This window comes from Vigna unguiculata, chromosome 6, assembly GCF_037176805.1.
Source record: "Vigna unguiculata cultivar grain cowpea cultivar isolate G323 ecotype 2 chromosome 6, ASM3717680v1, whole genome shotgun sequence".
Classification (NCBI taxonomy): Eukaryota; Viridiplantae; Streptophyta; class Magnoliopsida; order Fabales; family Fabaceae; genus Vigna; species Vigna unguiculata.
Window position 1 is genome coordinate 29,279,457 of NC_140797.1, and position 55,712 is coordinate 29,335,168.

The 55,712-nt window shown below is 35.0% G+C and overlaps 2 protein-coding genes and 1 long non-coding RNA gene across 4 annotated transcripts; 1 reads left to right on the forward strand and 2 right to left on the reverse strand.

Moving 5' to 3' along the window:
* Positions 1-6,765: 6,765 nt before the first annotated feature.
* On the reverse strand, positions 6,766-7,272 carry LOC114188442 (uncharacterized). The gene has a single exon (XM_028077022.1). It carries the CDS (start codon positions 7,270-7,272, stop codon positions 6,766-6,768), a length of 507 nt encoding a protein of 168 aa, XP_027932823.1.
* Positions 7,273-28,357: 21,085 nt separating this feature from the next.
* LOC146885747 (uncharacterized) lies at positions 28,358-29,124 on the forward strand. Its single transcript, XR_014995549.1, has 3 exons — positions 28,358-28,414; positions 28,534-28,767; positions 28,848-29,124. It is a non-coding gene; the product is annotated as an uncharacterized LOC146885747 (long non-coding RNA).
* Positions 29,125-45,624: 16,500 nt separating this feature from the next.
* Positions 45,625-49,271, reverse strand: LOC114188972 (spermidine hydroxycinnamoyl transferase-like). 2 transcript variants are annotated; one of them, XM_028077660.2, is made up of 2 exons: positions 48,188-49,271; positions 45,625-45,968 (listed from the first exon to the last, which is right to left on the reverse strand). In XM_028077660.2, exons 1-2 carry the CDS (start codon positions 49,226-49,228, stop codon positions 45,660-45,662), a joined length of 1,350 nt encoding a protein of 449 aa, XP_027933461.2. In that variant the 5' UTR covers positions 49,229-49,271; the 3' UTR covers positions 45,625-45,659. The 2 variants fall into 2 exon arrangements, with proteins under 2 accessions (XP_027933461.2, XP_085530570.1); XM_085674444.1 differs by lacking the exon at positions 45,625-45,968 and adding an exon at positions 47,463-48,020 and having other exon boundaries at positions 48,188-49,270.
* Positions 49,272-55,712: the final 6,441 nt, after the last annotated feature.

The window sequence follows — 55,712 nt, forward strand, 5'->3', positions numbered from 1 at the left end:
AAGTCTCATGCTAATCCACCACCAATCAAACAAGTCATGTTTTCAATTTCATACTCAACATAACAAGATTTCATTTAATCTCATACTTATAAATGCATACCATGACACACACACACACACACACACACACACACACACACATATATATATATATATATATATATATATATATATATCACAAAATAGTATTCATCCCAAATAAATGAGTGCCAACATTTAAGTACCTACAATTTCATACAATCAAGCACAATAGACAACCATAATTCTTACACCAAAATTCCTAAGAAAATTTATTATCACAAAACCAAAATCACTGCAGTAATGCGTGACACATTTCTCAAGCTATAGACATCTACTCGATGATCCAACTGGTCAAACCACAAAATAGCATGTTATGAACCAAATGTCCAAATTTGAGCTTAATCCACGGTTAATGAGTCGGGAAAGTAAATTTTACTAAAACTGCGCATATAAAAAAAAAGAATACGAGAAATAACATCAAATATCATAGTTTCATGAATATTTGAACCCCTAACTTTGAAATATACCAAAAACTAACGTTTTTCCCAATCTTGTCTCATATTCCACAAAAACACTAATCACATAAAATAGAAAAAACGTGAAACCCTAGCTTCCCTTACCTTACTCAAGTTTAGCCAAATGAAACAGGACCTCAAGGAGAGCACCACAGCTCTAGAAACAGATGAAGGAGCTGGAAATATTGGCAGACAAAAATACAACAGGGTTATTAGGATGAACCCTAGGTAGAGCCACCACAAGACAGTTAGAAAAAGAAGGTTGGGGTCTACTTACTTGGATATACGAGTTCAGGCAACTCCAAACAAAGAAGATTCGCTAACTTGAGGAGGCAAAAACTTGTGCCCTAGCAGAGCTGCTGCTCTAGAGTTTGAGGGAGGGGAGGGATCTGTTTTCTGTAAAAAGAAGCAGAATGGAGGAGTAAGGGGCTGTGAGGGGGTCTTGGGTGTCCTCATAATAGGCGGACTCTGGGCCTTTAAAAGGGCCAGGCCCAAACCCCTTTTTAGAACATAATTTAAATAGAAAAGGGGGTCTCACAATCTCCCCAACAACAAAAATTTTCATCCTTCAAAATTAAGACTTACCAAAAAAGGTGCAGATATGACTTCCTCACATCCTCCTCTAACTCCCATGTAGAGTCATCTGTCCTCCGATCCAGATGACTTTGACAAGATTGATGGTCATTCCCCTACGTTCCTCAACTCGACGATCCTCTAAGCCAATTGGTTGAACCTCTACCATTAGATCCTCCCTAACTTGTACATTCTCAGCCTCCAACACGTGAGACAAGTCAAACACATACTTTCACAACTGGAAAACATGAAACATTGGGTGAAGATTAGCCAATTGCGGAGGTAAAGCAATCTCGTAAGCCACAAGCCCTATCCTTCTCAAGATCTAATACGGATCCAAGAACTTAGGAGAAAGCTTCCTTGAGCAGATAACCCTTCCCACATCAGTGGTTCAGGTCACCTTCAAGAAAACATGATCCCCAATTGTGAACTCCAAGGGCCTCTATCGCAACGTAAATCGCAACGGGACGGTGACTAAGGGATAAATAGTTGAAAAATAGAGTTTGGAGTCACCACCATAGTTTATTCTGGAAAACTACAAAAAAACCATAAAATAAGAGTTCGTCTGCGAAAATCAGATTTTGGGTTCAGGAATCGGTTACGTGTAGGAAAGGTATTAGCACCCTACAACATTCGTCCTTAGACGGTACCTTTAATCAAATATGCAAAATAGATGTGATTTTTATAAATGTTTATTTTCCCAAAAATAAAACTAAAAGTGTATAAAAGAAACAAACATATATATATATATATATATATATATATATATATATATATATATATATATATATATATATATATATATATATATATATATATATATATATACATATTTTAACTTTTGGACCCGACAAAAATTAACCTCAATCCTACGTATTTTCATTTAGAATGGAAAATCAAGGACCACATAGTTCTAGACAAAAAAAAGACTATTTAGAAAAAAACTTTTGAAATATTTTGAATTTTTGGGAAGTGAACCCGACAAGGATTGACCTCGGTCCTACGTATCTCCATTAATAATAGAGAATCAGAGATCACATAGTTCTTTGAAACATTTGTTGGTAGAAAAGTTTTATAGAAAATATTTTGAATAAAAAAGATTTTAATTTTAGTATAATATTTTGTAAAACCTAAATTATGAATATAAAAAGATATTTCCAATAATTTCAAAATAACCAAATTAGAAATATATGTAGAGTGATTTTAAAATATTAAAATAACCAAATTGGAAGTGTGTCCAAAGTGGCTTAAAACATTGGAATAACCAAATTAGAAGTGAATTTAAAGTGATTTAGAAAACTTGGAATAACCAAATGAGAAGTACATCTAAAGTGGTTTAGAAATATTAAAATAATCAAATTGGAAGTGCATCCAAAGTGATTAAAAATATTGGAATAACCAAATTGGAAGTACATCCAAATTGGTTAAAAATCTTGAAAATAACCAAATTAGAAATGCATATCCAAAGTGGTTTAAAATCTTGAGATAATCAAATTGGAAGTGCATCCAAAGTGGTTTAAAGTCTTGAGATAATTAAATTGGAAGTGCATCCAAAGTGACTTTAGAATATTAAAATATATTAAAAACATAAAATGTGATTTAAAAAAATTAAAATAACCAATTCAAAATATATAAAAACGTTATTAGATTAGTATTATTAGTTTAAGATGTATTTCTTATTACTATATTTTTTTATGAAAATTAGTGCACACTTAAAAATAGGAATTACGAAACATAAGAAAGGTAAAAATATGATTAAAATAAAAGCTTAACTTGAAAATAATAGTGTAAGTAACATGGGTTGTAACTGATAAAGCACGTGGTGCAACTAACAGGAATTAGGTGCAAGACATGGGGTGCGCACAGTAAAACTTGGTGTATGAAGTACAATTAATTATAATTAATTATTGTGGTGCATGTAAAGGAACAGGTGCAAACAGTAAAAAAGGATATAGTCCAAGAACAAAATAGTGGGGTGTGTGCAATGAAGACGGGGGAGTGAAGTTAACAGACATTTAATATGAAGAAAATAAATAGTACGGGGAACGAAACACGGATGCAACCGGTAAAAACTCAATCAGCAGACAAGCAAATAAGACATTCCAAAAATAAGTAGAAAACAAAAAGAAGGCAGAATATTAAAAATCGGGGTGCATGAAGTAAAGGGTGCACGCAGTAAGAATTAGCCCAAACCCAAACTTTATTGTATTTTCTCCAAACCAGCAGGGTTTTCATCTTCTTCTCTTTTCTCTTTCCGCAAGGCAGCTACCACCTTCCTCCATTTCAACCACAGACCACCGCAGCTACGGGGCCCTCTGGCATGCTTCCATCTCCGTCTAGCCAAGCCGTTGTCGCCACGACCGCTGCCATCGCCACCGGTGTCATCGCGCTTGGGGTCTCCCACTCCATCTTCTTCTCCTCCAACAAACTATGGGTTCCTTCCATCATCACAGAAAGCTGAATTGAAGCCCGCGACCCTATCTCGTGTTCTTTGTTCTTCTGAGAAGCCACGGTCACATTCAAAGCATTGCCAAGACTTCCATCCACAACCTTGCTTGTTGATTTTTGTTTTGTTTGTTGTATTGCTTGTTAAAATCCAAATCTGTTTGTAGCTAGGGTAGGAAAAATCATGTAAGAGTGTAGGTGGATATAGGTAGTTAATGAAGATTTGATGGAAGAAGATTAATGGAGATATGATGGTTTAGGGGTTGCGTGAATGAGAAGAAAAAGTGAGTTAATTAAGAGAGAGGAAAGGTTGTGTGACGGAAGAAGAAGAAAAAAGAATGAGAGAGGGGGTATGTGGGTGGAAGGTGGTTAGTGGAGAGAGAAAAAAGGGGACATGTGTCATGTTTTGAGTGGACGGATTTTAGGTGTGTAAAAAAGAAAAAAAAGGTGTGAATGTTAAAACATGGTTAAGTTCTTATGAGAAGAGAAGAGAAGGAAATGATGACATGTTCCCTATAAATAAAAAAACGAAAAAACAAAAAATTAAATTTTTTAACTCCTAAAATTAATTAGACAATTTTTTGATTGAAATGATGCTTAGATAAAACATGAACAAAATTAAGAATGTGTGTATAATTTTTCAAAGAGATCAAATAAAATATACCTTCTTTATTTTTTAGATTTTTAGAATATTTTCCATTTTTTAATATCATTTCCCTTTTTTAATTTTAGAAATAAATTTTGATTATCCGGACAAAATTGGGTGTTTACAGCCTCCTTCTTCGGTCTGCATATACTTTTTGCCTACTCTGAGATGCCTACATCTTATCCCTCACCATTTGGACCTTCTTTGTGGTTTGTTTCAACAACTCTGGCTCAACCAGAACTAATTCACCATTCCGAAACCAACATAAGGGAGTCCTACACCTCGTCCCGTACAACTCTTGCTTGATAACTATTGTTATAGGTGAACTCCACTAACGGTAACACCTCATCCCAACTACCAAGATGATCCAAGGTGCACGTCCTCAACAAGTCCTCCACAGACTAAATCACTCTCTCAGATTGCCCATATTTCTGAGGATGATAGGCAGAACTCATCCTCAACCTGCTCCCCAAGGCATCTTATAATGTTTGCCAAAATCTAGAAGTAAATCGTGGGTCTATGTCAGACACTATGCTACTAGGCACTCCATGCAACCTCACAATCTCCTTGATGTAGAGTTGAGCCAAGTTGGCCATAGACATCCTGAGATTCATCGCTAAGAAGTGGGCACTCTTGGTCAACCGGTCTACCACAACCCATATAGCATCATGACCTCTCACGGTTCGTGGCAAATGGGTAACAAAATCCATAGTTATGCTATTCCATTTCCACACCTATATATCCAACGGCTGGAGCGTTCCACCGGGTCTTTGATGCTCCACCTTCGCCTTTTGGCAAGTCAAGCAGGCAGTTACAAACTGTGCAACATCCTTATTCATCCCTTGCTACCAGAAGGTTTCCTTGAGGTTTTGGTACATCTTAGTCATGCCAGGATGCAAACTAAGACAAATCTTATATCCTTCCTCAAGAATCAATCTTCTCTCCTTTGCATCACTAGGCACACAGATTCGACCTCTGAATCTCAACACGCCATCATCACCCAAGGCAAACTCATTGGCCTGTTCCGATCCAAGCAATCTCAGGAAGTCAGTGGATATAGTTAAGGCACTTATCTAATGAACTCTGGTTCCAACTCAACTTGAAGCTTCATATCCCTGAAACTTTCAATCAAATCCAATTCTTTAATCATGAGATGAGCCACATGGACTATCTTCCTACTCAGAGCATCCGCTACCACATTTGCTTTCCCTAGGTGGTATAAAAGCTCAAAGTCATATTCTTTCAAGAACTCAATCCATCTCCTTTGCCTCATGTTCAACTCCTTTTGGTCAAAAAGATACTTAAGGCTCTTGTGGTCACTGAACACACGAAACTGTGCACCCTACAAGTAGTGCCTCCAGATTTTCAAAGCAAACACCACCGCTGCCAACTCTAGATCATGGATGGGGTAGTTCTTCTCATGGACTTTCAATTGCCTTGAAGCATATGCTACTACCTTCCTCTCTTGCATCAACACACAACCCAATCCATGGTGAAAAGCATCACAGTAAACTTCAAAGGACTTACTAACATTGGGAATGACCAAAATTGGGGCACTAGTCAACCTCCGCTTAAGGTGTCGAAAGCTTACCTCACACCTATCAGTCCAAGCGAAAGGTTAGTCCTTCCTGGTAAGCTGGGTTAGAGGTGCCACTATCTTGGAGAATCCCTATATGAATCTCCTATAGTATCCAGCCAAACCCACGAAGCTTCTGACCTCCGTCACTGACTTGGGACATTCCCATTCTACCACTACTTCCACCTTAGCTGGATCCACTACTATGCCTTGAGTCGATATCACATGCCCTAGAAACTGTACTTCCTTCATCCAGAAATTACATTTAGACAGCTTGGCATACAAATGTTTCTACCTCAGAATCTCAAGCACTATCCTCAGATGCTCGGCGTGCTCCTCATAAGTCCTAGAATAGATGAGTATGTCGTCTATGAAGACCACGACAAACTTATCTAAAACGGCCTAAAGATCCTATTCATGTAGTCCATGAACAAGGCTGAAGCGTTGGTCACACCAAAAGGCATAACCACATACTCATAATGCCCGTTTCTGGATCTAAAGGCAGTCTTCTAGACATCCTCCGCCTTCACCAAGATCTGGTGTTAATCTGACCGCAGATCGATCTTGGAGAACACTGATGCCCCATGCAGCTGATCCATCAGATCGTCAATTCTAGGCAAGGGGTACTTGTTCTTGATGGTCAGCTTGTTCAACTAACGTTAGTCCACACATAGTCTTGAACCACCATCCTTCTTCTTGACCAACAACACGGGAGCTCTCCATGGTGAAGCACTAGGTCGTATAAATTGTTTCTCAAGCAACTCCTCTATCTGCTTCTTTAACTCTACCAACTCTGCACGAGCCATGCGGTAAGGAGCTATCGACACTGGACCCGCTCCTAGTACAAGATCTATGGAGAACTCCACTTCTCTTCTCGGAGGCAAGCCTAGTACCTCTCCTGGGAATACATCCTCAAACTCCCGGACCACGGGTATCATTGTTATCCTTTCTTCCTTCTCAACCTCCAACTGATCGAAAATCATGAAGCATTATGCACCATTCCAAATCTCCTTCAAGACACCCTGAGAGGACAACAACTCAAGCTCCTCTAAGTTGGAGAACAACAACTTTTTCTCCTGACAGTCAATGAGAATGCGATTAGCTGAGAGCCAATCCATTCCCAAGATCACGTCCAAGCCTTGTAGAGGTAGGCATATAAGATTGACTTTAAACATGTGCCCTTCTACCTCCACTGGACACCTAACACATACTGACGAAGTCTTGACTAACCCAGATGCCGGCATAGACACCACAAGATCAAATTGTAGTTCGCTAACCAGCAGACCCAACTCTTGCACACAAGACTCTGACACAAAAGAATGTGTCGCTCTAGAATCATATAGCACACATTGGGGTTTCCCGGCAATCACACAACATCCAACAACAAGATTACATGAGCCTGTTGCTTCTGTCCTAGTCATAGCATAGACTCTGCCCAGTGCTTGAGGCCTGCTGCCTCCTCTCCCTTGACGAGTTTGAGTCGGGGGCCTCGGCATAGTCCCTATGGAGGAGGGACAATCCTTAATCAAATGTCCCGTCTTCCCACAACCATGACACCTCTGTGTACCAGCCAACGGTGGGCATGCACTCCTCAAATGTGGTCCATTACACTAATAGCATCTAGGCATTGAGGATTGCTGAGATGTAAAACCCCTAGCCACTTGAGGTTGCGGGCTAGCATAAGGTTTCTTCCTCTCCTCCACTCTTGGTCTGGATCTAGATGATCCACTGACCTTCTGCTGCTGCTGACCTTGCTGAGCTTCCACCTCAGCCTTCATCCTCTCCATAACTCGAGCTCTCATCACTAGAGATGCAAAGTCCTTGATGGAAAGCGGTGCCACCATCAATTTGATATCTTCCCGCAGTCCATTCTCAAACTTTCTACATCGCCACTCCTCATCCAGTGGCATCGTATAGAAATGCCCCAAGTGCTTGAACCTCTCGGCATACTCGGCCACTGATTTGTCTCCCTGTGTAAGCTGAAGGAATTTCACCTCCTTAGCGTATCTCATGCTATCTGGGAAATATTTTGACAGGAACTTCCTCTTGAATGCCTCCCAAGTAACCTGCTCATGCTTATCCTCCATGACCAGCCTCATGCTGGCCCACTAGTGCTGGCCTCTCCTGTGAGCATGTAGACGGTGAATGCAAGTTTGCTCTCATTCAGGCACCTCTTGACATCGAAGATGCACTCCATGTCTTTCATCCATTGGTCCGCCTGATCGGGACTCGTCTTGTCATCAAACTTAGTCGGCTGATGTTTCAAGAAGTCTTCCAAGCTCCATTCAAGGGGTGGAGGTTGGGGGTGAGGACCGTACACAAGAGCACCAGCCATGTTTTCCTCCAACTGAGGGAGGGCCTCCATATGCTGCCTCTAAGCAGCCTCAAACGCTAGCCTTGCAGCCTCTATCTGCTGCATCACCATCTGTTGCTGCTTAAGAGAGGCATGTTGGCGCTGCATAAATGTCTCATGTTGTTGCATCATGGCATTGCTTTGTTGTGTTAAGGTTGCAGCCATAGCCTCAATCGCTCTTACGAGGTCTTGCCCATCGCCCTGAGGGGGTGGAGGAGGAGTCACACGCGGGGTACCATATCATTGGACACACAAAAAGAACCATCAGTTAGACTTGTTAGACTAGAAACTTAGCTAACAACACTAGAAAGGCACAACAAAAACGAGGCAAGCACATAAGCCCATAGACTCTAAAGAACGAAGGCTCTGATACCATAAAAATGTGACATCCCATTTCTAATAGAGTAATCTACTAAAATTAAGCATCACATAATTATAATATAAAAGAGCACATGACATGAAGCATACATGTACTAACTATTACATTTATCCATAATATACTTGGAATGAAAGTTTAGGAACACCATGATGCCATAAAACATAACACAAGAGTACTATTGTTTTGCAAAAGGATTGCTCAGGGGGCAAGGAATTTAAAACAAACTAAGAGTTCTTCAAAAGGGCTCAACTGTGAGCCATAACTCAGACCATGGGGACCACTCTACCCAAAGTTGACCTTTTGACCAAGATTAGATTAACTTAAACCAACATGCTAATCCTTGTTTGTCTTGTTTTGTAGGTAATTAAGAGAAAGTAGAGCATGGCTAGGTGGCATATGGTGATTGGAGCACATGGATGAAGTGGAAGAGAGAGGAAAGCAAAAAGCATAAAGTAAAAGCAAAAGTAGACATATACCTTGTCTCCTTTTGTCTTTTTGGGTTATTCCATTTAAGGCTACTTGGTCTCCTTCCTCTTTTAGCCTAGAATCGTCATGGGAATGCATCCACCAATCATTTCTCTTCACTTGGTCGAGAATGACTCTCACTGTAGGTTTAGGGTTTGCTAGTTAATCCTTTCTCATGTTTTTGTATTTGCTAAAGGACCCCTATGAACTCTTATTTAAAGGGTGCTCATTGTCTTGTAAAAGGGTTGATCATTTTGTTTCTAAAACTATTGCGTTTCAACCATCTCTTTGTCGTGAGCTCTCCTTCCTAGAAGTGAACTCACCTTTGCCTTATCTTGCTTGCAAGTGGCGGCACCATCACTCATCTCTAGGGTTTGGTTGGCTTAGATCCCCCCCTATGAGTGGCGTGTTTCTTCCATTATTCATCTTCTATGCTTTCCATTTTTAATGTTTCTTCTTTCATTTTTGTTATTTAAGTGTTGTTGAATCCGTGTGTGTTTAAGCTTGAATCCAACTCTCTTGTTCCTTTCATGAGCTTGAGAAATGAACCTTCACATCTAGATAGCTTGCTATCTTAATGTCCAGTGGGAATTTTCAAAATTCTTTCTTAAACAACTTCACCATATTCACAACTCTAAAAGAAAACAAGATAATCCTTCATCATTTTGGTATCTAGAACCTAGGTTATCTTGAATATGGTGTTTTTCTTGTGCTAACCTTTGTTTTGGTGGCTTGTTTGGCTTGGAGACCTCTCGGCCTTTTGATGTTCAAGATGGTGTGCACATAATTTTTCCACTTCACTTGAGGTTAAAGTATCTAAAAACCCTATCTCTTGATATATATTGCTTGGTGAAGTGAAAACATGAAATTTTGATGCTTATGTTGCTTGGCCGAGAGCTTGCTAAGTGTTACCATGCCAAAATTTTTCTTCACATGTTGAAAGTCTTCTTAAAATGTTCCTAGCTACTTTTGAGTCTCTTGTCATATGCTTCTTTGAGTTTACTTGTTCTTGTTTCTTGAGTCTCTTGTATGTTCCTTGAAATTGATTTTGACCTAATTTTTAAGGAACTAAGTGTTCAAGACACCCTAAAATATCCTTCTCATCATCTTAAGTACCAAGTTTTGAAAAGAAAAATTGTTTTCATGACCAAAAATAGTTTGGCCGAGAGCTATTGCATTGCTTGGTGAATCCATTTGGCCATTTTTACTAGGTGTTATGCTACCAAATTTTATACTTAGATTTTGGGTGATATTGGCAAATTAGTGAAATGCTTTAACTTGGTTATGATCTTTCTTGGTGTATGCATAATTTGAGGTATAATCTTGGCTTGTTCAAATGCTTTCCATAGAGTCTTTAAAAGTGCTTTTCATTGCTTTAGTCTTGTTGAAGTTTTGTCTTTAAAACAAATTTCCTTAGAAGTTAAACTTTCTTGTTTTTGAGCTTTGCTTTCTTGTCTTTAAGTAATCTTTGTTTTGTCTTATTTGTTTTCATTTATTGTTTACTTAGAGTGTTGTGGCTGAGCCACTTGTTTTGCTTTTGAAAGGTTTTCATCTCTTTAAAGATGTTTTCACTTGTTTGGAAGGATTTTGAGTGCTAGCCTTGCTTGTGTGCTTTAGGAGTGTGATCAAAAACACTTGGGTGCTTGAGAAGACCACACTTGGTCTCGGGTTTGGCATTGTTTATTATCTAACCTCCTGCTTGTCTCGGTTTTTGGTGAGTTTTGGTGTAGGAACATGAATATGGATCCAATCTTGGAGGTAGAAGAGGAGGAGGAATCGGCCTCACCTTATTCCCCTCCCATGGTGACTCCTATGGCCCAAGAAAGTGAACAAATCACCCTTGCCAACATCCTACGTGAGATTGAAGTGAGTAAAAGAGAAACTTTTGATCAATTGAGGGCGGATAAGAGGCAAAGTGAGATCTTCCTACAAGAGCACATCCAAAGACTTGAGCTTAGAGAAGATGAGAGGAGAAGGAGGAGGTCCTCTTCCGAGGACTCTAGCCATGGTGGAAGAAGAAGAAGGCACGACCATGATGGTGGTGGAAGGCACAATCAACTCCCACAAAGACAACCTCCACCAATCAAGATTCCAAAGTTCAAGGGGGAGAATGATCCAAACCTCTACATTGAATGGGAGCAAAAAGTGGACCAAATATTTAATATTCATTTAGTTAGTGATCAAGAGCAAGTAGACTTGGTAGTTTTTGAATTTGAGGATTATGCCATGACATGGTGGCATCAATTGTCTATGGACAATATTAACCAAGAGTCACTCGCGTCCTTTTGGATGGACATTAAGACTTTGATGCACGCTAGATTTGTTCCTTCCTACTATTGGAGGGAGACTCTTTTGAAGCTCCAAAGGCTTCAACAAGGGTCCATGTGTGTGAATGAATATTTTAAAATGTTAGAGTCCATGCTTCTCAAAGTAGGACTCCAATTTGAAAGTGAAGAAGAAAAGGTAGATAGATTCGTGAGTGGTCTTGGAAGGGAAGTTCAAGATGTGGTAGAGTTGTATGAGTACTCTACTCTTGACAAAATTTTACACTTGGCCTTAAAAGTTGAAAGTCAATTGAAAAAGAAACAAGAGGCCAAGAGGAGTACTCCTTACAATGACTACTCTCTAGAACTTGGAAAGGAAAAGAAAGAAAGGATGAGAAACCTCTTTCCAAAGACCACCCACCTAGGACCAATTCGTCTAGGACCTCCCATGAAAGTACAAACTCTTCCCAAGGTTCAAGAACTAGTTCCATAAAATGTTTTAAGTGTTTGGGCTATGGTCACATTGCTTCAAATTGCCCAACAAAAAGGAACATGATCTTGAACCCTAAAGAAGAGGTTGAAAGTGAACATTCTTCTCCCCCCTCCCCAAAAAGTTCTTCCTCCCACACTTCTTCCCAATCTTCAAGTGAGGATGAAATCAAACCTAATGAAGGAGGTTTGTTGGTGGTTAAGTGCATGCTAGGCCAAGTGCCTAAAGAATTTGAAAACCAAAGAGAAAATATTTTTCACTCAAGGTGCCAAATCAACAACAAAACTTGCTCCCTCATAATTGATAATGGAAGTTGTGTTAATGTGGCTAGCACAAGGGTTGTTGACAAGCTTGGCTTGAAAACCATCCCTCATGCCAAGCCCTATAAGCTTTCTTGGCTTAGTGAGGAAGGTGAGATCAAAGTGGACAAACAAGTCCTTGTGCAATGCCCGTGATTCTTGTCCCCAAAAAGGATGGAACATGGAGAATGTACATAGATTGTAGGGCTATCAACAACATAATTGTCGCAACCAAAATCGCGACGAGATGACGAACCAAAAAAGAAAACGGGTTTGAAAACAGATTTGGAGTCGCCACCATAGTTATTCTGGAAAATTATGGAAAACCATGAAAATAAGACAAGTCTGCAAAAAAAAAAAAAAACCAGATTTTGGATCCGGGAGTCGGTTACGCGTAGGGAAGGTGTTAGCACCCTACCGTGCCCGCCCGAGGGCGGTACCTTTAATTAAAAATGCAAAGCTGATGTGGTTTTCAAAATATTAATTTTCCCCAAAAATAATAAGAAAACAATGCTAAAATGAAACAAAAAATATTTTGTTTAACTTTTTGGGCCCGACCAGGATTGACCTTGGTGCTACGTATTCTCATTCAAAATGAGAAATCAGGGTTACGTAATTCTTTAAAATATATTTGGAAAACAATTGAGAAAATGATTTGACTTTTTGGAGGTGAACCTGACAAGGACTGGCCTTGCTCCTACGTATCTCACATGGGAGAATCAAGGATCACGTAGTTCTTAAAGCTTGTTTGATGATGTTTTTCTATTTTGAAATTTTATATTTTTTTGGTATTTTCTAATTACTTGAAAATATGTGTCACACGACGCGAGCGGTCGAACAGACACTAAAAGGGAAAGAAAATCATTTTTGAATTCTTTGGGAAAAGTGTCACGCGACGCGAGCGGCCAGACAAACATAATAAAAATGAAAGCGGACTTTTTTTTTTGGGTTTTTCTATTATTTGTAATTTTTGTAATTTTATAAAAAGATGAAATTTAATTAAAAAAAGACAAAAGTGGAATATAAAAAAAAGGAGGGTGATTGAGTAATGTAGGAGGTGCATGAAGAAGTAAACAAACTCAACAAAAGTAACACACAATGACATAGGGGTGTGGGTAAGTAAAATTGTGGTGCAAGATTAGTAAACATAGAGGTGTAGAGTTATCAGAAACTGGAGGTGCGGGACGAAAAGAAATGAGAAACATAACATAACACATTGAGGTGTAAAAATTAACACGAGAGGTGCGGAGGTAAAAACTGAAAATGGGGTGAAAATGCTGAAAAGGTGCAAACAGTAAAAACTGGGGTGCAATTAGTAAATGAAGGCCAAAACACAAAGCTATTCGATTCTACAAACAGGGGAGGTGCAGATATTAAAATGGGAGGTGCACAGAGCAAAAGTGTTCAACCCCATCTCTTTCTAGAGCCTGAATTAAGATCCTAACTTCTCTACGCACGCAGCTCTTCTTCCCATCACTGTATACCACAATGCCCGTGCCGCCACTACACGTCCCACCACCGGCGAGAGACGACACTGTCGATGCCAGTCACCATCGGCGGTGTCGCCGGCAAGAACCAAGCCACCTGAGTCACTTCTTTTCCTTGTTTCTTCTTCCCGCGTGCGAGACAAGGGCTGTTTCTCCTTGAAGATGTCGTTGACATAGCGTCTGTGACCATCACCGTGAACACCACTGTCGTTGATGCAGCGTCTGTGACCACCGTCGTGAACGCCACTACCGCTGGTGCTGCCAAGCTTCCCGAATCGCCTTTCTTTCTTCTTGTTTCTTCTTTCCGTGAGAGAGAAAGGTGTCGTAGCGTCTAAGACTCGTCACCACCACGCCAACCACACCGCGACTAGGTCCACAAACGTCACGTGACCACACTCTGCCGTCGGTGATTGTTTTTCTATTTTAATCTCTGTGTTCTGAGTGGTGCTGGGTTGTTAATGATTGGGAAACAAATTCGTATTTGGGTGTGAATGCAGGGGTTGAAGCTGAAGGTTGATGATAGTGGAAAATGACAATTGGGAGATTAATGGAAGAATGAGAGATATAGAACATGTTGTGGTTGATGGAGGTGAGGGCGTGATGCTGATGATGGCGAGAGAGATTGATTGTGAGATGGTGGAATGGTGCGTGATAATTGGAGGAATTGGTATGTGGCCGCTGAATGGAGAATGAGCTTTTTTGGTGTGTTGATGATGGTTGAGGGGGATAGAGTTTGGGTTGCTGTTTTTGTTTGATTGGTTGCGAGAAGGATGAATTTGAGGCTAGATGATGGGTTGAGGGGCTTGTTTGTTGTCTGGTGTGTTCTGTTTGCAGGTTAGAGTGGTGTTGTTAAGGAAGAAAGGTTGGTCTTGGATGAAGGTATGAATATGTGATTGAAGATAAAAGTCGAGATGGATTTTGGCTTAATTGTGTGCGAGTTGCGTGTTGGTGGAAGTGAGTGAATCTTTGTTGTGAAAGAGGGTTTGTGTGGGTGAGTTTTGTTCTCGATTGTCTCGGTGGTTATGCATGAGAATGCAACATGTTTTGGTGTCCCTTGAAGTGTGTGAGAAGTTGGTGAGCATAAATGAATGAGTATGGTGATGAATGAATACGGTGAAGAGGGAAAAAATGGAGATTACCAAAATCTTGCAGTATATTTGAATCACGGCTCCCACAGATAAAATGCAGCAAACATAATAATGTCATATTCGTTCATGGCTTTCAAGATTGGAAATGAAACATACCATGCCTAACACACCTGCAGCATGCTCACTAAAGTATTAGAGGTGTCGCACCTCTCGGGTCTCCTTGGCTTGCTGATGGTCTCGAGTCTTTGTTCTCCTTGTTCCAGCTGCTTGTTACTCTTTTTCTCCCTTCTCTCTTTCGGGAGTTTGCTACCTCTGCCAACTCTCTTCTGTTATCTCTCGTGCCAGTAAGTTGTGTCTCCTTCTCAACGGCTTTCTGCTTCCAGCCACCTTATACCTATGCTGCTACGACTGTCATGGGTGCTACAATGATACACAGATATCCAACATTTCTATTTTTGTGCTAAGACACCCAAAAGTAGAGAAGAAACAAAATTTGAACTCTTTTTGTTGCGCGAAGGAGGGAAAGAACCACTGGCCAAATCAATTGGCTCTCATTTCTTTTTTTTTTTTTAATTTTCTTATATACTTTTTTATATGTTTTTTTTAAGAGAATAAAATAAGATAACGCAAAAAAAAATAAAAAAGATAAAATAAAAAGGATAAGATAAAATAAAGTAAAAAATAAATAAAATAAAATAAAAATAAATAAAGATAAATAAATAAATAAAAGTAAAGCAAGATAATATTAAAGAAAAAAAAAAGATAAAAAGTAAAAAAAGAAATATATGTTTATACTCACTTAAATATTCAATTTTTTTGTGTATTTTTTAATTATTTTAAATTAAAATTTTTATTTCATACCCGGACGAAATTTGGTGTTGACAATAACCATCAAGTATAGACATCCCATTCCTAGGTTAAATGATTTGATTGATGAGTTACATGGTGCAACCATATTTTCCAAAATAGACTTGAAGAGTGGTTACAATCAAATTAGAATCAAAGAAGGTAATGAATGGAAAACCTATTTCAAGACTAAGTTTGGATTATATGAGTGGTTAGTCATGCCTTTTGGCTTGACCAATGCACCTAGTACATTCATTAGACTCATGCACCATGTTCTTAGAGAGTTCTTAGGGAAGTTTGTTGTGGTGTACTTTGATGACATTCTCATTTATAGTATGTCTCAAGATGATCACTTGCATCATTTAAGGAGTGTGTTAGAGACCTTAAGGAAGGCATCTTTGTATGCTAACATGGAGAAATGTGTGTTTGGGATGGATCATGTGATCTTCCTAGGTTTCAAAATAAATCAACATAGGGTCCATGTGGACCAAGAAAAAGTGATGGCCATCAAGGATTGGCCTCCCCCAAAGAATGTGAGTGAGCTTAGGTCCTTCCATGAGTTGGCTAGTTTTTATAGGAGATTTGTGCCAAACTTTAGCACCATAGCCGCCCCTCTCAATGAATTGGTCAAGAAAGGTGTGGTCTATAAGTGGGGAAAAGATCAAGAAAAGGCTTTTGAAACTTTAAAACTAAAATTGATCAATGCACCACTCTTAGCCCTCCCTAACTTCTCCAAAACCTTTGGAATTGAGTGTGATGCATCCAATGTAGGTATTGGGGTCGTGCTTCTCCAAGAAGGACACCCAGAGCCTATTTTAGTGAGAAACTCAAGGGGAGTCACATTAACTACTCCACCTATGACAAAGAGCTTTATGCTCTTGTGAGGACTTTGCAAACTTGGCAACACTATCTTCTTTCAAAAGAGTTTGTGATACATAGTGACCATTGTAAGACCCGAGAAATTTAAATAATTAATTAAATAATTATTTAATAAATGAGGGTAGTATGAGCCTTTAAGGCATTTAATGCAGATTGATATGATGTGGAAAAGTACTAGCTCAAGTGGTTGAGAGTACTTTAATTGTGTGATAGAACTTGGGTTCAAGTCTTATGTAATCCAATTGTGTGTTATTTATTTGTTTTTATTTTTAAATATATGTTGAGCATGATTATGAAATGATATAATCATTTAATTATATTAGTCATCACGAAACATGAATTGGTTAAATGGTTGAACATTGATTTGGCATTTGTATGGTATAGGTTCAAGCCTTGGAGAACCCAAATTAAACTTTATTTTTGCTATTTTGGTTTTTGGCTTGAATTTGAAGGGTTAAGGGAAACCTAGATGCATGGGTAGCCATGGGAGGCTGGAAAACAGGCTATAAAGAATCAATGAATGATAATAAACATTTCCATTAAACCTTAAATTCGTTTTTGGTAATTATCTAGCTTTAAGGCACCTTTAACAGGCCAATGTGAGGTAAGAAGAAGGGTTTTAGCAAGCTGTGAGTGTACTCAGAAAACAGAACACGAATTTTGAGAGTAGTAAGGTTGGAGTGAAGCTTTGAAGCTGAATTGGGAGAGAAAGCCAAAGGGAGATCATTGAGGGTCAAGAGAGAATTCACAACAATTCTAAAATTTAAGCCAAAGGAACCAGGTTAGGGGATTTTTTCTCGTTATTTGTATTATGGGTGAATAATGGCATGATCTGTAGTACAAATTGCATGAGTATTATCTATTTCTACATGAATTGTTGTGTTTCTGGAAAAATTCCAGAAACCGCTTGGCGGGCTATGCATACTGCCAGACGACTCATCTGATTTTCATGTTTCTGGGTTCTTATGAGAAGAACCACCTGGCGGTACATTCCCGACCGCCAGACGATGCATAGAATTTTTACCCAATTCTGGGTTTTTGGATGTAGGGCCTGGCGATATTAACTGAACCGCCAGGCGACAGGAGCTAATTGGTCAATTTTTTGTGTTTTTTGGGTGCTGGGTCGAATCTGATCAGAAGGAAAGTTAACCTTACTCTCTAAAGGTTGGGTGTGATGTCAAACAGTGGGGATATTAATGTATTTTCGGGCATAGTCGAATGAAACAGTGTAAGGACGCTCTAGGATTGATGAATTGGGAATTGTTGCTTAAGGAATCAATTAGCAGAAATTGAATTTGGGTAATTTGCTATTATGAAATGGAAAGAGTACTATAATTAGATTGTTAAATAATGGGAAGTGTGGGAGAAATTGTATTGGAGGAATTGTTGGAGAGAAGAGTTGTGCTGGTGCTGAAAATCGGGAAAAAAAACTGCTCAAAATAGTATGCACCGCCTAGCAGCATGGGGCAGGCCGCCAGGCGCCATATCAGATATTGAGGGGTGCTCTGGTTCACGAAAAATGTTGTTTTTTGTACTTTTTGCGCAACAGGAACCGCCCGACGGTAGTACAGTCTCGCCAGGCGCCACCTTCCACTTTTGGGCGCTAAGCGCCACCACTTTTTTCTAGTTTGTGTAGTTTTCTAAAACTGTATTTCCCGGTTCGTTAACCGTCCAATTTAGGTGAAATTTTGACAGGTGGTCCATAACATGTGGTTCTTAACTTTGAACGGTGGAGATTTTATTTGGAGGTCAGTAGCTAGAGATATACGTTACTCAATATTGCTGATTTTGGAGTCTTTAAAATGCATGAATAACCTCTTGATAATTACTAGTAACTTCTAATGAAGCATGATTGGGTTGTGGTAAGTATCTATCAATTTGAATGTTCATTTGGATTAGTCACATTTGGAGAATTGGTTTGGTGAAGGCATGGGTGTCAATATTAAATTGCATTGGTGCATAAGATCATGTGCTTAAAATTGTTAGAGTGTTGCTGCTTATATTGTGTTTGAGCATGCTTGGGATGGTCTATATGACTAGGGGATGAATGCACATGTGAGATGCTATAAGGCCTGGAACATTATAGATGGCAATGCTTTTCATTAGGGGTACTCTAGAATGAGAGCAAATGAGAGCAACTGAGAGTAACATGTGTGAAGTGTGCTTGAACCTGAACTAAAACCAATATTGCGCAAGTATTGGTGTAGCACCTGGCGGTAAGGAGGGGTGTGCCAGGCGGAGTCTACAATTCAGTGAATCCTAAGGCGTGTGGCACCTGGCGGCAGGGGAAGTCCCACCAGGCGATAGTTGCAGTGGCAGTGAAGACTAAGACACTTAGCGCTTGGCGATACGTGTCCCCCACCAAGCGATCTGGAAGCGGCAATGCCTGGCAGTACGTGTCCCCCGCCATGTGATTTTGCTGTAGCAGATTAGTGTTATGCTTGCTATGATGTGTGTGATCTATACGACTTCTAGGATATCTTAAAGGTCGGCTTGCTAGTGTTCCTTGAGTTGAGCTCGGAACGTATCCCTTTTGAGTTGAGCTCGGGATAGGGGTTAAGCACATGGCATTTCTTGAGTTGAGCTAGGAATGGCATCCCTCGAGTTGAGCTTGGGATGGCGGATGAACACGAGGAACCCTTGAGTTGAGCTCGGGTTGGCGAGTGTTGTCGGTGTGAGTGTGCTGGTTGTGGCCAGTACGGATGGGTCCAGATAGATTGCCATCCTCAATAGTTGACTGGCGAGTTTGGTAGTCTAGGGACGTTGTGAATTATGTTCGTATATGGGAACTCCACCTGGCGTTACAGTGTATGATCTGTAGCAATGGTTTCCCGCACGTGCTCTATCGGTTGTGGCCGATAGGTATGGCAGTAGGTCATCTTGAGGTAATCACTAGAAGACGTAGAACACGGTTCACATGGTTGTGGCCATGTGATGTGAAATCAAAGGATGGAAATCCTTTGGCGTGATTGTATTATATATAATTGTACTATATATATATATATATATATATATATATATATATATGTTTATTTTGTTAGTTCACCCTATCTGCTTGTGTTTGGTGATGATCGTATACGTGGTATACGTGAGCAAATGGTGTTGCAAGTAGATCTGGTGAGACGTAGAGCCGGAGCGGGGCTAGTCTTGGGGAGTTTTTCTCAGAGTTTTTACATTGTCTTTATGATTTCAAATAAGTTGTAATTATTAGTAATACTGGACTATTTGAAAATTATAAGAGTAATTATGTTCTTGGATTTTGAATTATTATTAAAGTAATAAAAGTTTGAAATTTCCCTCGTTTTTGGGAAATGGATTTATAATTAATGAGACTTTATTTTCTTATTTTATTTTATTATTTAAAACCATAATATCCGGTAGGGATGTTATAACCATGAGTCAGTCAAATTTTTGAAAAGCCAAGGCAAGTTAAACAAGAGACATGCTAGGTGGGTAGAGTTCTTAGAGCAATTCCCATATGTTATCAAACATAAGCAAGGAAAGGCTAATATTGTGATGGATGCACTTTCAAGAAGGCATTCCCTCCTTTCCATACTTGAAACTAAATTTCTTAGTTTTGATCATATTAAGGAATTGTATCCAAAGGATGTTGATTTCTCCCCCATTCTTAGTGAGTGCCACCAAGGGGCTTACAAAGACTTTTACCTTCTCAATCAATATCTTTTCAAAGGCAAGAGACTTTGCATTCCCCAAGGTTCTTTAAGAGCCTCACTCATTAGAGAGGCAGATAAGGGAGGTTTAATGGGGCATTTTGGGCCAAATAAGACTTTGGAAGTCTTAAAGGAACACTTCTATTGGCCTCACATGAGGAAGCATGTAGATAGGCATTGCAAGAGTTGCATAGCATGCATGAAAGCCAAGTTTAGAGTCCAACCCCATGGTCTTTATACTCCCTTGCCAATCCCTTCCAACCTTGGGTTGACATTTCTATGGATTTTGTCTTAGGCCTCCCAAGGACAAAAAAAGGTAGGGATTCCATTTTTGTAGTGGTGGATAGGTTCTCTAAGATGGATCATTTCATTCCTTGCCATAAGATTGATGATGCAACTTATATTGCAAATCTTTTCTTCAAGGAAGTGGTGAGACTACATGGCCTACCTAGGTCCATTGTGAGTGATAAGGACTCCAAGTTCCTAAGCCATTTTTGGAGAACTTTGTGGGGTAAACTTGGCACCAAGCTTCTTTTCTCCACCACTTGTCATCCCCAAAGTGATGGCCAAACCGAGGTGGTTAATAGAACCCTAGGGCAAATGTTGAGATGTATGATAGTGCAAAACATTAGAGAGTGGAAGGAACTTCTTCCCCACATAAAGTTTGCTGCAATAGGGTTGTGCATTCCACTACTTCTCATTCCCCTTTTGAGGTTGTGTATGGGTTCAATCCCCTAACTCCCTTAGACCTCCTTCCCCTACCCACTCATGAGGCATGGACTTGCCAAGATGGGGAGGCCAAAGCCAAGTACATCCAAGACTTGCATTCGCAAGTCAAGGAAACCATTGAGAGGAGAGTTAAGAAACAACAAGAGCATGGTAATAAGGGAGAAAGGAAGTCATCTTCCAAGAGGGAGATTGGGTTTGGCTTCACTTGAGAAAGGAGAGATTCCCTACTCAAAGGAAGTATAAACTCCTCCCTAGAGGGGATGGCCCCTTTCAAGTCATTAGGAGAATTAACAACAATGCTTATGAGTTAGACTTACCCCCAAGCTACAACATAAGTAACTCATTCAATGTTTGTGACTTTTCTCCTTTTGATGTAGGGTTTAAGAATTCGTGGTCGAATTTTCTCCAGGAAAGGGAGGATGATGAAGGCGTGACCACCTCCTTAGAAGCTCCCTCAAGAAGGATCACTAGAATCATGTCTAGAGGGGAGTCTTCTATTCCATCATCTTTATCTTTGTTTTGCATTACTTTAGTTTGAATTCCCTAAGTTTGTTTCTAGTTGACTTATTTTGGTTGACTTGTTGACTTTGACCCAAAGTTGGCCTTTTGACCAAGATTAGATTAACTTAAACCAACATGTTAATTCTTGTTTGTCTTATTTTGTAGGTAATTAAGAGAAAGTAGAGCATGGCTAGGTGGCATATGGTGATTGGAGCACATGGATGAAGTGGAAGAGAGAGGAAAGCAAAAAGCATAAAGTAAAAGCAAAAGTAGACATGTACCTTGTCTCTTTTTGCCTTTTTGGGTTATTCCATTGAAGGCTACTTGGTCTCCTTCCTCTTTTAGCCTAGAATCTTCATGGGAATGCATCCACCAATCATTTCTCATGTTTTTGTATTTGCTAAAGGACTCCTATGAACTCCTATTAAAAGGGTGTTCCTTGTCTTGTAAAAGGGTTGATCATTTTGTTTATAAACTATTGTGTTTCAACCATCTCTTTGTCGTGAGCTCTCCTTCCTAGAAGTGAACTCACCTTTGCCTTATCTTGCTTGCAAGTGGTAGCACCATCACTCATCTCTAGGGTTTGATTGGCTTAGATCCCCCACTATGAGTGGCGTGCTTCTTCCATTATTCATCTTCTATGCTTTCCATTTTTAATGTTTCTTCTTTCATTTTTGTTATTTAAGTGTTGTTGAATCCATGTGGGTTTAAGCATGAATCCAACTCTCTTCTTCCTTTCATGAGCTTGAGAAATGAACCTTCACATCTAGATAGCTTGCTATCTTAATGTCCAGTGGGAATTTTCAAAAATCTTTCTTAAACAACTTCACCATATTCATAACTCTAAAAGAAAACAAGATAATCCTTCATCAACAAACAAAGCAGTAGGCACCCAAATCATGTGAAAGCATACAATTTCAAGACTCTATGACTCAATATCCGGATCATACTCTTGATATAGAATTATAAAGGAAGTATGCGCCTGTGTTGCTTCTAAACTTTGCAGAGTCTAGACGCAAGGGGTTATCACCCAACCACACATAAGGTTAATCCTCTAATGTCTTGGGCCCAATATGTCCCAACCTCTTGCCACTCTCACCACATAAATTATTCTACTTTATGTGAGCGTGAATAATTTCTAGAGTTCAGGATACCTTCCTTTATCATGAATATTTGAACCCCTAACTTTGAAATACACCAAAAATTAACGTTTTTTCCCAATCTTGTCTCATATTCCACAAAACACTAATCACATAAAATAGAAATAATGTGAAACCTTAGCTTCCATTACCTTACTCAAGCTTAGCCAAACGAAATAAGACCCCAAGGAGAGCACCACAGCTCTAGAAACAGATTAAGGAGCTAGAAATATTGGCACACAAAAATACAAGAGGGTTATTAGGATGAACCCTAGGTAGAGCCACCACAAGACAGTTGGAAAAAGAAGGTTAGGGTCTACTTACTTGGAGATATGAGTTCAGGCAACTCTAAACAAAGAAGATTCGCTAACTTGAGGAGGCAAAAACTTGTGCCCTAGCAGAGCTGCTGCTCTAGAGTTTGAGGAAGGGGAGGAATCTATTTTCTGTAAAAAGAAGCAGAATGGAGGAGTAAGGGGTTGTGAGGGGGTTTTGGGGGTCCCCATAATGTGCTGACTCTGGACTCTTAAAAGGGTCAGGCCCAAGCCCCTTTTTAGAACAGAATTTAAATAGAAAAGGGGTCTCGCATACGTCTACCAAAATAAGAACATCTGAACATTTAAACTTTAGATTTCACGTAATAGTAAAATTGTTATTAATTAAAACCTTTTTTTTATATGCGATTCACGTGAAGAGAAAAATGTCTTTCCAATCAATCATAAAAGCATTCCATTCAACTAAACATATGATGCACCACGAACACGATATAAAACTAACGTATTATTTTTCTTTAAATTTGCAATTATTCACGTCATCCTAAAAACAATTTAGGCATATGGTTTTCCGTTCCGTGACCGAATATCTGCATTGTTCTTGTTCTTCAACTTCCCCACTATAGTTCTATTGTCAGCTTTAACGAAATGGCATTTACCTTCTTGTTTTTCTCAACACTGTTCTCACTTCTTCCTAATATGAGAGGCAAAGGCTTGAACTCTTAGTCTTCAAAAAGGGCATTTCATGAGATCCATTGAATACCCAGTGGAGTTGGTGGTTACCATCACTAGTGCAGTGAGGGCTTTTGGCCCCGGTTACTTTCGTGATTCTGCCTCGGTTTTAGAACCGAGGCATATTGGGGCGAGGCCAAAAGGCACCTCCTTTTGGCCTCGGTTATCACCCGAGGCCATAGCGTCTGTTTTCTGCCTCGAGTCTGAAAGAATCGAAGCCATAGCGTCTGTTTCGTCTTCGCAGTGGTGGCTATGGCTTCTGCTGCTGTTCTGGCTCATTCTCGCTCACCGTTGCAGTGGTGATGATGACGCGCTATTGTAGTGGTTTCTGCTGTTTCACATGGATCTGTGTGGTGCGAAATTGCACGTCTGGTGAAGATGACTCGCGCTCCCATGGTGGTGTTGTGTGAGGATGCGCTGGTTTCATTGCAGGTGCTGATGGCAGGTCACGGTGGTGCGAGGTGTTGCCATGGTTGTCACTGGTTCTGTTGCAGAGAACACAATGCATTGTGAGGTCCGTGAATGGTGCAGCTGCGGTGGTGGTGGTGGCAGCGAAGTTCGCGTAGAGTTTTCGAACTGACCCGCATCGGGAGGTGATTTGCAATCAGTGAACCTGGACAGCGCGACGGAGGCGACGACGCACGACTATTGATGGCAGATGCTGGTCGGCGACGGAGGCGGAGCGTGATGGTGGTGGTAGAGCGAAGAAATTCGCGCAGAGAGAAGAGAGTTTGGGAGACGATGAATAGTAGTTAGGGTTCGCGAATTGGGAATTTTAACAGACTTTATGGCCTCGGTTCAATTAATAACCGAGGCCAAAAGCCCCCTTTACTGCCTCGGTCCTTAAAGAACCGAGGCCAAAAGCCTGATGCTGACTTTATGGTCTCGGTTCAATTAATAACCGAGGCCAAAAGCCCCCTTTACTGCCTCGGTCTTTAAAGAACCGAGGCCAAAAGCCTGATGCTGGTGGCATTTTTGAAAATTTGAAAACTGGGCTGCCTTATATGCTTCGGTTCATTTGTAACCGAGGCCTAAAGCCCCCTTTATTGCCTCGGTCCTTAAAGACCCGAGGCCAAAAGCCTGACGAAATTGTAAAAATGCCACCGCCTCCTTATAGGCTTCGGTTCAGCTGTAACTGAGGCCTATAAGGCGAAGTAAAATGTCAAATCTGCACTAGTGCATTTTTGGAAAAGGTTTCTATCGCAACAAACACAAAAGAAAATGAACTCTTATAAAATCATTTTTTATTGTACGATCTAGAAGGTGGCATTGAATGCCGCTCTCAAGTTGGTTAATTTGGAACTTCTTACATAAATAATTGATATGGGTCTCTGCACACTAAAAAAAAAAAGATATATAGCATGGGTCATTTTATGGAGGTTAAAAATACCTCCACAAATAAAGATCATATAGACAGATTATGATAGATTTTATAAAAGCTGATAATATAGGGTTTTTTATTTTTTTTAGGAGGTTTATGACCTCTGCAGATTGCAACACATTCTGCTCTAATGAATTCATGTGTTCCCTCCCAAATCAAAAAAGTAATGAATCTTTCCCTTTCACTCAAAAACTTCAGTTCAGAGTGCCAATCGATTTCGCTCCGCGATTAAGCCATGTACTAGCCTCCGTTGCAGCGATCTTCGTCGCGCAAGCTCCGCCGCGTCGTCTCCGTCGTGCCAGCTCTGTCGTGCCAACTCCGTCTCGCGGTCTTTGTCGCGCCAGCTCCGTCGAAAACCTAAGTTCAGAGTGCCAATCGATTCCACTCCGCAATTAAGCCATGTCGTAGCCTCCATTGCAGCGATCTTCGTGGCACCAGCTTCGTGGTGTCGTCTCCGTCGTGCCAGCTTCGTGGGTGCTTTTGAAGGTGCTTTTCTTCTTCTCCCCCATTTCTCTCGTATTTGTATTTCTACTTTGTACTCTATGTACATGTTTCTGTAGATAGAAAAAAAAGGATGCTCGTGCAATTATATTGGGTATGGAATCATCAATAATACAATCACACCAATCATCATTTTTCACAATAGACATTATTGTCACTTGGTAATGGTTTGAGTTGGACCCTTTTTTCATGATTTTGTCTAATCCATTGGGAGCTGATTAGAATTGGCTTACTCATTAGTCGGCGAATTGGTGCTCATAGTCCAAATATTGCTTGATTTTTAGGACTTTTCTTTATATATTATACACACACATAGAACAAAACTCCGGTAATTTTTCTAGATGGTTTTGGTGTTTTTTAATAAGAATTGGTGAACTAATCCAAATTCTATCTCTATCAGTAAGATTAATCCAGTTCACTGATCAACTTGGTTATCCACAGTACTGTTTCAAAGTAATAATGACTATGATATTTTAATGGGTTATTTAATTTTTAGTGTTATCTGTTGTAATAAGTGCCATAGAGGTGGAAAAAGTAATTGTTAATTAATTTGAGACTCTTTTGAAAGTTTGCTTGAATTGGTATAAAATGTAAGCAGTAGCAGAGATACCTTTGACCCCTATTTAGAAATTTTGAGCTCAAAACAATGTCAGGTTTGAGAGTACATGTCCATGCATGAATTGGCAAATGGTTATAATCATATCTGACCCCCCCAACTCACAACCAGTGTTACCTTTTAATAAAAGTGATACACATATATATTACATTTCGATTAGCCTTAACTTTACTCAAAACAATTTCAAAGAACTCAGTATTGTGTCTGATTAACAAAACCATGTTGTGTATTTTTCATACAAGAATTCATTAAACTATTTCAGTTATGTGTTTTTCACTGTTCTTTGGTGAATTAAATCCCAAAAATTCATCAACAAAACTTGTTTCATTGGTGCTCCAAAATACTCACAATGTGTTTCTAAGAGTATCACTTATGGTCAATTAATGTGTTTCTTCACTTTTGTTTTTACTTGCAGCTGTCAATGGACTCATCACCTAATCTCAACTAGCATCCTGGTTTTATTCTCTATCTCTTTATTCATTTGTCATTTGTCATGTTTATGTGGCCTATATTATTAAAACTAGCATTATTTGTGTGGCCTACATAGAAGAACAACTACCATCTGTGTCTTTATTCTTGTCTTTATTCTGCAGAAAATTTAAAAATTGTTCTAAAGTATATCCTAATACTAAAACTTACAAAACAATATTATAACAATGATAACAAACCTAAATTTCCCTTTAGAGCATATTCTGTAATCTGTATTCAGTTCTTTGTCATTATGCATTGGGCATTGGCCTTTCAGTTACTTCTGCAAATAGTTTCAAATATTGCTAATTCCTGGGAAAGTTATGTTGGTTTGGATTGGTTTGGTTACATGGAAAGTTTGGACATTTGATGTTTTACTAGCTGGTTGGTGGTAATCTTTTCTGTTAGCCGGTAGTAGCATAAATTTCAGTTATGGGTTCCTGATAGAAAATTACACTAATCTCCCATGCTTTATATCTAGAACCATTTGTAATGCTTTGTAAATAAAAGTAAGGTAGATGTATGAAATTCATTTGTCTAAATAATCATTGTTAACGAATACAAACAATAATATAAAATAAGGGATGTAGTTCAACCACTACTCTTAAACTTGCATCCTTCTACATTACTATTATTTCATATTTCTTTTATTACTTCTGACCAACAGCTTGTCATTGAAATAACACAATTTTTAATGTGGTTATGAGTCTGTAGTATATTGATTCAATTACAAAAATGGGGATAAAGATAAGCAATAGGAAAGGAAGACTGTCTCTATCCCTACGAATGAGGAAGCAACACTACTGGAAAAATCCTGATTACAGACATATATTTGTATGAAAATATTTAAGAAAGAAATTCATGCATATTCTTCTTTTAAATGTTTTTGGCATGAAATTCATTTGGTTTTTTATAAAAAAAAAAATGTATTTAGCAGAAAATTTAAAAATTGTATAGTAAAAAATTTCTGCATCAAATACAAGTAGATTTTCTTATTTAAAATTATTTGCAAACAGAGATGTTATAATTACCTACAAATTAACTTATGTATATGTCTATTATATAACTTCTTTTTCTAATAAAACTTTGCAGGAAAAGTATTAAAAATTGAGAATTATTTGTTAAATATAAATTTGTAGATAATGACATTGTAACAACCTAAGAAAATAGAATATTTGTACTTTCTTTGATTCTTACAATTAAAGTATTAAGTAAACCTAGTTCTATGGAGTGAAGAAATATACACAAGCATGATAATAGAGTGTAATTGGAGTCCTTTTACTGTCTAAAGTATTTCCAAATACATGAGATTAATAAAATCTTTCAAAAGGCAAAATAGGACTAATAATTTATACCATATTAAATACCTAGGTAAATTACTTCCAAAAGAAACTCATTCCATTGCACTCAATATACTAGCTAGCATCATCACCCTGCACCATGCTTATTGGAATCGATCATTACAAAAGAGACACGACCCCACAAACAATGCAGCTAATGAAAACTTTGAGTAAACATGACCCCAATTTCTACCGCTTCTCTTCTTCACATTTCAAATTCGTTTCACTCTCAATAATAATAATTGCTCCTTTCTAGATGACTATTTTGGTCCTCCTCCTGGATACCTATCAATTTGAATTTGGTGTGCGACTATTCAATTTTGGATTGCAGATTCTAATGGTTTTGTTTAACATCATTTCAATGAGGGAGCGGAACTTGGGATTTCATGCAGAATGACATCAACAAGCTCAAGAACATTCAGGAAGGTCTGCCTGAACTTCAATTCAGCTCTTGGACTGCATGATCCTAGTGAGCTCAACAGTTCAACTCGTGATTTCAGTCTTTTACGGTAAGTTGTTGCATGGGTTTGATTGATCCTGATTTCACTCCAATCATTAATCATATTTTTTAACACAATAAGCCAAATTAAATTCTGATTTATAGTGTATAATCATTTACTTCATTCACAACTCATGGTTCTTTTTATTTGGTGCAGCATGGATTTTCATAAACAAGAATCATAGTGACTTCTCATTAATCTGAAATTGAAGGAGCATCATTTGGCAGTCACTTCTGAAAAGGTAATTAAGTTTCAATAAACCATGATTCTTTAAGGAATTGGTACAGTTCTCCCCATGCATTCTTTATATCTAGTTTTCACTGTTGTGATTCACTTTTGGTTTCTCATAAATATATGTAGCCATGCCAAAGGTGAAGCGTTTCCGAAATCCACAGAAATCATCACTTCAGCCTCCGGCTAATTCTTTACCATCAATAAATCTTGCACCAACAAATGAAACCTCATCACACACTTCAATGAGCACTACACCACCAATAGATTCCTCATTGCCCACTAAGAACTCACAGCAACCCGAAACATCTACAAAACATGTTCAATGTGAATCTTCATCATATTGGACTGTTCATGCAATAGGTATATGTCATATTTATTTTTACATGACCATAATTTTTAAAATTTTACTTATGGTTAAGTAAGTTGTTTTATGGTTAAAGACTTAGAAGGAGTTATCAAGAAAATTAAGGTGAAGGTCAGAGAAGTAAATAACTTACCTCGTGGGGAACGCATCATTGTGGACTTTGATGAGTTAGGCATGGCAATTGGTGAATATCTTTTGTAAATGTTACATTTACTCAAATGTTTACAGTTAAGGTACAAGAGGATCATCTGGTGGTAGCAACATTTAGGGTGTTGATGATGTTTTTTAGGATGAAACTATTTTAGTGTATTATGAACTTTGAGTAAGTATGGATTAAGTTGTAATTGTTTCAATTTAAATTTCTTTTATGTTAATATGTTGATTTTGAGAATCAAAAGTTCTAATGATATATATTTGAGCACTTTGATTGAAGTATTTGATTGAAGTTTACAAAAAATATTGTTGATGTAAAAATATAAGTACCTCAAATGATGACATACATTGTCAAGTATAGTAAGAAATTCTAATTACAAACAAAATATTGTTTTTTTATGAGATTTGAATAATGCAAGAAAAATACAATAATAAATCTACAAATTAAATAATACAAACGAAACAAGTTAAAATTTTTACAGTATAATCCTCAAATTGAAGAGGGTATTAACCCCCACAAAAAAAATGAAAAATAGGAATTTTGGAATCAAATAAGTTTATGGAAATAAAGGAGGTTTTAAATCTCCACAAAATAATAGTCATGAATAGGAGATCCATTAAAAAACTTCCACAATATAAATCTGGTACCAGGGGTTATAGAAAACCTCCACAAATAACTTATGGGGAACCTATCTATGGAGGTTTGAAAAACCCCTGCAAATTATTTTGTGGAGGGTAAAAACCCCCGCTAAACGAAATTAAAACCTCCACAATTTAGCTTTTTTTTTATAGTGGCATGTTATTCATGCATGCCTATTGTTCGGTATTGGGCTCCTTTCCTATGTGGAGAAAAGGCCCAAAACTTGAGAAGCTCATATCTCACTTAACCTAGAGGAGAGGGGGCTGCAAAATAAATAGAAAGACAGAACAATAGAGTCAGAACACACTGAAAACCCTAACCCATAGAGGGAGAGGTAGAGGGAAATTTTGTTCACGTTTTTCACAGAGCTGCCACCGTAAAATTGGCGTTGCAAATTCGTTCACCATTGGATCGGACTGAAATTTTTACAGCAGGTTCGAAACTCATTGTTCTTCATTCTAACTGGTCGGATCGTTGATACGAGGTCTGAGTTGGGAGATATTAATTTCGCACTGCAATAGTGATTTTATAGATTTTTCTTCTCGTGTTCTTCTCTATTTGAAAGCTTTGTTGCTTTGTTTTTTGATTGGGTGTTGGCACTAATTTTTCTATCGATAGAGACTCTTTTGTACTCTTGTTGATCATAGTGGAGCTTTTTCTTTGGTCTGGACGACTCGTGATTTTTACCCTTGATTAGAGGGGTTTTCCACGTTAAAAATCTTGGTGCCTTTATTTGTGCATGTGGTGATTTAGTGTTTCTGCTCTTTGATTGTTGTTCCTCATTGATTCTTGCAAGTTAGGGGAAATTATATTCGTTGCATTCTCTGGTATATTGTTTGTGTTGTTGTTTTCCCCATCACCTATCTATGTATTGTCGGTATCACTTCTCTGTTAATCATAATATATCAATATACTTTCCTTTTATAAAATATTTCTTTCCCTCTCTTCAGTTTATATTACAGAACTTAGAACAAATGGGTAAAGTGTTTTAATGGTGATTTTTTTTGTTGAGAAGTGTATCGGTCTCGAATCTCAGGGAGACGAAAACCAAGAACAAACTACCCATCTGGCTCTTACCCTGATAGATATGGTTTTCCCTTTTCTAGAGTTCAGTAGTTCTGGTTCCAAAAAAAGGTCTCTCATTCTCTTATTCTCTTCTCCTTTATATAGGTCTCCTACCTACGTGATTTATAGGAAGACATTCTCCCATTCTCTTCCTCTCTTCTCCTTTATATAGGTCTCCTACCTACCTGATATATGGAACTAAGTCCTATTTTTTCGCTGGATATTGTCATAATCGAGATCGTGGTGGGATGGCGAAAATAATTTAAAAAATACAAAGGAGTCGCCACCATAGTTTATTATGGAAAACTATAGAAAAATCTTAGAAAAGAATAGTCTTCGAAACCAAATTTGAGTTCGGGAGTCGGTTACGTGTGGGGAAGGTATTAGCACCCCACAACACCTGTCTTAAGACGGTTCCCTCTTTAATTAAGTGTTTTGATTATCAAGCAAGTCTGAGACTTCACATGACATTCAAAACTTATATAAAAGAAAATATAATTTTTTATTTATTTTATTTATTATTATTATTATTTTAGAGAATTAAAGCCTATTAAAAAAACACCTTTTTAATTACCAAGATAAAAATAAGAGGAAAGAGAAAGGTTGAGCACATCAATGACAAACCCAAAATCATCTAACATGAGAACCCCGAACACATTTAATCATACAACAGTTCAAACGATCATATATTTGATGTTATAAGAGAATCATGAAAAGCATTAGGAGCAAAGAAAATTTACCTTAGGGTGACCCCTTTTGTGTGTCTGCTTTGTAATACAAAAAAAGAGGGGTTTTTCGAATTTTTTTTTTCTGTCCCTTGCATTGGAGAAATTTTGTACTTATATAGACACCTTGGGGTACCCCTGAAATCCTAGTCTTTAATTATAATAAAATATATGAAGAAGGAATTGGTCCTGATGAAACCTATTATAGAAATTAAATAGTCGCATAATATCCACGGTGTTGATTATAATTATTAACGAAATATTGTCTGTAATTACTAGAATCATATTTCCCGTCACATAAAGATCGTGATCAAATCATAACATATTTTTCATACAATTGATTCTAATTATTACCAGGAATATTTTCTTTTAACTATTAAAATTGTACCATTCTCTAAAAGCATTATTATCGGGAATATTTGCTTCTATTTAAAATAATACCTTCCCAGACTGACAATGCAAAGAAACACATCACATAAGTGTAAATGCAAGATATGTATTCAAATTATTATAAAAAAGATTGCTCCTAATATTATACTTTTCTCTAAAAACAGAAATTATGAAACGTATTGTTCTAACATGTCATGTGAAGAGTGTAAATAGCAAAGAGTGTAAAATGTCATGTGAAAATATATACAAAAAATTTGGACTCATGAAAAGCGTGTGATAATTAAAAATAATTAGATTCTCCCTTCTCTTGGTTTTTTTCTTCTTTTCTTTTTTTTTCTCTTTTTTTTTCCATGGTAGAATTAAAGTTAAAAAACCTACCGGCAATCAAAACATATTTTTTATTTTATTTTATTATTTATTATTATTATTTTATATATTATTATTATTATTATTATTATTATTATTATTATTATTATTATTATTATTATTATAACAAAACAAATGCATTTACCCGAACGAAATTGGGTGTTGACAGCTGCTCCTCTTTACTTAGATTTGACTAGATAATATGAAAGTGAAATTTTCATATTATCATAGTAAAAGATAAGTAAAGATAAAAGCACTAATTTCGTTCGGGTTTCAAAAATGAAAAAAAGAGAACTCGATCATTGCCTCGTAGAGGGCCGATATAACAAAAGAAAACATGCACTTGACCATTGCCTCACGGAGGGCTGATATAGCAAAAGAAAACCTGCACTCGACCATTGGCCCGCAGAGGGCCGAGATACCAACAGAAAACCTGAACTCGACCATTGCCTCGCAGAGGGCCGATATAACAAAAGAAAACCTAAACTCGACCATTGCCTCGTAGAGGACCGATATACCAAAAGAAAACCTAAACTCGATCATTTCCTCGTAGAGGGCCGATATACCAAAAGGAAACTTGAATTTGACCATTGCCTAGTAAAGGGCCGATATTGAAATGAAAGTTTGTAACCATTCTGTGAAGAGGGTTCTAATATGTGAAAGTCAAATTGAATTTTGTGAATGCATGAATGAATGAGAATCATATTTGTTCTTGACAAATCATGTGATAAGTGTATACTTGAATCTCTAGATGGACAAATAATATGAAACCCAAAAAGTTGCCCAGGGTTATATACATGAAGTAAAATAGACGACTCAGATGAATTGGTTTGGGAACCTTGTTTAACGTAAAAAAAAATGTGTATAAAAAATGATGGCAATGTGTGAAAACTTTGACTAGCATAGAAACAATGTGTAGAAACATTGGCAAGGTGTGGAAACCTTGGCTGACTTAGAAACAAGGTGTAGAAACCTTGGCAAGGTGTAGAAACCTTGACTAACGTAGCTACAAGTTGAACCTTGGCAAGGTGTGGAAACCTTGACTTACATAGAAACAAGGTGTAGAAACCTTGGCAAGGTATGGAAATTTTGACTCACATAGAAACAAGGTGTGGGAACCTTGGCAAGGTGTGGAAACCTTGACTTACGTAGAAACAAGGTATGGGAACCTTGGCAAGGTGTGGAAACCTTGACTCATATAGAAACAAGGTATAGGAGACTTGGCAAGGTGTGGAAACCTTAGCAAGGTGTGGAAACCTTGGCAAGGTGTGGAAACCTTAACTCATATAGAAACAAGGTGTGGGAACCTTGGTAAGGTGTGGAAACCTTGACTCACTTAGAAACAAGGTGTAGAAACCTTGGCAAGGAGGGGGAACCTTGACTCACATAGAAACAAGGTGTGGAAACCTTGGCAAGGTGTGGAAACCTTGACTGACACAGGAGAACCATGATGATTATAATTAGATATATTATTATTTTTTCATTTTTTTTTGAAAAAGAAAGATTCGACAACCACTCATATGAATGAAGATGGTTTTGATTCGCAAAAGTTACAAGAATTTTTTTATTTCATAAAAAGAACTATGATGCATGTACATGATGCATGATGATTAAGACATGTTATGAAATTTTCTTTTTGAGCATTTAGATGATTTATGCATACATGAATATGCTAACATAATATGATATGTGCATGAATATGCTAATATGATATTTGCATGAATATGTTGGCATGTATGTGACTTTTTTTCTTTTTGAACCAAATACTACATGGAACCTAATTTTTCTAACACATGTTTGGATATTTTTTTGTTTGACAATTGATGTCATGTATATGAATGCATGCATATGCTAACACCTGGTATGAATTTTCTTTTTATGAATGCATGAGTATGTTGATGCTTATTATGACATTTTTTTTTACATTTACATTATATGGGCATAAAAATGCTGACACATGCTATGTATTATTTTTTTTAACATTGATTATGATGTGTGATAATGCTGTTATGTTTATTTCGAGCATGTATGATGAATGATAATGTTGGCATCACTTATGGATTTTCTTTTTGAACACTAACAATATTAGTGTATGATGCACATGTTATGATTTTTTTTTTTTTGCATGAACAAAGTTGAAACTTTGATGTATGAATTAATGTATGAATGCATGATGAAAGTTCCTTTGTTTGTTAATTTTTTTTCTTTTCACAAAAATGAATGATGTATGTATGATTAGATATGAATCTATGCATGAAGCATACCCTTGTGTATTTTTCACCTTTTACATTGTATCAAACTTATTTCAATTGATCCCCAATTTGTTGTTATTTTTAGATTTATGGAATCCTTCTGTTTTGATTTTTTTCTTTGAAAAATATTCTTTGGTCTAATCAGTTTATTGAGAAACTTTTTTTCTGTATCATTGCTTTTTGAACACTATTTGAGTGACATACATGAAATTGCCAAAGTTCTTGGAAGGGCTTAGATGAGGTTATTGACTAAGGAGTTGCCCCAATTTTATAGTTAAAAGTTAACTTCAAGACATGAGGTGTTTGGTTTGTCCCAGTTATTGGTAAAAAAAAGGATGGAGACTTCAAAATTTGCCCTAATTTGAGGGTATAGATTGGTCTCAATGTGTTTGAGGTTGCCCTAGTTTTTGATAGCATAAGAATGTTGAAAATAATGGGAGACTTCATACTAGTTGCCCCAATGTAAGTCTGACAATCAAAGTCAATAATTGTCCAAATTCAAAATATCCGACTATAGTGTAGGAACAACAAGTGAAACGTCTCCCCAATGAATTTCAAGGTGAGAATAATGAGTAATGGTAGGAGAAAGGTAGATCAAAGTTTAGGCTCAAAGCAGAAAATATGATAGAAAACGCATGAAGAATGAAAGAATGAGAGGGCATGACCTTGATTTGACTACTCGTGCTATTTTTGATCTCGATGGAAATATGTCAACAAAAAATAAACTGCCCCAGTGTTTGAAAGCAAATCTTTGAACACTTTTTCAATCTTTTTTTTTTAACAAACCTCTTAACATGACAAAATATTTTTCTCTAAATTAAAGTTTTCAAAAAATAACAACCAATCATTGATTTGTATGGACTTTATTAGGCTTGTATTGTGGCCAAGGCTAAGGGATATAAAAAAAATGGATAGTGAAGGCTCAAAATAAATAGTATAAAGGTTATTTAAAACAAGGGTTTTTGTCTAATGTTGCACCTAAAATTTATTTAACTACCTTTGTTCACCACTTTTTTTTCACTTTCCAACTCTTGTTTCTCTTTTTTTTTTTTGCATAACCAATTTTGTTTGTCTTTCCAAACTTTTTTATTTATTTTTATTAATGAATTACAAGTCAAATGAAATAGATGCAAACATTATGTTAACTTTAGTGGGAAGGTGACCCTTGTTCAGGGTAATTAGAAAGAAATTTTAATTTTTTATAGGCTCAAAATGGGTAACAAAGGAAGACTTTTTTTCTTGATAAAGAAACATGACAACAGATCATTTCAATTCATGATTGTTTTACTTTCAAAAGCTTTAATAAAAAAAATTAATCACATTAGAGGTTGCCCCTTGTTTGCCCTTATTTTTTTGAATTATTTTCTATTTTTTTTGTTGTCTTAATTTTTGCCTAGACCGCCCTCTTGGGTTTTTAGTCTAGCAGACTTTTCTTCATTTTTTTTCCTTCTTTATTTTTTTTTTGTTCAAAGACTCACTTCAATTTAAATTTCATTCTAGGACACCTGCCCCTTTTGTGATGATCTCCATGGAATACAAAAGAAAGATTTATGAGGGCAAGGTGATGAGAAATGGGATGGGAAAGGAAATGAATTTGAGCAATTCCATGTACACATATTAGAGCAATGATTCAAAAGCATGCCACTTTTTATATAAAAAAAAAACTATTTATTCAACTAACTAATTTGACCAAAGAATAATTTATTTTCTCCTCTCTTTTTTTCACTTTTTACAAGATTCCATGAATTTATTAACCAAAAATGGGAAACAATTAATTTTTAATTTATTATAGTGAAACTTTTTTTCAAGATGTGGTGTTGATGCATGTTGTGTTTTGCAAAGTGACATGAAAATGCAAGATGCTACAAATTTAGAAACTACTTACACACATGCATGTGAGTGTATGTATGGTATGTAACTCTAATTAACTCACAAGCCTCTAGAGCTGAAGTTAACCTCAAGACATAATCCACAATGATAGGCGACCTAACAGATGTGGCATGTCAAGAGGAAGCAAACTCTAGATGAAGTCTTCCCAATAGTCAAGTAGATCCGAGATCTAACATAACAATCATTGGACCTCCACTCCTTATGGCTACCCAAACCCACACATGCAAAATAACCAGAAAATTCCTAGACATATGTAGTAATTATCTTCTACTCTAGGTTCAATAATTTTAACAATATAATCATATGAGGACATCAAAGCAAGTAAAAATGACATAAAGACAAACAAAGATAGATAAATATACATGAAATAGAACAAAAGACAAGGGGAAAACAAATATATTAAAAAAACATACCTTTTGCACACTCAACTAATAGGATTGACTCTCAAACATGTCCCTAGTGGAGTCGCCATCTGTCGCAACCAAGATCGCGGCGGGACGGCAAAAATAATTTAAAAAATATAGAGGAGTCGCCACCATAGTTTATTATGGAAAACTATAGAAAAACCTTAGAAAAGAATGGTCTTCAAAACGAAATTTGAGTTTGGGAATCAGTTACGTGTGGGGTTTTTCGATTTTCTTTTTTCTGTCCATTGCATTGGAGAAATTTTGTGCTTATATAGGCACCTTGGGGTACTCCTGAAATCCTAGTCTTTAATTATAATAAAATATATGAAGAAGGAATTGGTCCTGATGAAACCTATTATAGAAATTAAATAGTCGCATAATATCCATGGTGTTGATTATAACTATTAACGAAATATTGCCTATAATTACTAGAATCATATTTTCCGTCACATAAAGATCGTGATCAAATCATAATATATTTTTCATACAATTGATTCTAATTATTACCAGGAATATTTTCTTTTAACTATTAAAATCGTACTATTCTATAAAAGCATTATTATCAGAAATATTTGCTTCTATTTAAAATAATACCTTCCCAGGCTGACAACGCAAAGAAACACATCACATAAGTGTAAATGCAAGATATTTATTCAAATTATTATAAAAAAGATTACTCTTAATATTATACCCTTCTTTAAAAACAGAAATTATGAAACGTCCTTTTCTGACATGTCATGTGAAGAGTGTAAATAGCAAACTGTGGGGGTGAAAATATGTACAAAACATTTGGGCTCATGAAAAGCGTTTGATAATTAAAAATAATTAGATTCTCCCTTCTCTTGGTTTTTTTTCTTCTTTTTTTTTTGTTTTTTTCCCATGGTAGAATTAAAGTTAAAAAACCTACCATCAATCGCCTAACTGTTCGGATGTAACTGCGTAGGTGCCACGTTGAGCTCACAAAGTACCCCCATGGTGAAGTCATCTAGCGGTAACCTAACATACAGTTGGGAGAAATGACACATATACATATAAAAGAACTTCTCGGTAGCCCCTTCTTGGTCGTGACAGACACACTCAATGGCGCTCACCCGCTCTAATGAAACGATACCACGGTCCACGCCTTTTGCGATAACAGGGATGCAATTTAGGGATGGCAAAAATACCCGTGCCCGCGGATAAAATTCGCGACGGATAGTTACTACCCGTGGGTATTTATTACCCGCGGGTAGCGGGTAGCGGGTATTTTAATACCCGCTTATAAACGGGTCGGGTACGGGTATCATACTATCCGTACCTACGGGTACCAATTACCCGGAAAAATTTAAAATTAAAATTTAATTTATATTTTATTAAGTTAAATTTAATTAAAATTAGAAGTAATAGTATATTTTATTATGTCCAATTTAATTATAATTATAATATAATTAAAATTTAATTTAATTTTTATTTTATTTTTATAATTTTATATTAAAAAATTTATAAAACACATATTTTTTTAAAAATTTGCGGGTATCGGGTATCCACGGGTACCCACGGGTTTTAAAAATATCCGCGGGTATTTTTTAAGTGGATACCCGGCGGGTAAACGGGCAGGTAACGGGCAGATTTTTTTTTGGCGGGTCGGGTTGCGGGTAGCCACTATCCGTGCCCGACCCGGCCCGTTGCCATCCCTAGTGCAATTCAACCAAGAATTCAGCAGACAAGACCACCGGAACAAGGACAACTAGATACGAACATCAACCGCTATCCATTCATAACCGGCCTTGGCCGGCCAGTTACTCTCTGCTATTTCTTCAAAAGGGTCTTCTCTCACCTCAGTCACCGTCTCCATCGGAATTCTGCCCACCACAGCCACCGGGCTAGTACTCTCCTCCTCAACACGTTTACCTACACTCCTCCCGGACTCCATACTCTCACTACTGGAAGAAGACAACGACACAGTATCACTACTACTAGACATACCTTTTCAGAAAAGATGTCGGTAGGAACAAGGAACTAGTCGGACAGGTATAACGCACGCAAAGTCTCTGATTACAAAATTCTCGCAAATGAACTAACAAACACAAACCCTTCGCGAAATCCACATTTATAAGCGTGAATTCCAAACGATACAACTTCTTCCCACCAAAAATTCATAACCCATACTGATCGACACAAAGCACACCAAAGGTCATGAATATCAGGAACAACGACACAAAACACTTTTTGATTAGACCCTTGACAGCCCCTTACCTGCCACAAACCTTTTCCTGTCTTTAGCCTTAACACTGCTCATCACAGCTAAAGGTTGGGGGACTGGTGTACCGCACCTAGTCGGCCCAAACGGAAGATAGCAGACGATTATCACCCTTTACCAACATAGCTATGTCGACAAAGGTTGGGGGATTGGTGTACCGCACCTAGTCGGCCTAAGCTGAATAATAGTAGGTGTATCACACCTAGTCGGCCTCCGCCAAATAATAAGTAAGCATCATGTGTATGCTAAAAGTACCCGGACCAAAACCGCTAAGAAGCGATGCTGATCTAATAAGTCGAAAACAACCATAACGGCCTAAGTCGTTAAAGGGTGACCAGTTCAGGCCGACCACTCTATACAAACAACCAAGAACTTAGTAAAAAGACATAACATTCTAATACAAGTCACCAGTCTCCAACAACCGAACTAAGGGCCTGAGCTAAGGCCCAAGCCCACCTACGACCCAATCAAAGGCCCAACCCATGACGTGGCCAGACATAATTAATGATCTATAAATACGCATGGACCCCACGAATTAAATGTACGCATTCATTACTTCCTTAATCACTTGATTTGACTTTTTGAGAGCTTTCGCTGACTTGAGCTTCGGAGTCCCTTCTGTAGGTAACCCTTCCCGGGTCCAAGCAAACATATGCCAACCGGGAAGAGGCCTACTAAGGAGATAGCGGACTATATGGGTAAGGTAACACTTGTGCCTAACTCATCTTATTTGTTCTCTGCAGGAACAATATTCCTTATTTTAATTCTAGTTATGTTGCACGTCATGGTCGTTCTCGACATAAAAAAGATCATGTCACTATGGAACATCATTTTAGGGTGAATATATTTCTTGTTACAGTGGACAAGCAGTTGCAAGAATTAAATGACAAATTTAGTGAGCAAACAATGGAAATTTTAACCCTAAGCAATGCTTTAGTTCCTAAGGATGCTTATAAAGCTTTTAACATTGAGGATATATGCAGTCTTGTGAACAAATATTAGATTTTAGTGAGCAAGAGAAGATTAGTTTAAAATTTCAACTTCAACATTTTATTATTGATGCTCCTAATAATCTAGATTTAAAGAATTTATCAACCATGCTTGAATTATGTCAATCTTTAGCAAGAACACGGCGATCAAGGACATTCTACTTGATTGATCGTTTAATTTGTCTTATTTTAACTCTTCTTCTCTCTACATCTAGAACAAAAAGATCATTTTCTGCAATAAAGATTATCAAAACAAGATTACAGAATAAAATGGAAGATTAATTTCTTGCCAACAATATGATTATTTACATTGAAAAAGAAATAGCTGAAAATTTTAGTTCTAGTTCAATTATTGATGAGTTCACGTATCTGAAGAACGAAGGGCAATCTTTTAGCTATGTGTGCTTTCTTTTTTAGATATCGTTATACTAAATTATGTATTCATTTTTATTGTATTAGTGACAATAATTAAATGTAAATTTTGGACGTATTATTTTAGCTCCCCCAACAATGTTAGTTAAGATCCATCATTGGATGGTTCTACGTCAAGTCGAAAAGTTGTCTCCATCTAGAGGTTTTGAAACAATGACCATTCCGGGATGGTCCGAATGATGGAGAGAATAAGAACTATTGGAATTTGGTTCAAAAAAATATAAAAAGAAAATAAATATTCAAATTAAAATATATTTTAAATTTTTGTTTACTTCAATTTTTTTAAATTCTAATAAATATTTTTTATATACACTAATAAAAGTTATAATACATCACTTGATCAAAATGACGCAAATAATAAATAATAAACATAATAATAAAATTTTAACATAGATCTTGTATCTTTTCAACTCCAATATATGTTGGATGGTGATAAAAAAAATTCATGGAAATTACATTAAACTTTTATATTGTAGTAAATAAAATTTATTTATACAATTATAGTGAAAATTTACAATATGATTAATAATGAGTTATAAAATAAAAAATAATTAGATAAAATATATTGAAATAGTATTCTACATGATGAAAATAAACAACAAATAAAATATTAAAAACTTAACAAATGTGCGTCTTATAAAAATCAGAGAGACTATTGAAAGAAATCGCACAAAGGAAAACAAATGTATAATTAAGGGTGTGATAAGATGAAAAATATCTAAGAAAACTTTCCAAATATTAACGTATATATTGAATGGTTGAGAAATAACAAAAGTTATTTTAGCGAAACAAAAAAGTTCTTCAAATGAAACAAAAATTAATAAAAATAAGTAAATTTTTTTTATATTACCTAGTAAATGAAGAATTTATGTTATTAAACACTTAAACCGAGAGTATTGAACATTCTCATGTGAAAGAAAAATATACAATAAATAAAAATATTAAAATATAATATAAATATTCAAATGTGATACATAAAAAAATTTTAATTGGCATACATCATTTTAACATAATTAGGTAAAGGTTGTGATAAAATTAGAGCTGTCAAAACGGGTAACCCAGCCTGACCTGACTCGACCCACCACGGGTTGATGATTTAGTGAGTCAACCCAACCCAACTCCCATTTTAGTGAGCCAAAAAAAATCGAACCCGACCCGGCCCACCACAGGTCGGTGGTTAAACAAGTTGACTCACGGGTTCACTTAATTAAAAAAAATATAATTTTTTATTTTTTTCAGTCAAAACTAAATTATAATTCTAATTAAAATCTAAATAAACTTTAATACAATCCAAATACAAACCAAATCAAAAAAATACAAATTATTTATGTGTTAGCTAAAAAAACTAACCTAACATGACCCAAATATAAAGCCCAACTTAATGAAAAATACATGTGTGACCCTTTTATCTGCGGGTTGGTGAGCCAACCCAGCTCACCACGGGTTCAACCCGGATGAGCCGGGTCAAAAATCAACCTTTATTGAAATTGTAAAAAAAATCAACCCCACCCGGCCCGAACCCGTGGTGAGCTGGGTTGGCTCGCGAGTTCAAACCCATATTGACAACTCTAGATAGAATGAAAAATATATTGGAGATGCGAATGAGTTTCATAACAAACCTAATAAGTAGAAGAAATAAAAAATAAAAAGTATATATATATATATATATGGTTACTTAATTAATTGTGAATATTTTAATAATTTAAACGGGGACGGGTATTACGACAGAGATATTTACATTCCCATATTCATACCCATACCTAGTTAATGCGGAAATTTTTCGTCAAAGCAAAGACGGGTTATGGCAATATCTACGAGGGCATGTTTATTTGTCATCTCTACTCACCATGCTAGGCTTGACTGAATATATAATGCAAATAAAAAAAAGAAAAATATACTCAAGAGATGGGTGGACTGAGACATAAGAATTAATTTGTGAGTAAAAGGAAAAGGCAAAATGCCATTTATGGTGCAAATGGATTAAATGACGAATTAAAAAATACCATTGAGAGTGAATTTACTGTTATGTGTTGTTTAATAATAATGGAAAAAAAAGTTGTTATTTGAATAAAATAAAAAAGCCCGTTGTAACCAATGGTATAATGTAATGAATAAATTAAAAATGCTCTTTAGAGAGGGTCTGATCGACACAAAGGTATTTGAATTAAATAAAAAGGTCTTCGAACGAGGGTTCAACCAACGCTTAGAGTTGTTAGTTATGTTAGCTATGTTAAAAATATATAATAAAAATATCAAATTTAATAAAAATATTTGTATAACATTTATATAAAATTAATTTTTGTTTCAATTTGGAAAGCACAAAATTGCACATTTTTACAAAAATTGGGACTAAATTGAGACAAATTAAAATAAAGGGACCAAATTGAGACTAAGGAAATGACACCTGGCATAATACTGACACGTGTCACTGTCACTGCCATATCACTCTGACACTGCCACATGGCACGATGACAGCTTGACACACGGCAATATTTTGATTTCTTTTTAAAAATTAAAAAAAAAATCAAAAAAATAATAAAAAAAAATTCAAAAAATCGAGGAACTGACACGTGGTACTCCCTCTAACGGCGTCAACCTTGACTTAACGGAAAGGGCAGACTTGAGACGTTTTAACAAAAAAAGGGACCAATTTGAGACTTTTAAAAATTTGGGTACCATTTTAAAATTTTGACTCCAAAATGGAGACCAAAGGCATAATTAAACCAAAAAAACAGAGCACGTGGAGCATTATAAGCGGAACACATGGACAACGAGGAGTGTAATGTGTATTTAATGAGTTTAATAAATTTTTAATCATGGTTCATATGTTTACACGTCTTCTTTAGCTCACCTAATATGTGTAAAAAAAATGGGTGTAAAAAAATAGAGGGAAAGAGTGAAAGAGAAAAGTTAAGTAGAGACTTTTTGTTTTCCCTCTCTCATTTGCAAAAAACACCGGTTTTACTCTATTGAGTGTTTTTTCTCTCACGAATGAGAGAAATTTGTATGTTGTTATCTCCCTCAAACCCGATTCTATTTATAGGACCTATAAGAGATATAAAAGTTCCCAGCTGAAGCGTCACGACCATCAAATGTCTTCAAATCCCACTATCCAAAATAGAATACCTTTGCACTTTTCTAAAGCACAAGTATTATATCAAACATGTCCTCTCTTACACATTGAGACACCTTTTCTGTCAAGTCTCTTCCTCATAGATCTTCCTTAAGCTTGGAGGCTAAGTATTGTAGGAGGACTGAGACGATATCATCCCATAGAAGGACACCATTTTTTACATCATTTCAAACATATGTCAGGCTTAAGGTATGCTAAGATAACCTAAAGTCACATTTAATCAAAGATTAAGATACCTTAAACTCATCTAGATTAGACGAGGCCTAAACAACCTAGGCTTAATCTGATAAGACCCATAAAATTGATATAAAAAGAGGGGGCACCAATTAAGAAGTAGGCACTATTCAAATTTTAATATTATTTATTATAGTTATTTGACGTTTTATTGACTTGAGCATCAAAGTGTCAATGTAAGAACCCCAACCCTTCAAAATTGGAAGGAATTAGAGCAAGGGAAAGACGTCGACTTGAGAATCAGGAGAATAGATATCTAGAACTTGCCAAGACATCTCAACCTTTGTAAGAATAGTTTAAATATTTGAAAGGAAAAAGATGACACTAATAGATCGCCACATATATAGTGCCATAAAAGTAGTTTAATGTAGAAGCATTTACTATGAAAATTAGTTTTATATTGTCAACAAGTCACAAACCATTATTATTATTATAATGATAGTTAAGGTAATTATTCTATAAATAAAAATTTGTGATACTATAATTAATTATTATAAATAATATTTTTTTATCGATGAAGAAATGTTTATAATGTAGAAAAAGGTATATAAAAGGAAAATGCTGTGAATCTCACTTAATAGGACGACTTTTATTAGGTTAAGTTTGGGAAAAATGGTAAGGAATTCCAAGCTTGGAGAAAAATATTCAAAGAAAACATGGAAAAGATATCACCTTATGTGAAGATTTTACATATCAAACCTATGTCAAGCAAGAAATCTTTAAAATACCTTAATCTTGATTAATTTTTGATGAACCCGAGAATCCTAGTAAAGTTTTCTCTAAAAACTCTCTAATTTCTCTCTAACTATATATATATATATATATATATATATATATATATATATATATATATATATATATATATATATATATATATATATTATGATTTTAATTTGAAAAACTTGCCTTTAAAATAAGAAAAAAAGATAACTCTTTAAAAAAACATTTTTTGAGCATTTTAATCGATTACATAAGTTGTCTAATAAATTAAAATAGTTCATATCGGAATTCCAAAAAACAAGAACTTGTTGTTTTAATTGATTATATTCGTAACCTAATTGATTAATAGCTTTTTAGTTTCAAATTAGTAACTGAGGTTGCCAACTTACACTACGTTATTGATTTAATTGATTAACAGTAAGAAAATCAAATTTTTCAAAAATCATTTGTTTAATCAATTATATTATGTTCTTAATTGATTTATATGAAAATCATTTTTATTTTATGCAATTTTGTACCTAATGAACATGTATTTTGTAGGGTTAATGTCCATTTGGATATGTTACAAATTTCATATATTTTGTTCATTGTTTGTATTTTATTTGTAATAAAGAACTCATTCTTTGTTTTGTTAAATTTGACTTGTGACTAATAAATTTTCTATTTTGTATATCTATAAATATATATATATATATATATATATATATATATATATATATATATATATTAAACCTTAATTTATCGACTTTTGAACGTGTCTCGAAAGTGAATCACAATTTTTTTGTTATTTTTTTTATTTATTATTCTCTTTTATTGACTTAAGGGTTAGACGGTCATTTAAAGATATAGTAATAATATTTTAACAAAGTTTTTTTTTGACATATTTTAATAAACAACCATTTTTGATAAAAGAAATCCTAAAATTTTATTATTTTATTTTTGTAACTCTAATAATAGAAAGTAATGATAAAAATTTATTTATCATGAAAAAATAATTTTTTTATAGATATACCATCTAATTTTTATAATAAAATCAATAACTCCACTGAAACTTACAGAAATTAGAAATTAAAAACTAAGAAGTAAATCATCTCTTATAAAGAGTTCGATCCAAAAACAGACAATTTTAAGTAAAAAAAATACATAAAATTAATTAATCAACGACCACTAATACATAAGACTAATGGTTGAACGATTTATTAAACAGAAGAAATTACAGATAACATGTAAAGCTTTGAATATGAATACGTAGTTTAGATTTCTTCATAGAAATAGTTCTTGAAAAGCTCCATATGTTCCACTTGAAAGTGTAGAACAAGAATAACAGAGCCATCACCATCTGGACTTTGGGTAATCACTGCCCTCTCTTGTGCAGCTTTACCTGCCAGACCTGAATACACAGGCTTTCCCCAACCAAAATTTGCTTCATGCATCGGCATACTAAGCCAACTTGTGATGCGTAGGTTAGGGTTTCCAAAAAATAATACATCCTTACCTTCATTTGCTCCATAGTACAAAGTTCTCGCTTTATTCACATGCTCCTGACCTCTAATCACATCTATCTGTAAAAGAAAAAAATAATTACTTTATACAAGGATAATGATATTTCAACAAAAGTTTTTGACAAGTATTTGACAAAGGTGACGTGGCAGCGATTTTTTTTAAATTTTAATTACGAAATGGTTAGTTCACACGTGCAGCGGAAAGAGAAACCAAAATAAAATTAAATGTCAGTTAGAGAGAGAAAGTGAAGAGAGAAAAGGGGGAAAGTGAGGTTGGGGGGTTGCAAAGTGAGAAAGTGAAGAGAGAAAAGGGGGAAAGTGAGCCCGTCGGAGTTTGTGGTTCAGTGAAAGTGAGATTCCAGCAACCATTTCGCCGGGGGGGTGGAGGATAGTTATCAGTGAAAGCAAGAAAGATAGAGAGCAAGAGGGATAAAGCGAGAACGAGAATGAGAGAGTGATCGGAGTTAAGCATTGCAAATTAGTGGTGGATAATTGCAGTCATTGACGCCGTTTGGGTGGGTTACCGGAGGCAGGTCGTAGAAGAAGTCGTCGACGACAAGGAATTCGTCATCCCGAGCGTACACAACTGTATAAACAGCTGACGCCGATGTGGGTAGTAAGGACGCTGTATGTGGGGAGTTGAAGCAAAGTTTTTTGAACAAAATTGCAGGACAAACCAATAAACCTAATTAAAATGTGGTAATTGTAAGCAATATATGTCTGACTGAATCGAATATTATTGATGTATTTACTAAATTTAAAATCATTGTATTGGGTTTTTTTTTTGCAGCTTTCTTAGTAAAGTTTGCCCAAACTCCCCAAACATATATGCATAACTCCCCACATCTGCGTGACATGTTTTACACATGATTGTGGAGTTTAAAAAGCACAAAATTCAGTGAAAGCAGTGTTAATTGGAGGTCTGGACTTCGTCAATAATTTGCATAATTGTTTATGCTCCAATAAGGAGATTTAAATAAAGTTGTGTACAATATGCAAGCAGTACTGATTAAGTTGAACTCCACTCCCTAAGTAGTTGCACTTAACTCCCCACTTACCATTACAGGTTTGAATTTGGCCTCTAGTAAGTCTACACTCCCACCAAATTACTTGAATTGGGATTGGATAATGGAAAGGAATATTTGTTGGGTTAAATCAAACACAAATGATGTGTTTACACATTATATTAATTGTGTTCGCTTTTTCTGTAGTTTTGTTAAAAAAGTTTGCCTTTACTCCCCACATATGTATGCATAAGTCCCCATATCTGCGTCAAATATTTTTTACCGGTTTGTGTAGTTGAAAAAGCACAAAATTTAGCGAATGCAATGTTAATTGGTGTACTGGACTTTTGAACGTGTCTCGAAAGTGAATCACAATTTTTTTGTTATTTTTTTATTTATTATTTTCTTTTATTGACTTAAGGGTTAGACGGTCATTTAAAGATATAGTAATAATATTTTAACAAAGTTTTTTTTTTGACATATTTTAATAAACAACCATTTTTGATAAAAGAAATCCAAAAATTTTATTATTTTATTTTTGTAACTCTAATAAAAGAAAGTAATGATAAAAATTTATTTATAATAACTCCACTCAAACTTACAGAAATTAGAAATTAAAAACTAAGAAATAAATCATCTCTTATAAAGAGTTCGATCCAAAAACAGACAATTTTAAGTAAAAAAAATACATAAAATTAATTAATCAACGACCACTAATACATAAGACTAATGGTTGAACGATTTATTAAACATAAGAAATTACAGATAACATGTAAAGCTTTGAATGTGAATACGTAGTTTAGATTTCTTCATAGAAATAGTTCTTGAAAAGCTCCGTATGTTCCACTTGAAAGTGTAGAACAAGAATAACAGAGCCATCACCATCTGGACTTTGGGTAATCACTGCCCTCTCTTGTGCAGCTTTACCTGCCAGACCTGAATAAACAGGCTTTCCCCAACCAAAATCTGCTTCATGCATCGGCATACTCAGCCAACTTGTGATGCGTAGGTTAGGGTTTCCAAAAAATAATACATCCTTACCTTCATTTGCTCCAAAGTACAAAGTTCTCGCTTTATTCACATGCTCCTGACCTCTAATCACATCTATCTGTAAAAGAAAAAAATAATTACTTTATACAATTTCGTTTCATATGTTTTTGAACCCCTTTTAATTTAATTAATTTATTTTGTTCATGCTATTTTATTTTAAATTTTTTTCACGTCAAACTATAAAAAAGAAGTGAGAAAGAAAGATATAAAAGTGGTGCTAAATACCTGTGAGCATATAAACTCATGTGTAAACATTTCAACAGCTTCCCTTATTTTCTGAGCAACATGACCCAAAGGAGATGATAAGATTTCTCCAACGTGTGATGATACTGATACTATGGACAAAGCATTTCCAATGTAATTCCTAGGGAGAGGTGGAATGAGTCTATTGCGAATATCACCACTGAACCGAAGGAGAGTTGGTTGATTCTCATCTAATCCACGAGCCTTAGATGCAGATCTCCATACATGTGCAGCAATAGCTTCAAATCTGCTATAAGGTCGTGACCCTTTTGTTGATCCATCAGCATTGGCCTTGTTCTTCAACTTCCCCACTTGTTCTGCTGTAAGCTTCAACGAAATGGCACTTACCCTCTTGTTTTTCTCAACAGTGTTGTCACTTCTTCCTAATATGAGAGGCATAGGCTTGAACTCTTGGTGATCAAAGCGTGGGGGTGGTGGAGGGGCTGTGAACTTTAGCACAGTTCGATCCAGAAATGGCATTTCATGAGACTCTAATGTGTCTCCACGAGCCAACTTTGCCCATGAGTTGATGAAGTGAATGGCAGAAATACCATCAAACAAAATATGAGATACAGCAACTCCAATGGAAAATGCTTCATTGCCAAGGAAGCTTGTTACTTGCACTAGTAACAAAGGAATATCCTGAATTAAAGTGTTTGTGTAATTGACTTTTGGAACCAAGTCATTGGCGGAGTCACCCAAAAAGTCACCATAATAGTTCACTGTTTTTGTGGATTCTGCTTCAAACAACATGGCTCCTTTTGCATTACAATCCACTTCCCATCTGCCACCTTCTTCTAATCTTCTCAATCTACCAGCCAATGGATAGTAAATGCACAAAATCTTGCTAAGAGAGTTTCTCATCTGTTGGACTAATGCGTCAAGGTTGTGCTTTGCATGGAAAACATAGATGGTCTGTGTATGGCACAGACGCGCCACTTGATCAATATCAGAGAGCCATTCAATACCCTCTGGAGTTGCTTCATTTGGAACCACTGTGTAAGAAGCTTTGATGCTTACCATTTTTTGTCAAAGCTTTCTATATGCAACACACACAAGAAAGAAAATGAACTTATAAAATCATCTTTATTTATAAGGTGGCATTATATGCCGATGGGTCCCATCTCTGATTGCCAATAAACGATGACATTTTCCATATATGTATTATTCCTATAAAAAAAATCAAACTCAGATGAACTTATAAAATCATCTTTATTTATAAGGTGTCATTATATGCCCCTCTCGAGGAATTTGGATTCTCTGCTGGTTTTTTTGTGTTGTTCCTCTATTGTATCTCCATAATTCACTGATTACCACTAATTTTGACGTTTTAAAATATATTAAAAAGATATTTAAAATATTAATACAGTGTATTTTTAATGCTCAACAGAAAACAGTACAAAAAAAATCAGTAGAGGATCTAAATTCCTTCTCGAGTATGGCCACGACTAGGGATGTCAACGGGGCGGGTAGGGTACGGGTAGTAGCTCCCCCGTATCCTACCCGCTGGATAAATATTTGCCCCGTACCCGTACCCATATCTGTCGGGTATCCGTTATGCGGGTACCCGTCTATTTTTTTCATATCCGCGGGTATCCACGGGTATCCACGGGTATCCGTGGATATTTACAAAAGTATTTTAAAAAATAAATATTTAACCATAATTAGTGTTTAGATCAACAAGTCCCCTTTCTCCGATTGATTCTTGAAAAACAAACAAATAAAAAATCTCTACCAATTTATATTGTAGTTTATTTTTGAATAAAATATTAAAGAAATTACTAACTTCATCAATGTCCACCTCTTGCAACATTGTATAAAGTTTCATGTTGTCCAATTTTAATCTAGAAGAGCCTTAAAACATAAGAAGTTCAGTAAAAAATTTTAACAATCACTTAATTAAAATATATAAGTAAATGTGTTAATTTCATTACATGTTGGTCCATAACAAGTCTTAGAGACACATCAATACCTCCACAGTATATGAAAGTAATTTACTCATTTGTGGGATAAGAATGTGACCACCATTATTGGATGAAGACTCATAATGTTGTTTACTAATATATATATATATATATATATATATATATATATATATATATATATATAAGGTAAAGTTTAGCGGGTACGGGTATCCACGGGTACGGATACTGTGATACCCGTACCCGCCCCGTTAACATGCGGGTATCAAAAATATCCATACCCGCGGGTAGCGGGTATCCATTTTTAATATCCATTTTCTACCCGTTGCGGGTTTTATCCGCGGATACCCGCGGGTACGGATTTTTTTGACATCCCTAGCCACGGCACCCAAACTTTTTCATCTTTTTAATATTTTAAATCTTTTTAAAATTATGTGTTTAAAATTTGTTAAACTATTTATTTTTAAATTTTTTTAAATATATTTCTATTTACATCATATAATATTATATTGAAAAGTTAATAAAAATAAAATTAGGTATTTTTTATTTCTATTACAGAGTATAACATTTAATGTTAATAAATGTTAAAATATAAAATCAAATAAAATAAAGAAAATAAATTATTAAGATAATTTTTATTTTCTATTCTAATTGTCTTTCTAATTTTTTACATGTTATATTTATCTTTTACTCTTACCTGATTTCATTTTGTTATGTTACCAAGAAAAAAAAGTTAAACAAAAATTTATTTCTCTGCCCTCATTTTTTATATCTTCTCATTCCATTCTTATAAAAGAAAAAAAAAAGTAATTTTCTCCGGTTTCACTTGGTAGTGAAATATGTTTAATATTTAACACTGTCTTTTTATCTCATGACCATTTTGTATATATTTTTTATAGGCAATTTTTAATTGTGACTTGTTTATCATAATATTTTAGTAATTATGTCTCTCAATTATTGATTATATTATGATAAATTATTTTTTAGTCTTAAACTTATTTTTTAAATAGGTATATTAATGAAAAACAAAAGAATAAATTCATTTTTTAAAATTGATAAAAAATGAGTAAAGATCAAAACATGACAACTTAGTTGCTCATCGCATACATGAACAATCCGTTAGATAGTGTAGTTTGTTTTATAGTTATAGCTATAGTAAAGTATTATTCCTTTTCATTGAATATGTGACAATAATGTTAAATATATAAATTTTAAGTATATTATTTTAGCTTTTCCAAAAATTTTGATTAAGATCCGTCACTACTATGGTGATTTTGATTTGATGGGTTACACTAAAAAAATCAAAATAAATAAATAATTTAAAATTGATAAGAATAATAAATTAAAAGTGATAAAAAGTAGATTAAAATATTATTACTCTATATATTATTCCTATAAAAAAAGTCAAACTCGGAAGAACCTTTGTTATCATGTTTTATCTCGTACATTAATGTGGCATTAAATGGAGTTGTTGAAAGATCTTCTTTATAATTAATTCACTTTTACTACAACCTTCAATTTCTGGTTTCTTTTTTTTCATGTCCATCCTTATCAATCAACATTGACATTAAGTGCGTTCTCGTGCATAGATTTACTGTAACAGAAGAATTGATAGTGATGATTTTGTGCAAAAAAGGTTGTTTGTTTGTGGTGAAAGTAAGCCATTGAAGGAGATGTATTGTGAGATTAGAGCATATTTTCCATCCCGGTTTTGAAGAGATTTGTGAGATAAATGTATCAAATTACCACTTTATCATTGTTTCATTCATTCTAATTTCACTCTACTTGCATTCTCTTGTGTGTTTGATTTTTCATTTTGAATACTTTTCATACATGAGATATGAAGAATAATGGGATACAATATAGTTGTCCTGATTCCAGCTTTCCACGTATCAGTTACAAATGCTTCGTTATCCAGATCCAAGTTACTTGTGATTCAAAATTATTCATTTTTTTTTTCTGTAATGAAAAAATTAAAATATTTTATTTTTGGGTTCAAATACATTAAGATATTTTTTTTCAATTAATATTTATCTATACTATTTAAATTTATGTACAAAAAATTTCAAAATTAATTACAACTTATATAATTATCATTTCATACTATATTTAACACCAAGGACAATTTGGTAATCTAACTTTTTCATGTATTAAATTTAATTTTTTTTAGTCACATTAGTCAAATTCTTCATAAATTTTCACAAAAATTACTCTCAAATCCACTCCACCATCACTCCCAAATCCATACAAAAAAAATAACATAAATATCATCTTCTAATCAACCCAAATCAATCATCTTCCTCTCTCTTAAATCATCACCCACCTAAGAACACACTCTAAGAGTATGAAGAAATATTAAATTATATTATGTAATTAAAATATAAATTAAATTATGAAACAAAAAATTAATAAAAGAATTTAAATCTTATAACTACTTTAATTTTCATTATTTTCTTACTTTTGAAAATCTTATATTTTTTTTCTTTCCTTTGTATTTAAAAGTTGTATATAAACATAATTTTTATTTTAAATTATTTTTTATAAATTTGGTTTAATGAAATTTCCTAAACTTTTATAACTATATTTTCAATTTTAGGATATTTATTCTAATAACATTAAATTTTATACAATCATATAAAAATTTAATAATTAGGATTTTAGTGCTTATATTATGTTAAATAATTTTATATAATCATATTTTAATAATAATTGTAATAATTAAGAATCACGTATAAATTTAATAATAAAAGTTATTTAAAATTTTTTTACACAAACATTCAAAACAATTATTAATGAAGTTTTTAAAAGAATATCTTAATATATAAAATATTATAAAAAAATTATTTTCTTAAAATTAATACATCAAAATAAAAATATGATTATATAAAAATTGAGAAGACTGTAAAAGGTTTAAGAAAATCCACTAGTCAAATTCTTAAAATAAACAAAACGAAAAATATGTCTATGTATAAATATAAGAAAAGAAGAAAAAAGATATAAAATAGAAAGAACGTTAAAAAGTCAGATTTTAAGGTAGAAAGAGAGAAGTACTACGGTGATACAACTTTTAGACAAAGAAAGAAAAGTATTGAAGGCATAATAAATTAAAAAGAAAAAAAAATCATAAAAGATATATTAGATTTTAATAAATTTAAAATTAATTTTTAAAAGTACAACTTTACCTTTAGTAATATTGTATTCGTCAACCCAAAAGCATGACTTCACAGTAGGGATGGCAACGGGGCGGGGCGGGGCGGGGCGGGGCGGGGACGGGTTTCGCTATCCTATACCCATCCCCGCATAAAAAATTCATCCCCATCCCCATACCCAAATCCAAAGGGTATCAAACTTTTTTCCCATCCCCATCCCCACCGGGTAACGGGTATAATCTCGTACCCATACCCGTACCCGTGTTCTAACTACTTCAATATTAATTTTTATAAAAGAAAAAAGTTTACGGTAAAGAAAACATAATATTATGAAATATTCAATATTAGGAGGATTTTCTTCGATGCCAAATACTTTAAAATAAATTATAATTGTTTACATTTTATATTAGAATACCAAATAAAATTTCATGTGAACCAAAACATTTGTTAAATTTGCAAACTACAACATTGATGAACTTAGTTGATAAAATTAAAAAATATTTCAAAAAAATATAAAAGGAAAACAAATATTTAAATTAAAATATATTTTAAATGTTTGTTTACTTCAATTTTTTAAATTCTAATGAATATCTTTTTTATACACTAATAAAAGTTATAATATATCACTTGATCAAAATGACACAAAGAATAAATAATAAACATAATAATAAAAGGAAAACAAATATTCAAATTAAAATATATTTTAAATGTTTGTTTACTTCAATTTTTTAAATTATAATGAATCTCTTTTTTATACACTAATAAAAGTTATAATACATCACTTGATCAAAATGACACAAAGAACAAATAATAAACATAATAATAAAATTTTGACATAGATTTTGTATCTTTTGAACTTCAATATATGTTGGATAGTGACAAAAAAATATTCATAGCAATTACATTAAATTTTTATATTGTAGTAAATAAAAGTTATTTATACAATTAAAGTGGAAAAAATTACAGTATGATTAATAGTGAGTTATAAAATAACAAATAATTAGATAGAATATATCGAAATATTATTCTACATGATGAAAATAAACAATAAATAAAAATATTAAAAGACTAACAAATGTATGTTTTAGAAATAATTTGAGAGACTATCGAAAGAAATCGCACAAAGGAAATCAAATGTATAATTAAGGTATGATAAAATGAAAAATACCTTACAGAACTAATTATTAAATTATGTTTGAAGTGGTTAAAATTAAATAGAAATATCATTAGTGACCAAAAAATTTGTCATTAAATTACATATAAATTAGTAATTAAATTGGTCACTAAATCAAGTACAGATTCGATCATTGAATCGGTCACTAATTTAGTCATTGATTCAGACAATAAATCAACTACTACCACCAATGACGAAAAATAGTGACTGATATGGGTTACTGACTAAATCAGTCACCATTTCATGTTTTTCTTGTAGTGAATTATCATATACTATTCCTAAATATCATTATATATATATATATATATATATATATATATATATATATATATATATATATATAATTTTAACCACTTCAAATAGAATTTAAAGTGAAAAAATTACATTATGATTAATAATGAGTTATAAAATAAAAAATAATTAGATAGAATATATCGAAATATTATTCTACATGATGAAAATAAAAAAAATAAATAAAAATATTAAAAAACTAACAAATGTGTGTTTTAGAAATAATTTGAGAGACTATCGAAAAAAATCACACAAAGGAAATCAAATGTATAACTAAGGTATGATAAGACGAAAAATATCTTAGAGAATTAAGAAAACTTTTCAAATATTAACATATAATTAATGGTTGAAAAATAACGAAAATTATTTTAATGAAACAAAAGAGTTCTTCAAATTAAACAAAAATTAATAATAATAATAAGTAAAGAATTTTTTTTATATTATCTTAAATTGAGAGTATAAACATTCTCATGTGAAAGAAAAATTTATAATAAATAAAAATATTAAAAAATAATATAAATATTCAAATGTGAGGGATAATTTTTTTTTTAATTAACATACATCATTTTAACATAATTACATAAAGGTTATGATAAAATAAAAAATATATTGGAGATGAGAATGAGTTTCATGACAAATGAAATAATTAAAAGAAATAAAAAATAGAAAAAAAAAAAAAATATATATATATATATATATATATATATATAGGAGTTACTTGATTAATTGTGAATATTTTAATAATTTAAACGATAATGGAGATATGGCGGGGACGGGTATTATGGCGGGTATATGTACATCCCCATACCCATCCCCATACCCAACTGAAAAAGTCGGGGATTCCCCATACCCATACCCATACCCAGTCAATGCGGGGATTCCCCGTCAAAACGGGAACGGGTTCGGGCAATACCCACGAGAACGGGTTTATTTGCCATCTCTACTTCACAGTTGAATTATTTTTAGGCAGA

What these genes read in the sequence shown, in the direction of transcription:
- LOC114188442 (XM_028077022.1), bottom strand. Translation starts at nt 7,272, where the DNA reads ATGCCGAGGCCCCCGACTCAAACTCGTCAAGGGAGAGGAGGCAGCAGG.
- LOC114188972 (XM_028077660.2), bottom strand. Translation starts at nt 49,228, where the DNA reads ATGGTAAGCATCAAAGCTTCTTACACAGTGGTTCCAAATGAAGCAACT. An exon ending in ATGAGTTTATATGCTCACAG is followed by an intron (nt 45,969 to 48,187) that starts GTATTTAGCACC and finishes TTTCTTTTACAG; the next exon opens with ATAGATGTGATTAGAGGTCA.